This window comes from Amblyomma maculatum, chromosome 9 (genome assembly GCF_055883805.1).
Source record: "Amblyomma maculatum isolate TAMU_Amacu chromosome 9, ASM5588380v1, whole genome shotgun sequence".
In the NCBI taxonomy this organism is placed as follows: Eukaryota; Metazoa; Arthropoda; class Arachnida; order Ixodida; family Ixodidae; genus Amblyomma; species Amblyomma maculatum.
Window position 1 is genome coordinate 14,287,296 of NC_139352.1, and position 70,636 is coordinate 14,357,931.

At 48.1% G+C, this 70,636-nt stretch overlaps 4 protein-coding genes across 6 annotated transcripts; all 4 read left to right on the forward strand.

The window, feature by feature from the left end:
• Positions 1-6,227: 6,227 nt before the first annotated feature.
• LOC146178388 (regucalcin-like) lies at positions 6,228-22,506 on the forward strand. Its single transcript, XM_084578218.1, has 6 exons — positions 6,228-6,496; positions 15,134-15,341; positions 17,573-17,767; positions 19,525-19,737; positions 21,106-21,252; positions 22,205-22,506. Exons 2-6 carry the CDS (start codon positions 15,185-15,187, stop codon positions 22,396-22,398), a joined length of 906 nt encoding a protein of 301 aa, XP_084434344.1. The 5' UTR covers positions 6,228-6,496; positions 15,134-15,184; the 3' UTR covers positions 22,399-22,506.
• A 2,724-nt stretch (positions 22,507-25,230) lies between these two features.
• Positions 25,231-31,621, forward strand: LOC146178389 (uncharacterized). Its single transcript, XM_084578219.1, has 2 exons — positions 25,231-25,480; positions 29,678-31,621. The coding sequence occupies exon 2, from the start codon at positions 29,862-29,864 to the stop codon at positions 31,320-31,322; it is 1,461 nt and encodes a 486-aa protein (XP_084434345.1). The 5' UTR covers positions 25,231-25,480; positions 29,678-29,861; the 3' UTR covers positions 31,323-31,621.
• A 2,634-nt stretch (positions 31,622-34,255) lies between these two features.
• On the forward strand, positions 34,256-42,864 carry LOC146178390 (uncharacterized). Of its 3 annotated transcripts, none has more exons than XM_084578221.1 (3): positions 34,258-34,509; positions 38,242-39,838; positions 41,964-42,858. In XM_084578221.1, exons 2-3 carry the CDS (start codon positions 38,678-38,680, stop codon positions 42,507-42,509), a joined length of 1,707 nt encoding a protein of 568 aa, XP_084434347.1. In that variant the 5' UTR covers positions 34,258-34,509; positions 38,242-38,677; the 3' UTR covers positions 42,510-42,858. The 3 variants fall into 3 exon arrangements, with proteins under 3 accessions (XP_084434348.1, XP_084434347.1, XP_084434346.1); XM_084578220.1 differs by having other exon boundaries at positions 34,258-34,502; XM_084578222.1 differs by lacking the exon at positions 38,242-39,838 and having other exon boundaries at positions 34,256-34,502; positions 41,964-42,864.
• Positions 42,865-50,435: 7,571 nt separating this feature from the next.
• On the forward strand, positions 50,436-66,887 carry LOC146178391 (uncharacterized). Its single transcript, XM_084579686.1, has 5 exons — positions 50,436-50,575; positions 56,677-56,758; positions 57,693-58,027; positions 61,319-61,469; positions 65,131-66,887. Exons 1-5 carry the CDS (start codon positions 50,436-50,438, stop codon positions 66,787-66,789), a joined length of 2,367 nt encoding a protein of 788 aa, XP_084435812.1. The 3' UTR covers positions 66,790-66,887.
• Positions 66,888-70,636: the final 3,749 nt, after the last annotated feature.

Genomic DNA, 70,636 nt, shown 5'->3' on the forward strand with positions numbered 1-70,636 from the left:
CGAAAGAGGGGCATCCTTTTCGGAGACAGAGATGTGCAGGCCTTAACACGTTCAAAGGCGCGAGAACTAGCTACACTGCTCATTTCAGAAAAATCAACAGCGGAGGAAACGGCAGTTAAAACAGTGGTAAATGCGGAAAATAGCGGGCCAGAAAACTTTGAGAGCGAGGCATCTCAGATAAGTCAACATGAAAGTGAGCTTGATAAGACACGGAATGAGGACGTTCTTGAAAGTAACCTCTTGCCGCCAGTGTCTAGTAATCTCACGAGACTTTTAAGTGGAACCCGAGAGGACTTAGCTATGGAGCAAGCCAATGATCCCAAGAATAAGCTCGAAGTACAGTGGGAAGGACCTGCTAAAGTCGTTGCAGAGCTTTCTGACACTAACTACGCAGTGAAAATCCCCGATAGGCGTAAAGCAGTGCGCATTTATCATTGCAATCTTATGAAGCCTTATGTGCAGAAGGAAGCCGTGGTAAATCTAACGTTAAACCTTCCCGAGGAGATGGGGGATAACTTGATTTGCCTCAGCGGAAAAGGAAGCAACGCTCAGGAGCTTCACAAAAAGACGGAGCAGAGAGGAGAACTAAAGAAATCCCAGCTGTCCGATCTGGGCGAGCTAATAACAGAGTTTGAGGCCTGCTTCGTGGACAGGCCAGGCAGAACTGATTTGACTGAGCACGATATTGAGCTGACTTCAGACGTGCCAGTGCGATCAAGGTGCTACCGATTTTCTCCAAGGCAAAGAGAAATTCTGGATAGGGAAGTAACTCGCATGCTGGAATTGGGAGTAATAAAACCCTCGGAAAGCGATTATGCTTCGCCTATGATCTTAGTAGAAGCTCCAGGTAAAGACCCTAGGCCTGTGGTAGACTACCGAAAGCTAAATTCTCTCACCAGGGATCAAGTGTATCCTATTCCGAATATTGAGGAGAGAGTAGAACAGGTCAGTAGAGCGGCATATGTGACTACGCTGGACCTTACTCGAGGATACTGGCAAGTACCGCTCACTGAACGCGCCAGCAGATACGCGGCTTTCGTCACTCCGACGGGCAGCTACCAGCCAACAATGATGAGTTTCGGGCTCAAAAATGCTCCATTTTGTTTTTCCCGACTCATGGATAGGGTTTTAAAGGGGTGTGAAACATTCGCAGTGCCTTACTTAGATGACATTGCGGTTTTTTCCGACTCATGGGCGGACCATATGGTACATCTAAGAGCTGTACTGAGCCTTTTGCGTCAAGCTGGACTAACCGTAAAGGCCGAGAAATGTTGCCTGGCAAGGGCGACCGTGGACTACTTGGGTCACAATGTAGGTCAAGGTTTCAGGAAACCCAGCGAGATTAAGATTTCTGCGGTAGCAGACTACCCGCGGCCGAGCACGAAGACGGAAATTCGAGCATTCCTGGGTCTGACTGGGTACTACAATCACTACATCCCTAACTATTCAGCTTTGGCTAGCCCTCTGACCGACGCTCTCCGCAGGACAGAACCGACAAATGTAGTCTGGGACGAACAAAAGGAAGCCTCCTTCGTAAACCTGAAGGCTGTGCTGATTAGCCGTCCGGTATTGCGAGCTCCAGACTATGACCGAGAATTCACGGTCCAGTGTGATGCCAGTGATCGAGGGTTAGGTGCTGTTCTCTGCCAGAGAGATGACGACGGCAATGAGCACCCCGTGCTCTACTTGAGCAGAAAACTGAGTTCTAGAGAGAGGGCTTATTGCGCGTCAGAGAAAGAATGCGCTTGCATTGTATGGGCCATTCAAAAATTGCAGTGCTATCTTGGAGGGGCCAAATTCACCGTAGAGACGGACCATTGTCCCCTGGCTTGGCTGCAAACTGCGACATCGAAGAACAGTCGCCTTCTTAGGTGGAGCTTGATTTTACAGCAGTACAATTTTGAAATAAGATACAAAAAGGGGAAGTTAAATGGGAATGCGGACGCGCTTAGCCGCTCTTTCTAAGCGGTCCGAGATGTTCCTCACCATGTATCCAAATTGATAATCAGGTTTTTTTTTTTTTTTCGTGCGCTTGTATATGTGTGACTATGTAAAGCAGCACGTTTGGTTTTCTAGGAATACGTGGGTCCTGAACGTCTTGAGAGTGGGCTTTTCTCGAACAACAATGGCAGTTTTCTTTTGACCTGGTCTCTTCAGACGGGAGCCGAGTGCTTGCTTCGACATGTGGTTGAGTTTCAGACAGCTCGAGCAATTTGGCCTACAACAATCAAGACAACGCGACAAGCAACAGCGAGCTTCAAGCGTTCACGTGCAGGCCATTAAGTCGTCTCTTCATGCAGCAGCTGGGACTGCTGCCCTCCGAGTCTCTTCTGGCGGGGGAGGAGGCTGTTACGACCAAGCATCCGCATTTGCGCGCTCTATTGTTCGCCTGTGGGCATGGATAAGTTTTGTGAATATGTGGTGATGGTCCAATGGCTCTAAGTGAGCCTGTTTCCAGGAATTCTGTTTTTGTAAGCCTGTTTTGCTTTGTGGACAACCTGCAAATGCCAAATTGACCCTGTCAAGAGAACGTCTGGAAAAACACAAAGAAACGTCCCCCTGCGGGAAATAGCAGGAAGTGCTTTCTTTCTTTTGTTCACCCTTCCAGTCGAGAAGTGCTATCCTCCAGTGATGAATGCCTCCTATCCAAAGGAGACGACAGAGTGACATGTTCGCTGACGTGCAGGACAAGAAAGGAGCATGACTCATACGGCCATTAAGTGATTTCCCGGGAATGCAGGAAAGATTTGCAATTGTCGAAAAGGGACAATGTTGGGAGCCCTATGCGGCGCCACGTGCACTCGGGTTTCTGAGAAGTAAAACCCCTTTTCAGAACCAGCCTGTGGTTTCTTTGTTGAAGAATAGAAATGTACCTCCTCTCCTCGCCGTTCCCAAGTTTTTCCCGCCAACAAGTGATCACGCCCAACGAATGAATGCCGGACCAGTCAGTGCTTCAGACCATCAGTGCAGTGATGTGTTCGATTGGATGCCGATACCTGAGGGGCGTGCCCTGGATTTGGTTGGTCAACATCTTCAGAGAGGGGCTGGACATAGGGGGGTTTTAAGGACGCTGCAGAGCACGAATGTCGCTCTGAGCCCTGGGTAAACGGCTCATCCAGTCGCTTCTCGCTATGAACTCTTAACGCTTGCCATTTTGTTAATGTACCCTTCTTTTTCCTGTAAATAATCATGTAAATAAGTTTTCTCAAAGTGCCATTAAACCTGCTTGTATATATTTTACCAACTTCGAAGATTCAATCCTTCATCAACCCCGAGTCTCTGCACGCTACCAAGTGAAGGCCGGGTCAACTTAGTCCCAGCGTCACGACAGTGCACAGTGGCAAGCCTCAAAACGGAGCCTGGTGCGGTACCCGGTGTGAGTGGTTGCTTCTCCGCAGCCCGTCTTTGTTCCTTGCTGTTAGTATCGTTAGAGTGAAGCCTCTTTTCTCGGCAACCGGACTTTCCTTTTAAGCGGTACTGAGGGCATTATTTTCCGATTTCTTTCGCTACAATACCTTTGTAGCACCTTTTTGTGTTTTTTTGTTGTCCCGGAATAAACTGGTGCTTTATCCTCAGTATTCACGGCGTTTTACTCATCGGGCGATACCATGGCTCACAAACCCAATTCAAGAAGGCTTTGTCTTTAATATACAAATGAACCCTTTCACTTTAAACTTTTTTATCTGCAGCTACAATTGTTTTTCGTGACTAAGATTCGATAACTGCGCATAAAGAAATTCTTGCTCGCTGTGAAAATAAATATGGCCTTAGAGATATAACATCAAAATAGCTTAATCATGCAGGGTACGTCAGAAATGTCAAAAGCAAAAAAAGTCAGTTTTGGTTGCCGCAGGTTCATACGGAGGAGTGGATGAAAAAAATATTTCAGTGCAGAAAGCAGCCCCTTTACATTTTAACAGATATGTCGGCTTTAAGCAGAGAACAAGTTTAGGCATGTTGGTGCTTCTTACCACAATAGGAAATGATAGATACGATGATAGAATGAACACAGAAAGGTGCTTGTCTGTGTCCAATCGCTCGTCGTGTCTTCGAACGGGCAGGCAGATCACAGCCGCACAGGCGAAGGGAATGATGGACAGACATCTGTTAGAAAACTGAAGTATAAAGGTAATAGTAATTCAGCCATGTAAGCGGAAGTTTTACGTTCGAAAACACGTAAAATGTTTTCTGTTTAGCTAAGCTTCTTAGGCTTAACTGAGCTCTAATAGTCGTATGAAGGCGTAATTACGCTAATGTGCGTTCAGACATTTTCAAGCTTCATTTCTAGCCTGTGCTTAGTTAGTTACAATTTGTGGTAATTAGGTAATATATTTGTCCTTGACCTAAATCATCATCATGGTTACAGTCATGGTAGACACGGTTACTCATAGCAAGGCCTAGTATGAGCATGCAGAGCAAATCTAACTATGCTTGGCTGTTGCCATAGTAACATTTGGTTACGCAGGCGGAGTACGGAAATCGGCGAAACCCATCATGCTAAGCTGTAGTATTGTACAAATTAAAAACAAAAATCGCAGTTCCTAACTGTGGACCATAGTACACGGAGTGTATATTACACTACTGAGAAGGAACGAATCAATGTTGAAATTTGACCTTGTAGGAAAACTCAGATGCACCAAAATTGTTGAGCTCATAATTCGGTATTACGTTTATCTTTTTACTTAGGTACCCGGTAATGCTTTAACAGCGAACTACTTTCTGTCACAGAGGAATAGTGGGGGCCGGTTACTGCAGACCTGAATTGTATCCGACTGTAGGAGTGCTTTCACAATAGAAATAACAGTACCCTGCCAGGAGGTGAACTGGCACCGCCTTTGAATCGGGCGCTGGCGTCTGCTATCTTACCTAGAAAATTGACTAGCAGTTCATTTATTCTTTATTCTGGTTTAAACTTTACACGTATTGCGGCGTTTTTCAAGGTCAAGAAAGTTTCTTTCCATTTTGAAAGCTTCATTACTTCAATTGATTTGACACTTCATATCAAACGTTTCGTTAAACCCAGCCACAGTGGCGCAGTGGTTAGGGCGCTCGAGTGCAGTAACAAAGGATGCGGGTTCGAATCCCGGCAATGGCAGCCGCTTTTGGGTGAATGCAAAAGCAAGGCGCCCATGTGTTGTGCAATGTGAGCCAGGCGGTCCTAATTTCCGAAGCCCTCCACTATGATGTCTGTCATAGCCTGAGTTGCTTTGGGATGCCAAACACCATAAACCAAAACTAAATCAATCCAAACTTTGTGTCAAGTAGCGCCAGCTACGCAGTAATAGGAAAACATTATAATAATGTTTAGGAGCACTTTTTGGGTGGCTCATGACGCAATGGAACCGCGCTCCGCTTTTGTGAGATGTAATAAAATCGACTTGCTGATGGTTCCTTGTACGCCCCGAAATAGCACATTCGATGTCACCGGCACTGGGCTTGTGCCCCTTTTCCATTCACAATCGCTATCAAAAAATTGACAACAGCTAGGATGTAAGCTGGATGTAAGTGTACCGGGGCGCCCTTGAAAGCAGAATCGCGCTCTATGAACATATTCCAGAATGGGCAACTGCCAAGGTTCAATTGTCTGTTTTAAATCAAGTGCCACCGCCGGAGAGATATTATGTCGCTGCGACGTTACTTTGCCAGGCGTAAAAAAATTAATGTAACCCAATTTGTGCGAAGCAATGATGTCGAATTGAGAGATGATGGTTGTAATACTCTGCGCGACAGATGCCGCGTATGGTAACTATTGGGGAAATTTGAAAACGACGAAGCATTTTCAAATCATTGCAAACACACTGCGTAGCATTCCTAGGGCACTGTATAGCGTGGTGAAAGCGTAATACTGGATTGCCGATTCTAGTTGCGGTCCAGGGGGCTTGAATGCTTGAAAGAGAGAAATGTTTTGTATTGTTGGCGTGATGCCACGCCAATACGCGATCTGTGGTTGCGCAAAATTTGCGACGTGTAGCAGAACTGCGGAGCACATAGCCTGGTTTCCATACTTGCGGGAGTGTGTATGCAAGGATTGACTGAATGTTCTGTCCTAATAGTTTCGCCACACGCTCGTTGGCGGAACGCTGTTTTCTCCAACAGGCCACCAGATGGCAGGAAGAGCTGATCGCGTTTATTGTTTCTGTATATATACAGGAACACTAACCGAGCTATGTCGAAGGCCCCGACTTCCGCAGTTAGCATAATTGGCAACGCCTGCCGGTCTCGGTGTCGTGATTATTATAGACAAGCCCTCGCTCACTGCGCGGCCGTTGGCTTCCGTTGCGGTGTATTCGTGTCTTCGTAACGGCTAGCAACGCTGTTCGTCTGCGACTTGATCTGTGACGTCATCTGCAGCGAAAACATCCGCAAGGCTGCACACGCTTGACTCCTTCGACGTGGGCGATACTCTAGGCACGTCGCCGAAGAAAGATTTCCGAAGGCGTTCAGCACCTGACTGCGCAACATATAGCAACACGCCGACGCTGGCAATTTACTACTGGTGAGTCGAGCACTTTGTAAGCCGATGCATGACTGTAGCAGTGTAAGTCGTATAACCGCTGCATCAACCCGATGAGAAGTAAGACGACGTTAGGCTGTGCAAGGCCACCGCCCCCTTTGATGTATATGTATATAAGTTTCATTTCGGTTAGTCGTTGTGATCTGATCCTACCGTGGTGAAGGGATGCTTCTGTCATTAATCCCTGAGGCTACTAGCCGCTCTGAGTTCTCAGCTTGCCGTCATAGGGCGTTGCGTGGCCCACCAACTGCAGTGCTCTCCCTCACAGCCTGAAAGCAGAGGCGGATGCCCGAGGATCTGCCGACAGGAGAGAGTCAGACCTTGCAGAGGAAAGGGCCGTGGAGAGAGCTTTGGGCGTCCGGTTTTGTCACACCAAGTCTCGCGAGCAACTCTTCGGGTCGGGCTGCAGATATGAGGAGGAAATAGAAGCCTTTCCGCCACTCACTTCGGCGTGTCTTCGAGGAAGGTCTGCGGCGTGATATTGGACACGGCCCCTCCACACGTTCTCACCGCTCTGTCCGGCTGGTGTGGATGTCGTCGGGTTAGATTCTCTGAAGTAGAGTTTGACGCGCAAATTCGTCGACTAGGGGTGACCGTTCTCTGCCCGACGCCTGATGGGACCAGGCCCTGCCGTGTTTATGTGGGCTGTGATGGGACTGACTCAGACTTTCCGCACTGTAACTCCGGCCGACTACTCAGAGTTTATGCATTCAGAGGCACAGTTCGGCCTGACAGACCGGCTCGACATGGCATTCTAGTTATTACGTAAAGTCTCGTTTAATTTCTCTGCGGCGTACGGGTGTTAAAATTCACTGCACAACTTCAACCCCGGAGCATGTTGCATGTCGCAAAGTGGAAGAAAAAAGTGCATGTGCTCAGATTCTAGTCTGAATGTAAGAATGCCTTCGTAGCAAAAAATTATCCGGAGGTCTTCTCAGGAATTTGTCTTCCAGTGGCAGAGTGGCAAATCGAAGTCAACTTGCTTTTTGATGCTGTTATAGCTGTCATTAACTGCTTATTATTCAGGATTTCACGTATCCGAAGGGCAGATTACTCTAAATTCGCAGCTACGCTTATTGAAATTGAATATTTTTGTGATGGGGGGGGGGGGGGGGGGGAGGTGCCTGTTTTCGTGGGTGGTGCCAGCGGTAGCCAGCCTGCACAGCTACAACGCGCTTGAGCGTCCGCTCAAGGTTTACCGTACGTGAATAATACAAACAGCTTGTAGAGAACAATGAAATGGCGGTCTATTTGGTCATGTCAGTGCAGTGTGACCGCGGTAGCTCAAGACTATGCGGATTGAACAGGGCCATTGAGCGGATTCGGGGGTCCTTACAGCCAAAAAATTGGTACACACATAAACAAAGAAGAGAAATAAATTAACATCGCATACAATGCGACACTTTCTGTTATTCTACATAGCGGTCAAGTGTTTAAAGTTCAGCAACGGTATGAGCAGTGTGCCAATTAAATTTGTTCGAGCCAGAGGCCATGGACATGTATTAGCGGGCATTCCGTATTGAGCGGTTATGGATTGTGAAGTCAGTGCGCCCCAGTGATGCTAAGTTGAGGGCACAGTTGGGGTTCAACGTCCCAAAGCGACTCAGGCTATAAGAGACGGCGTAGTGGAGGACTCCGGAAATTTCGACCACCTGGGGTTCTTTAACGTGCACTGACATCGCACAGCACACGGCCTCTTGCTTTTCGCCTCCGTGGAAAAGCGGCCGCCGAGGCCGGGATGCGATCCCGCATCCTCGGGCACAGTAGTCGAGTTTCCTAACCACTGCGCATTCCCTGCGTTGAAAAGCACCCGTCTTCTCGGCTGAAGAACCAGAAGAAAGTGGGGAAGGTAAGTTCGACTAGTAATGTTGATGGAAGTCCAGCTCAACTTTTTGTGTGTGAAGGCCAGGCTAAAGCAGTTAGAAGGGTGAAATTCAAGCGCGTTAGCGCATTTTATCCCTCCAAGCCTTGTAAAGGCCTTACAAAGGTGGAGGAACGCACACTCCTCCGCCTTGACACCAAAACGCTGCTGTGCCCGGCAGTTTTAAAACACTTTGATCCTGCCTGTACAGGAAAGTGCCCGCACTGTGCGTAGAAGTCTTCGGACATCTTCCACATGGTGTGGGCCTGTCAGTCAACCCCGAATCTCACCCCCAAGCCCAACCCCACCCGGGAGGACTGGGAGGCAGCCCTGCTCGGCTGCTCCGATCTGGCAAGCCAGAAGGCCCTGGTCCACCGAGCCCGAGCCGCAGCGGTCGCCAATGGGCTCCTGTAATGAGGAGCCCACCTAGTGTTTGCGTGAGGTTGCTCCGGCTACCTCAAGCTTCCTCCGAATAAAGTTTTTACACACACACACACACACACACACACACACACACACACACACACACACACACACACACACACACACACACACACACACACACACACACACACACACACACACACACACACACACACACACACACACACACACACACACACACACACACACACACACACACACACACACACACACACACGCACGCACGCACGCACGCACACACACACACACACACACACACACACACACACACACACACACACACACACACACACACACACACACACTAGGAAGCTAGGTGAATGTTGGCCGGATGTAAATATAATGCATGGTTTAGGCAGGCAGTCAGGGACGAATTTTCAGTTTCCAAGGCAGAATAACTTACGGCTCGACGCGAAATATATGTTCCTTCAACATGCGTGTGTTGCACAGGGTACGAGTTAACCGTGACTCAAGAAATTTCTTGATTTAGAGTAAGCATCACGACAATTTATTCACCTACAACATGCCAAAAGAAAAAGAAAGGCCCCAAGTGATATCACAGAAGCGATGGAATATTCCTAAGCTCTTGTACAGGCCCGCTGAGTACGGGCTAAGGTACCTGACTGATACCTTATATGTCGCGATGGCGCGCTCAGTACGTGTAGCGGATTTCGATCCTTCTGGATAACCTGCAGCACATTTACGTCATAAAGAGAGCTCTAAAATGTTTGTTTGCCCAGTGAAACACCATCCCAACATTCGACAAAAAATGCACGGCACACTTTTCATATCACCAAATGTTTCCATTTTGACATCCATTTCTTGACTTCGTCAGATCAGTATTTTACTTGTTTGAAATCAGGTGTATTTGCTCATTACGACCTTAAAGCGAAGCTACAGGTCTACAGTGTACAATCGGCCGCAATACATCTAAAAGGTTCATGAAGTTTCTTCGCTTTTTTTTTATCTGAATTAGTAAAACCCTGTATATTATTTACGCGTTTGATACGATCCTTGCCATTGGTCGGAAGCTTTCCTCTCTGCTGTTTGGTGTGACCAGATAAACCTATTTTCGTCCGGTGAAGGGTGAATCCCTCAAGGGTTAACGACCCCACGTACTGGCCAGTGCACAAGGCCGATATCGCAACACAAATCGACGTTGTGCCTAGGGTGTTATTGTAGACATAGATTACCGCCCCCAAATGCGTTTACTTTGGCAAAATGCCTCCTTTGTATTCACAAAAGTCGCCCCTCTTCAATTTTTGTTTTGTCTTCGACGCGGACAAAGTCGAGTCTTGCAGATAAGCACTAAGTGACGATACCCACGTTCTGGGACATAATCCGTTTATCTGCACTGTTGAGAAGGCTTCACCACTGAGCCTTTGAGCAGGACGCGTTCCCCGCACTAATTCATGGCAAACTTGTGTGCTGATTCCAACTGGCGTCCTTGACTACTGACGTCTGAGTAAATTAAGGTATTTCACTGTCAAGACATACAACACACAAGTGGAAGCATGTGGAAGCATGGGGAGGGTGACGGTTGATGGAGCAGTGCTGAGACAATGCCCTATATAGCCGAGGGAGACATGGTGTTTATGGAATTGGAAAATAGATGGAGAGGGAAGTATACGGAAACAGCACCATATCTAGACTAGGAAAAAAGGAGGTTGGGGGTAGCACTTCTGGTAGGTGACGGCTGGAAGAGTGGCAGATAGAAGGGGAGTTGAAGGAACCATGAAATGAAACTTCTGTGGAGCTATTAGCTTCTGTATCGGAGTTGCTGTCTTCCAAACTTGGAATTCAATGTGGAGGTATTGATGACTGTCACAGGCTTGGCACACAAAGGAATGAAAAGATGAGACCTGTAATTTTTAAAATGCTAGACTTTGGAACCAACCTTTCCATCCTTAAAAACGCCAGAAAACTAAAAGGATCTGATACGTACATTAGTAAAAACTTTCTGCGTGTATACGGGAAATTCGAAAGGCTCTCTGGGAAAATTCGGTTGGCATCCGAAAAGAAGCAGATATGTAGAGATTGCGGTACGATTTCCTGATAGTCTACAGTGTTCGTTGCCCTTGGAGTAATGTTTGAGCCGAATCTAACTCTTTTGAACATAAATGCGCAAAGCTTGCTTATTAAGGATGAAGATTTCAATTGACTTGTAGAGTGGTACAGTCCGTCAATTATTTGAGTAACAAAAACATGGTTGGACTATTTCATATCAGACGTAGATTTTTTGTCTCCAGACTACTCTGTTATAATAAACGACATGCAGTTTGCTAAATGAGGGGCGTAGCTTTGTTTATAAAAAAAAAAAAGCATCGAAATGTTTGTATTGCCAGAACGTCCGCATACTGAGTCTGTTTGGTGACGGATAAACATTTCTGGTTTCGTGACAGTTGTGTGTGCTGTATACCGTGCACCTGGTTATAAAACCATTTTCTCACACATCACAGAATACATAGCGGAAGATAGACTCAACAATGATAAAATAATCGTTGCAAGTGATTTCAATACCCTTGTATTGATCGGAACTTGCTCATTTCAACAGGTCATGACAAGGCTGTTATTGAATCCTTAACTAATATGGCTATATCATTTGATTTAACGCAGTGGTTTAATGTCCGACTCGAGTAAACTCTTTTCTTGACCTTGTTTTTGTTAATCAACAGTTGCTACAGCACCGTTTTCAGTGTGACATAGTCGATGGTCTGTCAGATCACAATGGTGTTTTCGGGCAATTAAGCGTGGTTTGTGTACCCCATAAGCCAAAATTCAATATGGTTACAGATTTTGCCCGTGCTAACAACCAAGCTATTGCTAAAATGATAGAGTCGTCTTTCGGAGATTCCGTGACTGGCACTGAAACGTCCGGTGTTGGTGCTTTGTTAGAGCAGTTTAATAATTTAATATATAGCTGTGTGCTTCAGTTCGTCCCCACAAAATATGTGAAACTTAACCCGAAGCATCCATGGTACATAAGAGACATAATTTACCTCATAAGACGCATCAAGCGTATACGCAAGCGCATCCGGTCATGAAGCAAAAGCCACGACTCACTACTTTATTCAATGAAATCTGAGCAAAAGACAAAAATGGCAGAAGCTAAACTCTTTTATTTCAACACAACACTGCCAACATTCATGAAAAAGGACCCATCGAAATTTTCGAAAACAATATTACCGTCTTCCAATCACTCTGCATCCTTCATGATCCCGTAATCATCTCTGAAGTCTTTAATAGCTACTTTCATTCTGTCTTTCATCTTGATGATGGTACTAACCCTCCTATGATCCATAGCTCGGAACACCAGTCACCCAGCCTCGAAATAAATTACGCTGGGGTTCACAACATGGTAATAACAATTGACCCAAGTAAATGTGCGGGACCAGACGCTCTAATATGTTTTTAATGACGTATTCGGAACGGAGTGCCCGTTATCTTAGTCATTTTCAATAAATCACTGGACACATCCTCAGTTGCCCAAGCTTAGAAAATTGTCAATTTCATTGCGGTGCTTAACTCCGGTGATAAACAACAAATAAATAATTACTGATTGATCTTCCTAACTTCCACTTGCTGCCAGCTTCTCGAGCACATTATACAAAAGCACATTATTCAATACTTAACTTGTCATAATCTACTGTCACACTATCAGCACGGTTTTCAATCTGGTTTTCCACTGTAACTAAGCTCATTGAATTTGCTCATGACACAGCTTCTGCCTTAAATAACCGCGATCAAATCCATGCAATATTTATTGACTTTTCCAAAGCATCTGACGTCGTCTGCCATAATGAGCTTCTTCGTAAACTATACACACCACATTTAAAAGGCAATCGGTTGCTCGACTAGATAACCGACTATTCATATTTAAGGTCCTAGTTCGTCACTTTCTACCACGCACACTCATCGTCGAAGATCAGTGCTTGTGCCTCTATTATTTATAAATTTCATTAATAATGTAGGAAATGTTATTATTGACATCGCAGTGAAGTTACGCGTATATGCCGATGACTGCGTGCTTTATCGCAACGTTGCTAACGCCCATGATCAGCAGGAGCTAAACAAAGTGTTTACATTGTTCTGTGAATGAAGTAACGCATGACAAATGAAAAATTAGTTTCACTGAAACAGTTGCGATGACCTTCGGTAACAAAAAGAATCCGCCGCATTTCTCTTACAGTAATAACGGTAACTGTTTCACCTGGGTGTTATTTTTTCATATAGCTTAAAATGTAATTCTCACGTTAATTATATTTCTGAAAAAGCATTTTGCAAAGCTGGCTATTTTAAACGAACTTTAAAAATGCAACGAAGGAATATAAATTAACTCTTACAAATCGCTTAATTCGACCGACCCTGGAGCACGCCTCAACTGTTTTCGGTCCCCTCGTCACGCGCACGGCATTGACCATTTAGAATCAGTTAAAAATAAGCAATCCGGTTCATCTTCGGCCGGTACGATCGAACTTTTCACCTCCTTCACATGTGTACACTTTATCATTGCAAACGTCAGAATATACGCACACGTGAAGGCATTATCATGCTGTACAAGATCGTTCACATGTCATCTGACATTCAGGCACCTTCCTCATCTGTGTCCTCAAGCGCACGTGCAACCCGGCGGAACCTCCCATTATACATCGTTCCTTTCAAACCACATATAGATCGATTTAATTTTTTCCCCGCTAACTGTTGAAATTCGGAATTGATTGCAAGGCTAACTGCGCTCATTGCCAATTGAAGGGTTCGTTGTTCAGTTGCCTAACAATCTGACCTGTTGATCTGTTTTCAATACTTCTATGTTATCTATTTCCATGTTACCGATGTTATTTGTTTTTACTAATGTATGCATCCACTCCTGATATGCCTCTTTTCCGAGACAGCAGTATTTGTAAGTAAAGAATAAATAAATAAAGCACCCTGTAGAGCCGGAAAGTGGGGTGGAAGGGTTGTCGGGAGGTGGCGCTTTTAGAGGATGCCGATTAGAGTTAGCACCAATGGGAGGGCAAGTGGGTAGAAGGAAATCGCACCATATCTATGAGTAGATGGGAACAGGGCGGGGTGACCCTATTGGAAGGTGAAAGCTTCATTCGTTGGGGTCACACACCGAGTGGTGGTGGCTGCATTTTTTTTTAATATCGTTCATAATACTAACTTAGTAGAAGGAAGAAAACAGTATTACCGGCTCCCTCTCCTTTATCTAGTCTGTGAGCCAGCTGCACGCGATGTGCTTCACCCGCTGGCACAAGCTAGCTTGGTATGGAAGCGGCATAGGCGCCTGTTCTGATCAGTTACGACACGGTTAATGTAGGAGTGACGATACAGACATGCCCGTGATAGGCGATAGAGAGGCAGGTGCCGTTATGTGGCGCAGAAAGCAGTTTTGCCACGCTCTCCAGCGTCCCAAATATTTTGATCGCGCATTTCATGCAATTCATTTCCCATTATTACCGCCGTGTACACACTGCAGCTTCCTGAATGAGCTACTGTTTGGTTTGGTAAAACTTTATTTCCCACAGTAGGAGTCCTGGAGGACACTTGGCTAGGCACCAGGTGTAGAGGGCAGCTCCCACGTCGGCACAGAGAGAAGCTCTCCGCCGCCGCGCGGGCCTCCTGGACAGCCCGAAGCTGATCATGTAGTGAAGCACTTTTTAACGCTTTGTCCGAACGTTCCTTGTTCTTGGCGTAGGCGTCGCTCGATGCACAACCACACAGCATATGGTTTAAGTCTAAACGGTCACTGCACCGTTCACACACATGTTGTCCGTCGTAGTCTGGGTCGATGTGCTTCATGCGCCAGGGGTTGGGGTATGAGTTCGTTTGGAGCAAGCGTAACGTGACTGATTGGCTGCGGGTTAATTTCTTATCCGGGAGGGGAAATGAGCTACTGTGCCCGGCAGCGAAAACATAAAGAATGTGCAAAGAGCGATTTCCCACCACCCGTATTTCACCTGCCACTTGGGGTAGCTTTGTTTTTCATTCGACCTGTAATCGTTATCGCGGCGAAACTGACACTGACGTAAAAATGTCGAAAGAGCACATTCGGTTTCGCACATTGCACACGCGCTCCAGCCTTCGCGGCCTCGCCACCACATCCTTCGTCGTGCCTCTTATCCGTGCCACGGGTGACAGCTATAAATGTTTTGCGCCTTGCATCTACCCTGCAGGTGCTATCTTCCACAAGAGCCTTATCGATTTTCGGCATATCTTGACAAGAACGCAGACGCCCTTCGCCTAGCGAAACTCGAGAGCTAGCCCCCAATTATCAAGCACTTTACCGCGTGTCGCTTCCCATCACTCTGCAGTGTGCTGCTGTACCGTTGTGGACGCCGACAGCTCGTCCCGTCGTATTAACGATGAAGGTAGAAGTGGCCAGCAAACGGAGGAGCATCTTGGGCGAGGGACCCCACTGGGATGAGCGGAGCGGAACGCTGCTCTTCGACGATGCCCACGGCCACGAAGTGGTACGCTACGACCCCAAAACCAGGACCGAGACGGAGGTCATCCGCCTTGGTGAGGCTTGGCTTTTCTTCAAATCAAAGCCCGAGTATGCTTTTCTTTTGTCTTTCTTTGAGATCAAGCATCATATACCTGGCTTGTAACTTTTTGAAGTGTTCCTGTACTCTGCCTGTACTCACCTATGGGGCTGAAACGTGGAGGCTAACCAAGAGAGTTCTACTTAAGTTGAGGACAACCCAGAGGGCTATGGAACGAAAAATGGTAGGGGTAACATTAAGAGACAGAAAGCGTGCAGAGTGGGTCAGAGAAATAACTCAAGCTACCGACATTCTAGTGGAAGTTAAGAAGAAGAAATGGACATGGGCAGGACATGTAGTGCGAAGAGAGGATAACCGATGGTCGCTTAGGGTAACAAACTGGATACCAAGGGAAGGAAAGCGTAGCAGGGGGCGGCTGAAAGTTAGGTGGGCGAATGAGATTAAGAAGGGGTCAAGTGGATGCAGCTAGCACAGAACCGGGTTAAGTGGAGAAATATGGGAGAGGCCTTCGCCCTGCAGTGGGTATAATCAGGCTGATGATGATGATGATGATGATGAAGTGTTCCTCCCTTGGTAAAGGAGAGCATGGCGCTTCGTGTCTTGCTTGATAAGTTCCCATTTGCATCATACGACAACGTGTAATTTCTGTGAATTACACGAATATATATGAATTTTATTGAAGTGTCATAACTGTGGACTGAAAAATGTTGAATACGCATTCTGTCAAGTTTCTTCGTAAACCTTTCGAAACATATATAGCATAAGTGCAGCCAAATTTACGCCTTCAAATAGTCTTATATATATACGTGCGACCTGCAGCCTTTCTCTTTAGAGCACCTTGGTGGCTCCATTCATACAGATCAAGTATTTAGGTGATGGTGGTGACTACATTTATTGAGACGCAGAACGAAAGTAGCGCAAGGCAGGTGGCACCCTTAGCCCTAACAAAGGGCTCCTAAGTGACGAAGTAACAGAGTGCTCCTCTAAGTGACTATCGCCACGCAGTTGCGAGCTCAGCAATACAGCTTTCCAGGTTATGGGGAGAGGCTGGGTAGAAGGTTTGGATGATGTTTGCTGGCACACATTACATTTTATAGGGAGAGAAACGCGGAACAGTGTTGACATATGCACTTCTGTGCAGACTAGAATTGGGGTAGTAATGAGAGATGTCTGCTTGCGTGCACGGTAAATGGAACCAGGTCGTAGCATTTTCACGTGCCATGTTATAAGGTAGGTGGGGTAACGGAACATCTGTCTTCGATTGTTGGCGGGGATTTCAGAGCAGGGATTAGAGATGGCTGCTGTCTTGACACTGGTTTACAAGAGCAATGTGACGGGCTGGTTGGTATTGCATATCAGTATACGAGCAGCGCAATTTAACGAGACACACACACAGCGCCTGTGTGTGTGTGTGTGTGTGTGTGTGTGTGTGTGTGTGTGTGTGTGTGTGTGTGTGTGTGTGTGTGTGTGTGTGTGTGTGTGTGTGTGTGTGTGTGTGTGTGTGTGTGTGTGTGTGTGTGTGTGTGTGTGTGTGTGTGTGTGTGTGTGTGTGTGTGTGTGTGTGTGTGTGTGTGTGTGTGTGTGTGTGTGTGTGTGTGTGTGTGTGTGTGTGTGTGTGTGTGTGTGTGTGTGTGTGTGTGTGTGTGTGTGTGTGTGTGTGTGTGTGTGTGTGTGTGTGTGTGTGTGTGTGTGTGTGTGTGTGTGTGTGTGTGTGTGTGTGTGTGTGTGTGTGTGTGTGTGTGTGTGTGTGTGTGTGTGTGTGTGTGTGTGTGTGTGTGTGTGTGTGTGTGTGTGTGTGTGTGTGTGTGTGTGTGTGTGTGTGTGTGTGTGTGTGTGTGTGTGTGTGTGTGTGTGTGTGTGTGTGTGTGTGTGTGTGTGTGTGTGTGTGTGTGTGTGTGTGTGTGTGTGTGTGTGTGTGTGTGTGTGTGTGTGTGTGTGTGTGTGTGTGTGTGTGTGTGTGTGTGTGTGTGTGTGTGTGAGAGAGAGAGAGAAAGCGAGCGCGCATTGCCCTTTAACTCTCTTTTGATTTGTTCACAGATTCAAGCGCTAAATATATCTACGCTATTGCCAGCCAGCCCGTGGAAGACCGCGCTTTTTTGCCGTCTGGTCTCCACTAAATTGATCTGCACATTTTTACATCAGGCAGGACAGGGTCAGACCTCATACCTGCACCAATGTAAAATCGTTCACAAGCCAATTACCTCTTTTTTTTTTTTTTTGGAAGCTTTATGTGCTATGCATGCGCAGAGGACGAGATCGGCAACCTGATCCCTTACGCCGAAGACAATCGTAAGCTGATGGTGTGCATGGGCAACGGCGTCTACCGGCTGGACATGGACACCAAACAGAAGACTCTGCTCACCGAGATGCTGGACAAGGACTCCCCGGTGCCCACGCGTATCAACGACGGCAAGTGCGACGCAGTCGGGCGCTTGTGGACAGGTGAGTTCATTTGCAGCGCCATCGAGGAGTATAGTCACAGCTGGTGGTATTGCTTTTGAGCTCTTAGTGCCTGAAAGACCTCCAAAGAAAGCGGACTACGTATGAAAGAGTTACGGTATGTGTTCCTCACACAATCGTAGTATAATACCAGTGTAGACGAATTGAGGATTAAATTATGTATTAAGCACGTATCCAAATAGAGCGGCGCCATATTGATTGCTAGAACACAATGCACACCTGTCGCGGCCGCTACCGCAGTGCCTGCGGCAGATAAAAAAAAAACAAAAAACAGTCCAGCTATCAGTATGGCGGCCATGAAAATTATAAATCGCTTGGCGAAACCATTCTACGACGGGGAATGTGAAGATTAAAGAAGATTAAGTGATTGTCCAGATTAGGCAGCAGATGTTAGTATTCTCATAAATGTTTTGGCATTAGATACCCCAAAACATTCCCCAAAGATTTACATAACATTTAATTTAGTGTTACTTGATGGCCAAATAAGTGTTTGTCTATATTACATCGTCGCCATGAGAGTGTGCTGCATTGACAGCACTTATCCAGGTGTTAAAAATGCGGTAAATCAAAGCTGAACATTTTAGGTGCCAAGTTGTTACTGTTGAAACGCGTTCGCAATGCGCTTCCCCTCAGTTGTCAAGCTTTCAACAATGAAAATTCATATTCTGTGCGTTCATTGAAACATCAGTATCATCCATATGTGAGAAAAAGCGAATAGTCATCCTTTCTCATGAAACATTTGGGGACGTCTACAATGCGTTGTCGTTTACAAGTCTACATTCTTGAATGCCTTGGTAACGATCGATGTTTACTGTGTGCAGGAAGTCAGAAGTACAGTCACTGGCAAAAATTTGAGATACTGATTCGTGGAAAGAATTATTGCTGTTTTTCCTTGCTGGTCAGTCACCTGGCATATTTCCAGAAGATGCAGCGCGCTTTTCTATTTGCCTTCAGTGTTTTTGTTGACCTTCTCTGCTCGATCGCACAGCATAATATTTTTTTCTGCGAACTATCATCCTGCGCTATGACTGTATCATCGGCAACGAATGAAATTCAAATGAAGCGATTAAAACACGAACAGAAATTTAGGTGTTAACCGAAGGAAGCTCAAAACTAGTACAGCTGCGCTGAACTTCAAAGCCGCAAAGGCATCCATCAGAAATGCTACTCAGACTTCCTTGTATATTCGCTTTAGGAAATAATACTCCGTTTGTTTGTTTTTGTTTTTTTTTTGTTGGAATTTCATTTCTTTATATTTTGTTTACTGCTGATACTACGAACATACTGGACTTTACTCATTCCTGCAGAATTCATAGCGTGAGAGACTGGATAGCCTTCAAGAAATGTTATCAGTTGGGCGGCAGATATATAACATGCTTATTTATTATAATTTAAACAATTAAATCGTCGGTAAGCGAAGTTGCATGTCCGTACATGCCGTGTGGTATTTCAGTGTCAGTGGCACTTCGGTCGACTTCTTTCATAAAATATGTGCAACTCAGCACGCGCTGGCTTACCGTGTGAATATATATGTATATTTCAGTAGACGCACGTATCAGCGTAAATGAATATCCGTGAAAAATGCACACCCAACAAGTGCAGCAAGATATGCGCTCTTGACACTGTAGTCATTTATAAACGATAGGTGGCAGCACCACTAACGTAAAATCCTTCGCAAGGTAGGGCAACAGGCGAACTTCGTGCTCCTTGGACAGAACATCTGCCTTACTGTATTTCAGGCTCAATGCCAGTTAAGGTTGATCTTGAAGGCATGGCGCTAGGAAGGAACAACTTTTGGTCCTATTCCAAGGGACAGCTGAAGCACAAGCTCGACAAGATCTCCCTGTCCAACGGCATCACTTGGACGGCCGACAACAAGACCATGTTCTACAACGACTCCGTGCCCGGAAAGACGTACGCCTTCGACTTCGACCTGGCCTCCGGTGAAATAAGTAAGTTTTGCTAAAACCACAGTATTCAATACAAAATTAAGAATTCTCTTCTATAAGATACAATAGACGACGGCAAAATTTGAGACTGATTAAACTTGCGTGGGTTCCAGCTCAGTCCCGCACTGAGGGAAACGAGAAACAAACAACCTGTATCCCCGCGAACTATTTGGTCGTACGATACGTGTGCGATTAGAATCATCTATCCGCTCAAGAGAGTTAATGGTGCCGCTTCATAAAGTTATTTTGCACTACAGAAACATTATTCCTGAATCGCCCTCCCCTACACCCCTCGCTAAACAAAAAGCTAGTAGACAGGAGCCAATTATATAAATGAAAACCTTAATTAATCTTCATATGTATTTATTATTCGACCCGTACGAATGGACCATTTGCAGAAATCTGTACACCAGCTTCTCTGCAGGGCTTGTTTTCCAACCAAATGGTCTTGCTCCCAGACGCCACTCTCGCAGTCTTTGTTGAAACGAAAAGAGGCAGGCGCCTCTTTATGACACGGAGGGAACGGGACGAACGGGCCGGAACCAGTTATGGTCGAAAAGCAAGGCACTATGAATATCCACCTCCTTTTTGCACACCTCTCCTTGAGTCGTCTTGAAGTCAACTGGAGGCAGTCAAGAGTTTACTTGAGAAGGGGAATTTGCCTCTGTCCATTTCTTCAAATAATGCGACAGTCGTCTGGAAATGACATTTTGGTTGAAAAGCAAGCCTTGCAGGGAAGCTGACTTGCAGATTTCTGCAAATGGCCCATTCGCAGCAGGCTGCTTCAATTGCTGGACATCCAAAGACAATCTCACTCACATAATTTCCGAATGTCCTGCGTGAAAAACCCCGGGAAATTTGTGGCGCGCCAATCAAGAACAGCGGGAGGCCGCGTTTTCCAACTCGGACCCGGAGTTGTAACGTAGGGCGATGGGCACGGTTGAAGAGCGTCCACCATTAACTTTTATCCAAATATTCCCTGGTTACCTTCCTAAAAATTTCGAAGTTTAAGTTTAGCTCTATAGTAGCATGAACTTAGCACGACCGACACTCGCCAAAGGTGGCAATCGTGTCGTGGCCCGGGTCCTAGATAAATGCGCAGAATACCACGAATTCCTATAGCATATCATTCAGGACATGATTCTCATATTGTCAGCTCTCCAGTAAACAGCCACCTGAAAATGAAGAATCGGTAAAAATAATGAAATTATTGCTGTCCCGCATTGTGGTTTTCTTACAAAATTTCTCGCTTTAAGAACGAGAAGGAAGAGATCGTTGTCCAACCTCGCGCGATTTTTTAATCCGCCCTCGGCAGGCAGCAGTCGGTATCCTTTTCGGCCTCCACTCAGTCTTATTTCCTTTTTCTTGCAGGTAATCAGCGCGTTCTGGCAGACTTCAAGGTCACTCCAGGCTACCAACAGTTGGGCTACCCCGATGGCATGACCATCGACATCAATGACAAGATCTGGCTTACCTGCTTCGCCGGCGGAGCCGTGGTGCAGATCGACCCGGAGACGGGTGGGTAAAACGCACCTTGCAATCAAACCACGTTGTAACGAAAAGGTTAATAATAAAACATTTTCGGCGCAAAGACAGCTCTTCTCCTTGCAAGCTCCCACAGAAGAGGATGTACGTGAGATTGCATTTTTACGAACGAGAACTTTCGTATCTAAGTGTATAAGGATATGTAGAGATATAAGGAGCTCCAAGTAAAGCGCATATTTGTATTTTTATTCCGTGACTATTATATTGATTGAAAAGTGTTCAATAGTTGCTGATTTTCTCGACATATCTCGAGATATGTTCAGAGGTTTCAATGTGTAAGTCTGGTTTTCTACTAAATTGGGGTTAGTACCTGTCTGTGTCGGTGAGAATTAATGGAAAGTATACATCGCATCGGTGGATGCCGGACAAAAAGAAAAAAAAAGGCGGCTGCGAGGCAGTTTTGCCATCTCTTTCCCTTGAAAGGTTCCAGAGCACTCTTTACTAATCTTCCACAGGCATTTTTTTCCACTTTTGTCTATGTGTCATTAACCACAGCTAGCACTGCTGATGCAGCTATTACGAAGCCGTTTACCGCACACGACCTTCGACTAATCCTCACTGGGTCCCGCAAGCACCTGTTCCAAACATAGAACAAAATTTACCGCCAAATGTGAGAGTCAGCAAACCAGTTCTTTCGCACGAGAATTATTGTTAGATTTCGCTGACGCGATGCAGCTGTCAGAAATAATTATCATGTGACTCAATTATATTTACATTTACTTATTGCGGCGGCTTTGGCTAGTTGATGGGGTATACAATGATGAGAAAGTTCTCTTTTCAGCGCTACTTATCCATAGCTGAGACCAAGTGAACCTAAGAGGTTCCTTACATTCTTACATTCATAGCCCCCCCCCCCCCCCCCCCTCCTTCGCTCATGTTACGTGAATGCCTCTTCAATGGCTTCTTGTCTTTTGGATCGTTGCAGCTAAAATCCTGACCAAGATCAGCTTCCCAGCAAAATACACTACATCATGCTGCTTCGGAGGGAAGAATTACGACACACTGTACGTCACTTCTACCCATTATCCAACTGATGCCACAAGGCCCGAAGACGGCCTCCTGTTTGAAGTCACGGAGCTCGGCGTCAAAGGGAGACCTGCGTTCGAGTTCGCCGGCTAGCCCGAGGCTTTTGCGGACAATACTGCCGCTTCTTTCCCAGTGTGAAACGCTCTTATACCCATTGTCCTAATAAACCATGCACCCTGCGCTGCACATGAGTGGTTGAAATGATGGCGTCAACTATGTCGGCGCTGGTTGCTGCGTGATCTTTCGCGGCGAGATCGGCGCTTGCTATTTCGTATGAGCGTTGCCTTCGCAATACAAAAGTTTGCATTTTGATAATGCGTAACAACACAGTATCCAGAGATCGAAAGAGCTCCTACTAGCGCAACTTTTGAAGCGCTCACTTCAACGATAAGGTATTTAATAATTTTCAGGCCATTATCAAGATTATTAAACAGACTTTTGTCCAGTGCAAGACACAGACCTTTCCCGCTAAGCTCCAGTTAACCCTGTCCCGAGCCACATAATGTCATGCATTCGCTTTATCCTTCCGCCTGATTCTCTGGCAGTGCATCATCTCTCACGGTAGTGGCAAGATATCGGCACTACAATCCTCCCCTCGCTAGTACTGAGCAATGTGAACCACCTTTGTCAGACCTAATGTAACACTGGCCACACCTGAATTAAAACTCGGCGAAAGTCGGTGGCTCGGGCGGAGAAGACAGCAAAAGCGAATCAGGTTCTAGAACCAATCGGTAAACTGTTTTGGCTAAACAACCCTGCAACGTTGGTTAGTTTTTCTTATCATGATGGAAGCAATAGGTTCTGTATTCGTGGGCGTCCTCGACATCCAAGAGAGCAATGGCACATACATCCATTTATTAAAACAGCTGCTGTCAGTATTTTTGCTTGCTTTTTCCATCATAGGAAGGCACTTCAATCGATTAACATTGCAGTGAGTGCATAGTGCTGGGCAAAAGAGGCAGTGTTTAGCTGCCTGTCGCGCGAAATTCCTCAACAGCCACCGCACCATATGACACCTCAGGTTATATTCACGAATCGTCCAGGCAGATAATTAGAAAGCATTGCGGTGCTCTCTGAATTGCCTCGTCTCGCGCAGATCAACCACTTGAGTTGGCAGACCGCCATTGCTGCGCTTGGCAACAACGTCATGAATCCATGGTTTCTCTAAGAGAGAAAAGCGTTTGCAACTGGAGGGCAGCTAGGACCCTCGTTTGGCTGTAAATTTTCGTATTCATTATTAATCCTCTAAAAGATTGCGCAGCTCAAAAGTACCCTTATGACATCGTTTCAGTGCTTTCTGCAATTACAAGATGTGCCAGCTAACTTCACCACCCACCAAACTGTCTACCAAACTGCGGTACGTCGAATTCGCCGTTTTCTTACGCGGCCGCATTGTGGTCCGAAATGTGGCACCCAACTTTGGTTCTTTACAACACTGGCAGCACATTTTTTACGTAATGAAACGTCATTTTGGCGTCATCATATAATGTTTATGCATGACGTATTTCCCGCCTATGATGACCTAGACAGGAAAAGTAGAAAGGTAGGCTTGAAAATCAATATGCAGAAGACTAAGGTAATGTTCAACAGCCTCGGGAAGGAACAACAGTTTACATTAGGTAGCGAAATACTGGGAGTAGTAGGCGAATATGTCTACTTAGGACAGGTAGTAACCGCAGATCCGGACCATGAAAAGGAAATAAGAAGAATAAGATTGGGATGGAGCGCATTCGGCAAGCACTCGCAGATTATGACTAGCAGCCTACCGGTATCGCTGAAGAGTAAAGTATACAACAGTTGCATCTTGCCTGTACTCACCTATGGGGCTGAAACGTGGAGGCTAACCAAGAGAGTTCTACTTAAGTTGAGGACAACCCAGAGGGCCATGGAACGAAAAATGGTAGGGGTAACATTAAGAGATAGAAAGCGTGCAGAGTGGGTCAGAGAAATAACTCAAGTTACTGACATTCTAGTGGAAATTAAGAAGAAGAAATGGACATGGACAGGACATGTAGTGCGAAGAGAGGATAACCGATGGTCGCTGAGGGTAACAAACTGGATTCCAAGGGAAGGAAAGCGTAGCAGGGGGCGGCAGAAAGTTAGGTGGGCGGATGAGATTAAGAAGTTCGCAGGGGTCAAGTGGATGCAGCTAGCACAGAACCGGGTTAAGTGGAGAAATATGGGAGAGGCCTTCGCCCTGCAGTGGGTATAATCAGGCTGATGATGATGACGATGATGATGATGATGATTTTCCACCACACAGCGTCAGCCAATCAGATTTCAGGAGGCGGCTATTGATAGCGGGCAATTCATTTCACCCTGTTCGTAATACAAGCGTAAGAGATTTCAGGAGGCGGTTGTTGATAGTAGGCAGTTCATTTTACCCTATTCGTAATATAAGTGTAAGTGCTTTCCTCTCTAGCATCTATACCTCCGTTTTCCCTCCACAATCACTTATGAACACCATCCAGGCATCACGAATAGTGCTGCTAAAAAACCGCCCATACGTCACTTAAAAAGGCCATTTCGGCAGACCGCCATGTCGCACCACAAATTTGAAACACGTGACTTTGTTGGCGGGAGTTGGGGGTGGGGGGGGGGGGGGGGGGGAGTGGTTTGGAAAAAAGAAGTATGCTGATAGGGCAAAGGGGATGCTGCCGTGACGCAGATTACGTCGCCCTTGTTGTCACGTGACCCTTGACGTCGGACATTGACCTTGTCCGACGTGCAAAAATTATCCTGAATCACGGCCGGACTAAAGACAGCGGCGCACGCTAAGAGCGCGCGACGCTGCATTCAGTCTGGCCGTGCTGAATCTAACCACCCACTGTGAACGCTGCGCTAGCGATGCTCGCGCTCCTGCAGGCATGGCGGTGATCAGCGACATTTTGATTGCTTCTTTCCCCACACGGTGTCTCCAACTATCCTACGGTTTTTACTTCAAAACCTGCTGGGCTCTTGATTGCATGTTATGTCAAGGAGGCTATGGTTATGTTCATGCAAACGCTACTCAAAGTTATGTTTCAGTAGCGTATGAAGGTTTTTCGTTTATGTTACATTATAGTACTGCATGCAGGGCAATTTTATGCAGTTGGCGTCTGAAGAACGAGAGAAGCGGTCATTTCTCCTTGCAGCACTTTCAAAAAAGCCTTAGCTGGGTGGGCCCGCGGCAGGGGTGAGTAACAGTCCTCGTTCGCCTACCGCTTGCTCTGCTCAGTTGGTGGTTAGTTTTCCACGCATTATGCATTGTTTGACTTGTCACTTTTTTATTGACGCAGTAATGCGTAACCATGCGCTGCAAATTGAGCAGCATTGAGTGCAACGCTACAGGCACGCGCGTTTGTTTTTCCGTTCGTTTTGTTTTTCAGTGTGTGTAGATGGCACAAGTCACGCATTTCGATTATATACCAGCTATTATTCGCGATATATGTCAGCAATCTTGCATGTCTGGCGGTCAAACACTACTGCTGGGCGTCACAGTGATATAGTGCTCTAGAAGGTTGGGCAGTGTGACGACCGGCGCCGGAGAGTGGGCTGCTTTTGCGATGACAGCCACCGACTTCCGCGAGAGGGCGCGACATGAAACAAGTGTGCCACGTTCGCCGCTCGGCGCGTAGCGTCTGCGGGGATAGCAGGGGTACAGATGAGCGGCGCGGATCTCTTTGGAGCTATTTTCACACGATACGCAATTGGTGCAATATGTAATAAAGATGCTACTTATTCCAGGTGCATAAACTGATCCCCGCAATTTCTTTACGTCTCAAGATACTCCGTGCCCGCTTCGGTATTCCTTCACAGCAGCGCGCGATGTTTGAATCGCTATTTGAAACTGTTTCAACGTTTCTTCCTGCGGGCAGCCAGAAGTCGTCCAGGTGGGAAATTTGTACGCGTTGTTTCCAACGAAGCGTGGTGTTTTGCATTCGTTTTTCACGTAAGGTAATAAAGGTTGCTGCTAAGGAGTGTACAGTATACATGCGAATCAAAGCTTGTGCGTTGTGAGGGCTCTTTACGAACAACTTATTTTTTAAGAACCTTATTTATTAACACCTGCTTATATTTTATAGGTTGCGCTTATCAATAATATGCAAGTCTTTGATTCTACACGCAAAGTTTCAGTGCCCAGCGATCGGCGCATAATTAAAAAAAAAAGAAAAAAAAAGCTCGATAGACATCGGAATCGAGAAGCTCCGCCCACCGAGAACGACCGCCGTTTTTGAGACGTCACAGAGGATCCGCGACGGAGCGTCGTCTGCAATGCAGGCTGCAGTATCAAATGACACGCCTCTCTCTCTTTTGTGGACGATTGACACAGTGGTAGTCCCTCATACAAATGGGCTCGATGGAGATATGTTACCGCACGAAAGCGATGTAGAGTAAAGCATGTTTTCTTCAGCAAAAGACACGGTCATAGTAAGTGAGCTGTACGGTTAGATTCCATAGCTTATCGACGCACTGATCTGTCGCATTACACCAGCAACGACGCCAGCACGACCAACGGTCGCCTGTCACCGTAGTGTGGGGTTTTCGGCCCCGCGACGCCGACGAAACTGATCAGCAGACGCTCGCCCTATCTGTTTTGGTCGGATCGCGATCGGGGGCCGAGCAAGAACTTGACACACGATGAGTTAGCGGCTTGAACGACGCGCGCTTGTCTGTAGCTTGACTATGTTAGAAAATAAAAGAAAACAAGCGGCTACACTTTTATTTGTTCCCCCTTCTCATCAGCAATGACCTCGGCCAGAAATGTTATACCTGTGCTACACGGGCATCTTCGAATGACATTAGAGTCGACTGGCATTCGAGATTTCGAATGACATTCGAACTCAACGTGCTCTCGCAGTGCTACACGATAGTATGGTGTAGTTTCCAAAATCATTCGAAAGGATCAGCATTCACTCGCGGTATTGCAATGGCGCTGCTGCATCAAGTTTCTCTTCTGTACGTTCGCTTCTTTTCAGTCTGTACAAAGTACAACGGCGCAATGACAGTAGTTCCCATGGTCACTCTAGACCGACAGCAACACTAGCATGTCCAACAGCCGCATATTATTGTACTTCGACATGTTTTTTGGGCCAACCGACACGAACGGCAGCCCTTCATGTCCTCGACAGATCGCGGTGGCTTCACGAAAACTTTCGGTTGGCGAGGCGACAGCGTGACGACAGCGCTTGTATCTACGTTGTACATATTGAATATAAGCGAAACGAGCGGCTATACTGAACACTCAACCATGCGATAAACTCATGTGAAATGATTGCATTTCATTCGACGGCAACTCTCTTCCCCACGACTAGTTTACGATCAAGTACGCAGTTATCGCGCTTTCGACGATTCTCCAGAGCCAATGCAAAAGTTTTACTGAATGCAAACGCCATCGAGTGTAGTTTTGGCAATAGTGCTCTGAAATTGATTGCTGTTTGCATGGCAGGACGCGCATAGAATAAACGGAAAGCGTCGATGTGAACCTGATTGCCAAGCAGGCGGTCAGCAAAAGTCGGAAATGTCACTTGCGGATGACAAATAAGGATGTTGCAGTGAGTGCGAACGGTCACTGCACATACTTCCGGCTAAAGCGATATATATAAAGTATTGGCCACGTTGGAGAAAGCAGAGAGAATCAGCGAGATGCCCCGCGGTCGTACGCGACGTCACCAAACCGACTGTAAAGTGCTTTCAAGGTAGGAGATCGCATCAGCGCTTCCTACAGAGTTGTCATTGGGCAGGAAACAAGCAATAGTACGAATGTTTCGAAAGAGAAGATATTACTTTGTAACAGTACAGCGCAACCTGCGGTTTCTGTCAGGTAAACGAGCACTGGTTTTCTGTACAGATCGATGTAAACAGGCTAATCGTCATCGGCGCATTCGTGTGTAACTTTCGCACTCACGCGGTAAACGCCAAGCTGTGTGATATTATCTTCAAGCACTCATTTAGCAAGTACACGAGCTATTCGAGAAACAGGCAGCAGGAGAAAGCAAGCAGCAGATAATCGAAATCAACAACCGCAGAAGCGAAGCGGTCGCGACACTTCGCCGCCATCGACTGTGGGCGGAGCTAAGCGATGGTGACCTGCTATTGGTCGGCGCTTGCTGTGTTCGTATTTCGAGGGCATTCCAAAATCTCGAATGTCTTCGCGTAGCTCATTCGACTCGAATGACATTTCAGTCGAATGCCTTCGAAACACGCCGTGTAACAGGGCACGTTCGGCATTCGAGTCGAATGACATTCGGTTCGAAGGCTTTCGAAACGGGGGTATTAGTCGACGCCGAACTACCGGCCCGTTCCGCGACGAGTATATAGGCCTAGCGCGAGTACGCGGGGTCCGGGTCCATAGTTTCGGCGATTACGGAGCGCCAATTCACAAGCTTTAGCGGCTGCATGTGGCCATCGAGTGTAGTTCTGGCATTGATTGATTGATTTGATTGATTTATAGGAAGGGAAAGGAGCGGTAACTGTCTCACTTGTTTTCTGTAGACACCTCAACCGCGCCGTAAGGGAAGGGAGACACCAAGAGTGCCGCCGCGACATTAGGCCGGCATACCATAACCCGTGTCCGGTTCCACCCCCCCCCCCCCCCGTGAATATTTCAAAGTTCCCAACCAACTGTAGTGAACTAGAATACTTTCTAGTTCACTATACAACCAACCAACCAACCAACCTGGGGATCTTTAACGTGCGCTGACATCGCACAGCACACGGACGCCTCATCGTTTCGCCTCCATCGAAACGCAGCCGCCGAGGTTGGTTCAAGCCCGGGTACTCCGGCACAGGGGCGTCTTACCACTGCACCACCCCGGCGGGGCGTTCTAGCATTAGCGACCCCAAATCGACGACTGCTTACATCACAAAGCGCGTGCACATTGAGCGGAAAACGTCGATGGTACCCTGTCTGGTGAGCGCAGCCGGCAGCTGTCGGCACCGCTGTGGGTAAACAAAGACGCTGGGGGCTCAGTCGTAATCAACGAATCGGCGCATTCCTGCGGTAGTTTAGTGCTGCGTTGAAGTATCACATGGGAAGGCGAGACGCGGAGATGGCGGCAGATGGGAGGCTCTTGTTTGGTGCCGGCAGGAAGCGCAATCGAATCGCGTTGGGTTTTACGATGACGGGACTGAAGCGGCGGTGGTGTCGCATGCTTTCGTGCACTGGCCGAGGCCAAACTGAACATAGTTTTGCAAAAAAAAAGTGCTTTACCAGCCAAAAATAGTTAAGTTTGAGTACACGGGACGTGTGGCTTACAAGGTTACTAGTCAGTTAATTACCTCAACAAAATGCTTGCTTTTATCTTACCTTTGATCTTTCTTTGCGCTTTTATAACTCTTGTCAGCACCGTATATAACTGATTTGCAAACAACTTGCTTTTGTTATTTGCAGGCTGCTGAAACGATCCAAGGACATCACCCTTAGCTGAGCAGACCCTTGGAGTAACGGCAGCCGGCACGCACTGAATTTCCTTCAGTACGCACATCTTTTGAGCAGAACCGTACACTTTTGTAAAACCCCTCTGTCAAAGTAGTTACCACGAGTCACAGGAAAGTCTTGTACCGTCGTGGTGAAAATGTCCGCCGAAGATGTCGAGGCGAGCGACATCCTGAAGAAAGGGCTAAGGGCGAGCGATGAAGGGGATGCATATGCAGGTACGGTTGGAGACGTTGCAGCGGGCGCCATAAAGCTTGAGTACAAAGACAACCTCTCACATGAGGAAGCCCGCGTCCTTCGGCGTGTCCTGAGCACGGAGGGGTCGCTGAAGAAGCTGAAGCTTATCGGAGTACCCCTCACGGTGTGCGAGATCGTCTTAGAAGACCACGATGATGGACGCTCGTCGTTGGAGGAACTGGAGTTATTCGCCATCGAGAACGAGGGCAGTGAATTCAGCCTAAAACTTTCGGGCATCTTCGGAAACCTCCGAGTGTTGAATCTCTCGTGCAACGACATCGGTGACTCGTTCACGAGGAAAATCGCAGACTTCTTGCAGAACAACAGCACACTGCGAGAGCTCGGCCTGTGGTCCAACGAGATCAGCGACGAAGGCGCGACGGCGCTTGCCACAGCACTCGAGAAGAACAGCACGCTTAAGAGGCTCTCATTGACTCAGAACAACCTGACTTCGCAAGCTCTTCTTGCTTTTGCTGACGCGCTGACCACGAACTCGACCTTTGAGCGTGTGGAGCTCTTTGAAGTGGACATCGAGGAGGAGGACGTTGTGGCCTTGTTTGAGACTGATCGGTATGCGGACACCTTCAGAAGAGTCTACATTTTGTGGAGGCAGGATTACCTCCCAGAGCTTACCAGACTGCTCAGAGAAGACAGACACTGTTCTGAGGTGTCCGTCGATATCACAGACACCGTTTCCAAGGACCACCTGCGCGATTTCTTCGACGCCATCGCTGCGAATATAACCGTGCGAACGCTGCACTTTCACCCTGGAGGCTGCACCTTTGACGCGCTCACCGATGGTCTCGTGTCGGTTCTAGAGCGGACCACTTCACTCACGCATGTACAGAACCTCATGGACCTCGACCGAGACGAGGCACTAATCCGGACCTTGGACGCACTCAGGCAGAACCGTTCTGTGACAGCGTTCACCATGTACGCGGAGACGTTGACGCCCGCAATTGCAACGTCTGTGTCCGAACTTCTAGCCACCAACAATGTGTTGAATAGCTTGAGCGTCTGCGAGCACTTCGAAATCAACAGCGACGAGCTCGCTACTGTATTGGAAGGCCTGCGGAAAAACTATACATTGACGAAGCTGATGGTGGCTTGGGATCCCGATGACGAAGTGGAAGGGGTGTCCGAAATGGTGGAGCTCCTGGAACGGAACGCCCGTCTCCTGGACAGAGCGGTGGAGTTTGTGAGGGCCGGAAGCGCCGGCATCGATGACGTTGAGGGCGCTGACGCTTTGAAGAAGGTTCGCTCGAGCGCCGGCCTCGTTGATAGGCTTCAAAAGCTTACAGGAAAGGCCAAGGACGCTGTGCTGTTGGATATAGAAGACTCGCTGGCTCGGCTTCAGTCATGATGCGCCTTATTGATACACAGTCACAGGCTATAGTACGCATTTCGTGCAACACGCGCATTCTTAGGCTGCTTGATGGTTAGGTCTTGTCGCACAGAACACCGCGGGTGTAAATAGGTTATTGCAGGTGAATGGGACTTGCTCTCGTGCTTCTCTGGGACATCGTTCTTAATAAACTCTGCTATTTTGCTTGTGTGAAAATTCACCGTTAGGTTCATGATTCACGACACTCCCGTGCTGTCTAGCTACTCAATTGCGTGGCCTTGGCGCGACACATCAGGGCGACCAGACCGTTTGTAGGGTTCTGGAGTGCCGCACAGCGCAGACGACCTTCTTTGGTCACACGGAAACGCGCTGAGCTTGTGTTTTAAAGCCTTCAGTGTCAAAAGGGTACTACAAGATACTTATTTTGCGAAAAATATTACAAACGCCAGACTAAAAGCACCAAAGCAGTGACATGCAGTTAGTCTTTGAAAACTACTGGCTTCTAGTTGTGGGAGCAGCGCAAAGTCGAGCCGGACGCACCCGACTCGACATTAGCGATATTCGCACAAGCTTCCTTACTACTGCAACTCGGGGTTTGTGACAGTGGTTAACTTCATTATTCAGTATAGACGTGACTTATTTGCAGTTTTTTTTTTTATGGTGCACTGCTTTGATTTGAAACACCAGTAGTGTCAGTCCCAAGTGCAGCGATGGCGTAGAGGTAGAGCATCCTCCTAGCATGCAGATGAATCGTGGTTCGAATCCCCAGGGCCTGTAATTCACCGGATAAAAAAAAAAATACCGCATGTCGATGGAATTGCAACAGGTTTGAGGTGCGACCTGATGCCGGTGAACCTCCGGCAACGCACTCCCTCACAAGAAGACGGGTTGGCCACCCTGGTGCAGTAATTGGCCACAACCTCCCATCGTTATATGTAGTCCTGCGAAACCCTGGCCCACAGTCCAGCGGCTACGGAGCAACTGACCACGGCGGCGGTCAGACCTGTGACGCAGCGGGGGGTGCTAAGAATTTCTGGCTCTGAGGACAGGCCGCCATTGGAAAACTGACCCTGGCAACGTTTAATGCTAGAACTCTAGCTAGTGAGGCTAGTTTAGCAGTGCTGTTAGAAAAACTAGAAGGCATGCAATGGGATATCATAAGGCTTAGAGGGGAGGAGGCTAAATGAGGCATATACTTTACTGCAGGGCGGGCATGTGCCGTGTTATAGAGGTTTACCGGAGAGACGAGAACTAAAAGTAGGTTTCCTTATCAATAAGGATATATCTGATAATATAGAACTCTATAGCATTAATCCGGCATCGCAATTAAGCTAAATAACCGGTATAAGCTGAAGGTTGCACAACCATACGCACCTACATGTAGTCTTGAATATCGGGCAAGAACGCTTCTATGAAGATGTAGAATCGGCAATGGAGAAAGTAAAGCACATTATACTTTACTGATGGGCGACTTCAATGCCAGGGTAGGTAGAAAGCAAGCTGGAGACCACGCAGTGGGAAACTATGGCCTTGTATTAAGAAATAGCCGGGGGTGAGTAGCTAGTTGTGTTTGCTGAATGCCATAACTTACGAATCATGAATACCTTCTCCAGCAACCGGAAGAACCGGGCGAGAAGACGAAAAACGAAATTGATTTCATACTTTGTTCTACCCCCGGCATTATACAGAATGTAGAGGTAATCGTAAAGGTGCGATGCAGTGACCACAGGATGGCAATGATCTCGAATTAATCTGGATTTGAAGAGAGAGCGGAACAAACGTGGTTTCATGCGGGAGTTTTGTGCCATAGTCAGTGGACTGTCGCCTGTGTCAGCAGCCAGAAAATATAGATCATATGGCTTTGTGCATTGCCGTGATGCAGTGTTTTTTTTTTGTTTGTTTGGACATTCTTCAACGGACTCTCAAAAAGGACATATTGATATTACGCCCTATACTATAAGATTTCTGCCTACAGTGGAAGCTTCTGAGGTTCCTTGTGATCTTTTTGTGCTCATGGGACTGTTTAGCCTGTAGAAAAGCCGCATGACAGATCACCAAGCAGAGCCGCCACGTTCAAGTCTGTTCAGAGAACAGTGCTCTATGGTGCGTGGAGTATATATAAGCTGCGCAGGAGAGACCTCCTGCTTTGTTACCCTTTACTCGATGTCTCCCGGAATTTTGATGTGTGGACCAAGTGAGAACTCAGTGCTGGTGTCACTGTATATGACAGGTTGCGGGATGCGGCCTAGTTAAATCAGGCTTCAAGTACTTCATGCAATAAAGAAAAATCCCGGGCGTGGCGCAGTTGGTTAAAGCACTCGGCTCAGGATCCAAGGGATGGAAGTTCGATTGGCGGTGGAGACAGGATTTATTTATTTATTTATGGAGCTGGTTGCGAGAGAAAACGGCGACGCCTTGAAACGCAGGAATTGGCGCCAAAGGAAACGCATGGCGCTATCTAAAACAGGTAGGCCATCAGCGCCGCTTTCTTTCCCGGCCTCTCTCCAATCTGTTCTAATCACTGGAGAGATCCCCTTCGATAGAGCCAGACTTTAAGCCCCAGCTCCAGTACTACTCTCTCTTCCTTTAAAAGGTGTCATCTCCCAGTAAACTTAACCACATTCCCGATTCCCGTCATGCGTCCCGTGCGTGCACTCCTTACCAACGTTTGCTCCCTACACTACCGTGCACCCTCGGCTTACCGGGAATCAATGGCGCATGTGGGTCTCGTGCCGGTCAGGGCTCATTTCAATGCGCTCTACTCCCCCCCCCCCCCCCCCCCCCCCCCCCCCGCGCGCGCGCTTCTGATTAGCGGGAAGGAAGGGTGCAGGAGGGAAGCGAGACGGAAAAAACAACACAATGCAAAAGCAGATTTATTTTGCATCGCTTCCGACTGTCGCGCCTATTGTGCAATGGCGACAGTCTGAAGTAAAAGGTCAGAATGTTTCAGTTTTGGCGCAACTAACGCGACTAACTTTTCTCTACATCCTGTCTGGCCCACGCCGTCTGACGTTTACCCGTGCGCGCTTTCGTTACTTCCAGTTTGCATCGTTGCAGAAAGTGAATTGATTTGATGTAGATGCCCAGAACGTTGTGTTAGCGGCCTGACCCGCAAATAAAGGTTATTGTCCTCCCGGCGCTGAAGAAGACTTGCCGTCACTCCCTGAGATGCATCATCGCTTGGAGCATGCATGTGCGGTAAGCGGTAAGCGGTGCTGCAATCAACAATGATTTGCTAGCTAGGCATTTACTTGTTATCAGCCCCTTCTCTGGCTACCGGCACCGCAGTGGTAGGGAGAAACACTGCCCGTCTCGTACATTTGCAGAAGAGTTGTACCGATAAAAGTGCACGGACCTTTAGCAGCTGCAGCATGGATAAGCGCGTGCGGCTGTCTAGTGTCGAGGTTATTTCTGAAATGGGGCTTTCGCCGTACAGTGGACTTAGTACGTCGACTCTGCTGCGAGCACGCGGCTAACAATTAGTTCGAGTTCAGGGGTTATCAGATGTAATTGGATCAGGCTTTTGGCTAAGTGGCATGCTTTTGCTTTTCCTGCCACCGTTGTCCACCACCTGCTTGAAAACAGTATGCAAAAGAAATAAGAAACATAGAAAAAATATTACTTGTGATTACATGCATGGTAGTGCAGATGAAAAATGCTTTCTTTAGCATGGACACAATTTCAGAGCGGTGGTAAATTCATTACTGGCAATGTGGGTACAAGCAAGTCAAACCTGTTTGCACTAATTGCACAAGATATTGCTCTAATCAACCACAAGTGACCTCATATTGCACCTGTAAAGCGAGAGGGGTTTCCTCAAATTTCTCTCGAAGTTGCAAGACACACTCAAGGGGTCTACTAGACGTTACGGCCAAATGCTCCCCTTGGCTCGCTCGTTTAGGACCCTGGTGTAACCATGGGCGACTCCTGTGTACTCATCTTGAAATTTTTCCTTTTAATTCAAGAACTGGGTCATAAGTTATGCTAGCTTGAAAGTCTTTAGTTTTTGTGCCAGCTGTCTTCTACTTCTCATTTATGCATCCGCTTATCTTGATGCCCAAGACTAGTGGCTTCGATTTAATGCTCCTACCATGAATGCTTAATTGACAGTGACAGTGCTGTGGGCACATCACGCATCTGCGCTTGACCAACTCATTTACATGTTATGTTTTTGGCTGAAGCTTGCGCCCAGCATTGCTCACCCTTTGACTGATACGAAAGCCTTACGGGTATGGACGTTGCTCTCGTTAATACTTCTCACTTCGATTGAAAAACTCCTTCTTGACCCCTGTCATGGAGTGTTTGCCTGCTGCGGCCTTCCTGCCAGTTTCTCATCTTTGGTGCATTTTCTTTCCCCCATACGGCTACACTTTCATATGGTGCCGAGAAGTCAGCAGGGGCTCTCATGTAGGCCCGTCTTTGTTCTCTACAAAGTCGCTCATCATTAAGGAGGTCATAGCTCGTTCAGTACCCATTCCTCTGGAGTGCTAGGTTGTCTTATGATCTTTGTTTTCTGTTGCTTTGCCAATTCTTGCTTTAATTCTTTTTGTCGTTAACCTTATGCTGTGGTATTTTTGCACCCTTCTTATATATCTGTCTTTCTTACAACAATTCCCTTTCACGGTGGCTCAGTGGTTAGTGTGCATGATAGCTGTTCCAGTGGACGTAAGTTCGATCCTTGTGTCACCTGCTAATAATTATAATGTTACTAATGATGTGCCGCTATTGGTGCGCTCACTTCCAGACACTCTTAGAGTGTGGGGGGGGTACCTGTTCCTATCTCGAAGGAGATGCCCTCGATTTGCGTGGCCAGCTCAGCTGGAAGTCAGCTACCGGTAGTAACAAAAGGAGGTGGACATTTGGTGCCCATCTTTTGCCAGTTCAAGCCAAGGTAAGGGTCAGAGCCAGAATTAATGAAGAAAACAAACTTTATACAGCAGGAGATGATACAGAGGAATTCACACTAATACTTAAAATACACAGACAAGGGGTTCACAGAAAGGTGATGCAAAGCATGCAACTAAAGAGGCGCCAGTGTAACACAGAGGCTTCACATTAATGGTCAGTGCATGAGAGAGTCAGAAAATAAACATCAAATTGTTCACCAGGCACTGTCGCAGACTGATGTCTAGAGAGTCACAATGTGGCCGTCCTGTAGACAAGCGTTGCTCCCTCACAGATTAGTGGGCTTGCCGAGCAGCGGGTTGACCCTGGGAGTCGAGCAGTAGCACTGCAACGCTCGCTGCAATGCGGACTGTAACACTTGGCTGGCTGACTGGTTGGCTAACCTGCCGAAGCAACACAACCTCAATAAATAGGGCATTCTGCATCTGTCTGTTGAATGCACGAAGGCAGGCGTGCACATACACGTAACTTTCACTCTGTAAGCATCCTCACTTCCTCCCACCGAGACGCGTGTCGTCATTTGTCAGCATTGGCTGAAACTTCTGGGGAAATCCGGTTGCTTCTCTGGACAGGTGAATCACCATTGCTGCCGAGTAATGAGGGCGTGACGCCAATGCGTGCAAGGCTCCGAGCTCTCCTTGCATAGAAAAGGAGACTTTTCTCCATTATTGTGGAACTCTCTATGCGATGCCACGTGTGCGCTTCTTTCATGCTACGATGACTCAACAAAAATGTGCGCCGATTTCGTGACACCTTGCTGTCACAGCCGCACTTTGATGGAGGCGAAGCACGAGGCGCAGGTGTACTATGTAGTGTCGGAACATGTTAAAGGACCTCATGCGGCAAAAATTATAAGTGCCTTCCAGTGCAGCATCCCTTATAGCCGATGTCACTTTGGGATTTGCAGCATGGGTTTGGTGACGGAGGAAGTGCTTTGGCCTTTGTCGTTCATCTTTACCACGGACAATTTCGGACTGCAAAAACTATGCCTTTCCTCGAGATCTTTTTATAGGAAGCTAACTCTCTAAAATAATTGGTGGTGGCTTAGCTTGGTTAAGCCTGGATATCAGAAGCGAAAAGCTTCGGCGATGCCATGGCTTAGCTTGTGGTTCCTTGGCGTAGTTGTGGCTTACCTTGTTGTTCACGGTTGCACCTTATAGATATTCCATGGCTTATCATCACGGTGAAACATTGATTACAGCCGTACATCACATAAGATTAAACTTTATTCCGATTCCACATCATCATCATCGTTACGCTTCTGTATAGACATAAACACAGCCCGGTGAAAGCGCGCGGCACCGGCTAAAGGTCGACCGGTAGAGTCGCAGCGGCGGTTGCGGTGGCAGCGGCAGCTCCGATCACCTGCGCCTCTCCTGTGACGTCACGTGGTTTGCGCATGCGCAGCTGTGGCTTTTATTGCGAAAGCAATGCTACGCCAGGTCTAACCGCTCATCGCTGTGTGCCGTGTCCGTGTCCATGATCCCCTGGCAGGAGCTGCCAACTTGGGTCTCTCGTTTCACATGGGACGGTTATGTCAGACTCAGCCTGCCAGGACCGTTGCATTCACGTTACCCCTATAAGCCACTAAGGCACGTTCATATGGCTTGGTTATGTGTTTCTAATGACTGAGCACGCGCGAGACTCGGAGGGAGTTGACTAGCCTAGTGAAGCTTTTCGCTTCAAAATAGTTAAGCTGTGGCATCGCAGCATTTCATTATCACACATGATGTCAGTGAGCTGATGACTCATGTGAGAGACACTTCATTCAGTCAAGTTTCTTGCTACCCTCTCCTCTCTGCCTTCCTCAAAGAATATATAGAAAGTAATTTGTGCTGCATGCATATCAAAAAATAGTTGCAAAAGGCCCCATAATTTGGCACCACTAATGAAGTGAAGTTAAGTGGTATGAGTCTGTTTGGCACATTTCGTTCTGGTGACACACACCCAGTATTCAAATTGGTGTCAAGATTGTATGAGGTGCTGGAGGTTTAGGCTTATGTGTGGTCTGTTTCTTCTTTTTTGTTGACAGTATCCTTGAAGCCTTCACCTGCATTTGAACAAGTTCTGACGGACAGAATGCCTTGTTCAACTGAGGTAGTTCCTCAATGATAGCATCTCCATGTCCAATATTGCACACCGTACCAAAGCTTCAGTTTCTTCGCTTCATCCCTGGAGGTGGGAGAATCAAATGAAGAACCCGTCTCCTACAATTGGTCTATCAAGTAGATAGGCCATGGTGCTTCTACTGCTGCACGTGGAGTAATTTGAGCCTGGACACCTGGATGGCTTCCCAAGTCAGCCGAAGTGTACAATGACACGCAGTGTGTTTTATCATGCTGTAACAATGCAGTGAGCCAAGAGGAAGCGCTTCGTGCTTGGTATGTAACAGCATTGAACCAAGTCTCGCGTAGTAATTGGTTGAAGCAGCACAGGGGACACACACTGTCCAGCAATCATTGTCAGCAATGAAAAATCGTTGCGTTGTTCCTGGCTGCACTTCTGTACGTGGGAAAGGCAAAGGAAAGACCTCCTTATTTGCAACGCCGGCTGACCCGGAGCTGTTGAAGCAGTGGGAACAAGCGATTCCGGACTTGGCTAGAACGCTGACGCGCAAGGACTCTATCTGTGCACGCCATTTTGAGAAGCACCTCTTGAGTGAGCGATACTACAGTGAGTTTGGCGGAAACGTCTTGCTAGATGTGAAGAAGGTCCCAAGGCTTCGCAAGGGTGCAGTGCCGACAATATTCGACAGCGGCAATGGAGCGTGGATGGAGGATGTTGACTCACTAAGGCTGCACGAGCAGTCTTCAAGGACAGTCGGCCTGCTGCCACTAGTCGTAGATCCCCAGCCTATTTCAACTACAGGGTCTTGCATTAAGCAAGAAGTTGACACTTGCAGTGAAGAGCTTGTCTGTGACATTGGAGGAAAGTGCATAGGGGACTGTGTGGGGACTAGTACTCTTCAGAATACGGAGCCCAACCCTCACAGACAGGTCGGCACTTGCGACGGAGAACTTGACATTCGCATTAGAGTTGAAAGCGGCAGGCAACTCTGCTCCAGTACTGGTACAGTGTGTGATGCAGTGCTAAGTCTTCATAACAGCAATAATGTGCACAGCATTCAACACGGCTGCCTCATCAAAGTTGAAGTTGAAGAGCAGTGTATGGATGTGCAAAATCCAGGTCCAGTGGTGAGTGAAAAGTACATAGCAGAACACCAACGAGAAGTTGAGCAACCTGAGCAAAATGTAAAAAGGGACATCTGTTTGGGCATGCGGGGTGCATGGGAGGCTCCCATCAAAAGCTGCATTGGAAATGCATACAAGGAACTTGACTTCGACTGCTTGCAGTATGACCGCTGCATCCCAAATCGCTCTGACGATGCCCCGGCTGCTGTTAGCACTGCATGTGCCGCTACCCCTACTGTCCTCCCCACAGGTGTCATTGGTGCTACTGTTCTAATCCTGAATACAGCTGTCAACACCACTGGTGTCAACCCTCAAACAGCCGTCAACGATGTGTGCACTGTGCCACAAATAGTTGGTACTACACTTGCCAAGCTTGTGGAACATCTAGTTTGCCACCCTGAAGTAGTCAAGCTTCCGCTTACATGGAGCTACCACAAGGTGGGCAATGATGTTATGCAGGTGTAGTTCAGCCATTGGCTATACTGCCACAATTTTAGCAAATAGTGCTAGCTTGGATTCCTTTCATTAAATATTAATAGGGCTCAAAGGGTCTCATGTCGAAATTAATTCATTTTATCATGCCGTATGTCAAGCGTGTGCGTTTGATAGCTGGCTTAGCTTTCATCAAGCATCGGCACTGAATGAATGACTTTTTTTGATGGGATCTTGCCGTCTGTTGGAATAGATTTGTAGGTTTGGAAACACAGAGGCCCACATCATGTCAAAAAAGAAAAGATTTCATTTTATTATCCGATAGTGACAGATTTCACCTGTAATCAGAAGTCATTGATTGTAGGCATTTCATTATGGATAAGCAAACAATCTAGCACATAGTGAATTCAATTCTTTAAATGGTCTTTCCAGGTAGTCTAGCTTTCTTTGCATTGCTGGTGTCTCAAGGCTACACCTTACCTCAGTGTATTGCAAGGCTCTAAGGCAGACCACACATTTTCAAAGCCTTTCGTTAAAGAGGTCATGCCACGGCCATCCAATATATTGCAGTTTTGTAGTCCAGAAGATAATACTGAACCTTGTTATTCTATTTCCAAAATTTGAGTGCACTAGACGCATTCCTTATTTCGAAATAAGTGGCTGAAGTTGACACCGCGAAGCTCCTCTCACCTGACAACAGCTGCCATGTTGAAACGCTTGGTGATGTCAAAGAGCGACGACTGTTACCGCATCGCCTGCTGCTGTACTGGTGCCGATATGCTGCCGATGCACTGTACTGTGTTCGCGCTTGTGTACTCAGCATGTTTCTGAAAACAGAACACACTGCAGTGAAGTGCAATTTACTGCTTGCCCAGACAGCCGTCTTCGGCGCGACTGCCTCCACCATACTGCCCCCTACCGCTGTAAACACCGCCGCGCCGGCCGTGCCTTCCGCTGAAGCCGTCCACACCAACAATATTTATGGCGGATCCCTTGCGCCAGCGTCGGAAAAGCATGATAAAATTTGTTTTACTCCTAATAATAATAGGCCTTCTAAAAAGGGATTTCAAAAATTTATGCTTCTTGTGAAATGCCGACCCATACGGTGGGGGTTTTTGCTCACAGCCGGTGCGGTGCCAGTGTTTCCGTATGCTTGCTCCGCTGCTAAGGCATCGCCGAAAGTAATCATTTTCGTTACTACTAAACAGTGGAGTTGAGAGTTAAGAAGTTTCATGATCGAACGGTCCATTTACTAAAACGCCTCGCTAATTTATAACAAAGTGCTGTCCGCTGTAGCTTCAATGTGAAGTACGTAATTTAGGCCTAGCGATGGTTAGGGAGAAGCAGGTTGACAACCTGAGCACCGTCGTCGTTCACGCTCGCGGGCACCATTGCTGTAAGCTTCATGAGCTTATCGTCTACTTTTATGATGCCGCTAGGGCCAGACCTGGGCCTGTCAACAAGCAGCGTAAACGATGCTGCTAAAATGGGACGGCCAGGGTATTGGGTGCCTCGATGTAGTGCGCCACGCCCTATACATTACGCTGCTGCACTGTCGAGCGGTACCCAAAGATTGTACTAAAGCACTGTCGGATGGCGCTATGTACATTGCGTATTTTATGTGTTGCTTTTGAGACTGGTTTCAGTGTACAATATGCTGTTCGAGCGGGTCAGCTCGTGTGGCTTTCATACTCTAGCGCAGAAACGCACCTCTAGATTAAAAGTGATAACAGAGATCGACGAAAAGTTCAGTTTGTGGTAACCTCTGTAAGAGGCATGACTGCTGTTTGGTCGACATTACCGTGGCTTCAGGTAACCACGGTTGGCACTGCTCGTGCACAGAACACGGAGCAGACGACGTGCCGGCGGCCTTTATCATCACCGGCTGCGCCAGTTGACAGATCAGCAAGCTATTTGCGAAGAAACGAAAATGCTAGTTTTAAAAATATCTGCAGCTCCGATGCAGCTGAAACTTTGAGGTTTAGTTGCTGGGCAAATCAGAAATAGGATGCAATAAACAGTTTATGTTCCAAAATTGATGTCGTGACCCTTTAAGCTTTTTCACACATCGTTCAGCTCTGCTAATACAGTGCCTGACTTTATGGACATATTTTTCTTCTCACCTACACAGGTGAGGGCACCCAGTGGAAACCGTGTCGTCTACTGCACAGTGGGAGTTGCGAGCAATGGAACTACTCCCGTTATCACCAAGTTCATCAACGTCACGGATTGCCGCAAGGGGAAGGCACTCGAGGTGTTTGTCATGAATCGAAGCCTGGAGGGTGTGCTGGGAGCCGCTGAGCAGCCGACAACTATCGAGGGCTTTGCTCACATGGTCGAGCTGGTGGACACAATTCCTATCTGCAGGGGTGGACCAACCAGGCAAAAGTATCCGGATGTACTTCCAGAGCGCGCTAAGCTGGACTGCTTGGACATCTGGAGGCACGACAAGTGCCAGGTCTATGGCACCACTCAGTGCTCACCTTGCGCACGTCTAGAGGGCACACTGCGGTCCCACAGTGGGCGGCAGAAAAAAAGGAAAGAATGCTCCAAGCTCAGGATCTGCCTGCCACCTGCACAGAGGTCCAGGCTTGACGTGATATTGAAACAGAGGCAGTATCTGTACAAAAGACTCTGTCGCCTTACAAAGACCAAAGTGAAGCTGCCGGACAGCTAGGTGCAAGTATGTAAACTGGATTCTGATTTCCTTTTGTTCGTTTTCCTTTATCTATGAGAGTTGTATTGTGGCTGTGAATGAGGCATTAAAAAAAAAGTATGAATCATGGTAGTATTCATTCTGCACCCTACCAGTAAAGCCACTGCATTTGCAGCACTGTCCTTGAGTGTCAAATTTTTTATAGTATTTACACTACGGACAGTTTCTTCCAGTTATAGCTGGCAGTAAAAACTGACTCTAGCACTTTCTGAGTTGACGTCTGTCTGCCTGCAAAATGCATTTATAGGTAAGGACATTGAACATGAAAATAATGTCTTATATCGAGTGAAACTACTGCCATTATTAGCCAGAGCTCTTTAATAGTACCGTATTTACTCGCATAATGATCGCACTCGCGTAGTGATTGCACCCCTGAATTTTGAGGTCAGAATTTCATTTCTTAAATTCCCCGCGTAATGATCGCACCCCGAACATGGAGCCGCCTGGTGGTTGATCTGCAGTCATCTCGCAGCGAATGCATTCCGACGAGTTCCCAACCTAGTCTAGTAACGTTGGAGTTCCCATGATTCCATGCTTTGCGGCGTTCGCCATTTTGCAATTCGGCAGCGTCGTAGCGTGCTTTGTGTTTTTGTGCGAGTTTACGCCATTTCACCATGGGGCGGTATGCCAGTTACACCGCCGCGTTCAAGCTCAAGGCTGTCGACTATGCACTGGAGCATGGCAACCGCGCTGCTGGTAGGCATTTCGGCGTGGACGAAATGAGGATACGCTATTGGAAGAAGCAGCGCGAGAAGCTGATGGCTACGAACAAGACACGGCGGGCTTTCCGTGGACCCAAAACGGGCAAGTTCCCTCGTCTTGAGGAGGCGGTCCTAGAATACGTGAGGGACCTGAGCAAGGATGGTTGTGCAGTGTCATTAGAAATGATACAGACGCAGGCGCGCACAACTGCCAGGAAGCTGGGAATCGCCGCAAAGGATTTCCGCGCTAGCTCCGGTTGGACGACTCGCTTTATGCGACGGAATGGACTTTCCCTGAGGTGGTGGACGTCGTTGTGCCAGCGGCTCCCAGCCGCCTATGAAAGCAAAGTGATAGACTTCCATCACTTCGTCACTAGGCTTCGCGAAAAATGCGGTTACCTCATGTCGCAAATTGGAAATGCCGATCAAACTCCACTGACGTTCGACATGCCCCGGAATACAACTGTGAACGAGAAGGGTGCTCGGAGCGTCCTCGTGAAGACGTCTGGCGCAGAAAAACAGCGATGCACAGTCATGCTTGCTGTGACGGCCGACGGGCGGAAGCTGCCACCATACGTGATCTTCAAACGGAAGACTATTCCGAAGGGAAACTTTCCCCGTGGCATCCATATACGTGCACAGATGAAAGGGTGGATGACTGCAGACCTGATGGTCGACTGGATCAAGACTGTTTGGGGAAGAAGACCAGGAGCATTTCTGCTTCCCTCGCTTCTGGTTTTGGACAGTTTTAGGGGTCACCTTGTGGACAGTGTGCGTGCCAAGCTGAAAGAGCTGCGCACGGACATTGCAGTCATTCCTGGCGGCCTGACTTCGCTGCTGCAGCCTCTCGACGCGTCTTTGAACAAACCGTTCAAGGACAACGTTCGACGACTTTATGCTGAGTGGATGGCGATGGGCCAGCATGATTTGACGCCGAGCGGAAAGATTAGAAGGCCATCCGTGGAGATGCTGTGCTCGTGGATCACAGAAGCGTGGAGCAGTATCCCCGACGAGGTAGTGGCTAAGAGTTTTAAGAAGACAGGCATATCTAACGCTTTGGATGGAACGGAAGATGACTTCCTGTGGGATTGTGAAGATGCTCCCAGCGACGACACTGCCGTTTCCGATGAGTCGTGCAGCAGTGAAAGCGAGGATGGCGAGGATTCAGACTTTGATTAGAGTACTGACGAAAAAAAATAAATGGGCATTGTGCACTCCATGTGATGCCTAATGTGCGTGTTTATTGCGAAGGCAAGCCTTACTCAGCTTTTATTTTTGGTTGTAATCGAGATATATGTTCTAAGACGTCTGACCTGCAACTTGTTTGCGTTTTCGGTGCTCAAAAATTTTTTGTAGAAAAATTACCCCGCGTAATGATCACACCCCGAAATTTGCGTCAGTATTTAAAAAAAAAAAGTGCGATCATTATGCGAGTAAATACGGTATCAGTTGCAAAACTTTCCATATGGCCCATGTATAAAACAACGGCGGTTTTGATTGTTCATAATTTGGGTGTTTACGGATAGCGGCGGCATCCATGTCCATTGAAGGAAACTGCATCTATGTTGCAAACGTTCAGATTGTTGCCAAATGCATAACCGCCTGGAAAATAAAATTAGCTGAAGAGAGCCGATACAAACAGTTATTAAACATAACAGCGGTACAGATAATTAAACAAGAAAAGAAATTATTTTCAGAAGACAATGGCAGCAATAGAAAATAGCTTTTTTTGGCCACTTCTAGGTGGTGCCACAATTCATAACCACTTGAAGAATGCATTCTAAAATTAGCCACTTTTTGAAGCAGAGCTTTCCAACTGGTCTGATCAAAAACCTCTGATCATTAGCAGAAATGACAGCTTGCCACCAGTGTTTAAGATTGGAATGCAGTGTAGCTTCAGGGATTTACGTCAAAAACTTGTTCATGTATTTATCTTCTTTTATGAAATTGGTCAATGCTGGTGGTGCTTTATTTCGTTTTTTGATCTCTTCTGCTGATGAATGCTGTGTCCTCGGTGAAAATGGTTCCTTCATGATTGGAATGTGATACTCTACCACCGCATGCCAGCTTCTATCTGTCCTCAGCAGAACTGTACATATCATATTGCATGTAATCGATTGCTCGCAATAATTGCATTTTCTTTGAATTTGCAAATGCATGGATTACCTTCTGAAAAAGGTGGCATTCTCAATAGTCTGATTCCTTTGCAGCGACAGCTGTCAAATAGCCATGACTGCAAAAATAGAAAGTATGCAGGGGAAAATATAATTTGTGAATTAAGGGTATGGGTAAGACTTTTCGGTTTAAACCGAAAAAAAAAAAAAAATAGACCGATAAAAGTATGCGAATGCTTTCTAAAAGTTTGGTTTAAACCGAAAAAGGCCAGTATTTTGGCATGCACACTGCGAACTCTCGATGACTGGAGAAAGCTATAACAAAGTGTTCAAGCCAGGGGCATAACGAGATAGTGGGATCGTTGGTTTAATTAGAGCGGTTTTAAACCGAAAAAGGCCAGTATTTTGGCATGCACACTGCGAACTCTCGATGACTGGAGAAAGCTATAACAAAGTGTTCAAGCCAGGGGCATAACGAGATAGTGGGATCGTTGGTTTAATTAGAGCGGTTGAGCATTTTGAGGCAATGTTCATGGCCTCACGAATGATGAAAGAATGGCAGCCGCGCTTCTCGATCCTCATAAGCATGTCAAGTGTCTGAGGAGGGGCCTAGAATATTCTAGCCATGTGTAACCAAGCGACACGGAAAAGGGCCCTGTTCTCGTTTTCGCAACACTTCTTTGGTAGTTCCCGCTGTTTTTGCGAAATGGTTGCTGCTTTCGGAGTTCATTTCGTGTTCGGCAGTGAGCAGCGTGTCACAAGGATGGGGAGAAGTTTCTCGAGGACTACGCTTGCGAGTTTCTGGACTTTAAAGTTTATACTTTACAGAGGGGTCACAGAGGTAACAAGGTCTGCCTTGTCTGCAAGTGCTGTCGTGTGGAAGTTAGGTCCGACCAGGGCAGGGAAGCGGTGCACCTTGCAGACCATGTCAAATCCGAATGTAACATCAAACTGAAAGCAGCTCACGGCAGTCCTGGTAAGTTCTACATTATTTTAAATATATTAGGGAGTGAAAAGAAAGTGCTTAAGTTCTCCACTTTATTCATCACAAATACTTCGATCTGTACTTTAACATTACCTAATTTCTACAGGACCCTATTAATTTTAGCTGTCCCTTCCGTCGTCGTTGATTCATGCTGCCGAAAAACGGAAGAGCATTCAGGATGTTGCTCACGAATTCTGCAGAGCGCTATGCCAGGCTGCGATTCCCTCTGCCAAGAAGGCGGGCCTCTGGGGGAACTATTTCGCCTCGCCACGTTTTATGACCGCACTTCACGCCAGAGCCACGCGCATGCTCGCTTTCAAAGTCCTGCCTCAGAGTAACGCTTTAACTCTGACCGTACTTCTCCAAGACATTCTGTATACATTTGAAAAAAGCTTCAGCCAGGTATCTATGCTTGTTTCAGACTCGGCATCATATATGAGAAAGCTGTATCAAGATCTCTGTGAGTCAGGTCTCGAGTTCACAGGCCTTCATTTGAGCGACGCCTGCCAACTTCTGAACCACTTCCTTGCTGAAGGCCTGCGTGTAGAAGGGTTTGTATGCATTCATGACTTTGTCATGCATGTCACGGCGATGCTCAAGAGCTTAAGTGAAATGATAATTGAAATAATATTTTGAACCGTCGTTTGGCCTACCCTACTATGTGGTTTTCCTTTTATGAGTCCCAATGTGCCGTCCCAGATTACTGGCAGCCTATTCTTGCCTTCTTGAGAAGCTCGATGCAAAGGGGGAAAAGTGCAAGAACCTCCGAAGTTTCATGTCCAGCAGGAAGAAAATTTGTGAAACAGAACACAAATACAATGTTGACTATATTGCATATAAGCTAGAGTCAGAGGACACTTTTGTGTGCGATGTGTATTCTTTGCTAGTTGTACATCTCGGAGGTGACCTGACTAGGCGGGTTGGCGATAATGAAATCAACAACATTGATGTTGACAGCCTGCTAGACCTTGTAGAGGAGAAAACGCGCTGAGCTCACAGAGACATTTCTGTCTTATTGCAAAGCCGTTGCGAAGAGTGGGAAGATAGCGTGTCGAGGAACGCATCTGGTTTCATGACATAAGCAATTCCACCACAACATTCTGGTTTAACGTTCGCATGGTGGATCCAAACGTAAAAGCAGAAATGTCAAGTGACTTCTCAAATTATGAGCCAATTTTCGTCCTTGTCACAAAAAGCACTGAGCAGGTGCAGGTGCTCAGTTCTGAATTCTGTGAATGCAAAAACTATATAGTTCCCGAGAAAGTGCCGGCGCTTGCATTTTGGCGATCGCACACTGATAAGTGGCCTGCCTTAGCTTCTGCACCACTTCACCTGCCGAGCCTGCCGGTGTACAGCGTGAATGTTGAGAGAGCTTCTCAAAGCTCCGACTCATGAATAGACACCAATGGGCACGACTTAATGAAGGGAACTTAGAAAGTACATGTGTATTCATTACAACAAGATGAAGTAATTTACGCAAAAAATTGATTGTAATAAATATTTCAGTTATGCTCCTTTGTCTAACATTTCAATTTATTTTTGCATATGCATTTTGTCATAACGCTCATTTTCATCATGGCGATAACATTTTCTTCCAGAAGCTTAGCTGTATATATGACCAACTGTACATTAAATAAAAGTGAATGAAACACATACAAGAAAAAATACCAAAATGAACTCTGATGTCACTTTTAACTGTACACGGATGCCACTTATCTCACCAAAAAATAATAACTCTTCAGTAGAAAATAATATTTACCAAAAAAAGAAATCGGAAGTTGTGCTTGGAAATAAACACAGCTGAAATTTTAAGAAAATAAAAACCGAAAACTCCAACCCCTAAATAAGAGCAAACAGTCCCGGTCTTTGCCATCAAGCAGCCTCTCTAAGTTGTGGTCACCCTCGCTTAGCAACGGGTTTCATTGCCTGTGCAAGTACCACAGTTGAGGCTCAAGCGGTGTCAGCTTTGAGTGTTTAGCTAGCTTGCAGTGAGCAAGATGTGGAAAGTGAGGAAAAACTAGTTTTGGTGAGGTCTAGCAGAAGATCCGGGTCACAGCTTGTATACTTCTTTTCTGGGCGAAGGTATTGCAGTGAAGTGCCTTTCTAGCTGCAATCCACACACAGTTAATGTGCACCTAAATGAAAAAGATACTTTGTATTAAATGCTGGGTTCTACTCTGTAGTAGTGTTGCTTGAGCTGATTATTATGTAATGGTGGCTGCTTGGTGAGCTGCATTGGGGCCTGTTCCATGTCCCAACTTGTGTTGTCTCTCAACTGCACATTAATGCATTTCTTACTTTGCTTTTAATAAAAGTATTGCAGTGTTTTTAACTTTCTAGCATATTGCAGTAGCCAAGAAAAATTTACTGTAATTTTGGGGGCCACAAAAGCAGAACGAGTTAATGTGGGTAATAATTAAAGCTATTGCTAATTAAGAAAGTTTTCCTTATTTTTCATTCTAGCTCAATTTTTTTATTTCATTGCTGAACAGGCACGCAGAATTGTGTTCCTAACTGTAGGTATTCCAAACCTGTACTTGTCAAGGCATTGATAGTAGGTAGTATCAGCTCCCACCACTGTAGCGAAGGGCCTGCGTCAAGGATGTCCCCTTTCCCCACATTTGATGTGCCGTAAGCACTGAGCGCGGGCCCTGCGGCAGGCACACACTGGCTTCCGCTTCCGTACTCGACCAGTGAATACGACGAGGATCACCGGTTGCCGGGCCTAGCCTTCGCGGATGATCTGGTGCTAACGGCGGAGTTGCAGGCGGATATGCAAGCTCTGCTGGACGTGTGCTCCGCCGAAATAAAGCAGCTAGACCTGAGGTTCAGCAGCCGGAAGTCTGCCGTCGTTTGGCTGGCGGGAGAAGGGGCGGAAACAGCGGACCTCGCATTGGGGGGGGGGGGGGGGGGGGGGGGGGGGGGGGGGGGGGGGGGGGGGGGGGAGGGGGGAGAGTATCCTGGTGTGCAGGGCATACCCTCGGGCGTACCTCCGTTGATGGATAAGCGCAGGAGCGGGCATGTGCGATCTCCACGAGACGCATCTTCGGCAGGCCGCTCTGAAGGCGCAGTCCATACTTCGTCGCCGCTGCCTCTGGGGATACAACCGCTAAAATCTGTGGAAGCTGGTTCATGTGCCGGGCCTCACATTCTCCAAAACGGTGGTGTGCCTCTCGGCAGCAACACGGGATTGGCTGGAGCGGCGTCAGCGAGAGGTGGGCCGCACCGCGCTCGGATGCCATGGCCGGGTAGCGAACGAGGCCATTCAGGGCGACCTGGGGTGGTCGACCTTCAAAGCCCGGGAGGCAAAGAGCAAGTTGGTTTACCTTGGCCGCCTGCGGTTCCTGTCCCGAGACCGGTGGGCTCGCCGGGTGTTTGAATACCTTTTTTCAACATGCATCCGGACGACGTGTACACGCCGTATATACCAGCTAGATAAGGAATTCGGCATTTTCCAGCAGCTGATTGTGGCCGACACCGTGACCAGGTGGACGGTTGAAGTGCTTGAGCGCGTACAGCTAGCTGAGCGAGAGGTGTGGGCTGCAAATATGGAGAAAACGTCCACACTTACCTTCTACCGCCTGCACAAGACCGACATCGATCCTGTGACTTTACGAAAACAGCGGTGCTAGCAGCCATGTCCTCAGAATCAGTTATTGACGCAGCTAGTGGTCAAGAAGCGTCAGAACGAAGTCATCATCGTGACGCAGGCGCCTTCCTGGTCTCATCATCTTATTGGAGCTGCTTAGCTAAGATTACATACATACCAGCTATACCGAATGGCACGTTCTTTGTTTTTCATCTGGGGAACGGAGGATATTTCGGTCAATACATACCGCATGGAATACGCCAATAGACGCGGTTTGCCTATAAGAGTAAATATTTCGTGAAACTCAGAAAAAAAAAAAAGCTTTCGGATCGAGCTACTTAGGACAGAAAAAGAAGTTCATGCAGCGATTCGTGCCCAGAGGCCAAACTGATTCAGACACTGGTCTCTGTTACCAGCAACTGTGTTCCTTCTGTTTAATCTCGATTTGATTCAGCGCTGATGGACCCGAAACAAGCAGCCGCGCCTTCCATCGAGCCGATGGCTGGTATCCCGGCATCGAGTCCGCGCCCAGCTCTCGGCGCGGTTTCAACGCGACGTCACAGGCATCATGGGAAGAAGGAGCGGAAGCACCATGACAGGGCGCACTCACTGGAACTGGAGGACGCCGACGCAGGCGGGTAAGTTGGCTAGTGGGACACTCAAATAATTTCATAAGGCAGTCAGTAATGCGATGGAGCCACTAAGCCTAAACTTCGTGGCTGTTTTCATTTTATGCTTGTTTTACACCCATAGCCGTATAACTGTCACTGTGACCTGTAACGTGCGCATGATTGTATAGGGTCGCTTACTCTTACCGCGGACAGCTAAGCGAGCGGGCGGTCGCTCTCTTCAAAGCGTAATTGCGTCCGGGGCTGCTGCACATGAAACGAAGTGGCACAGGCACTGAGGGACTTGGAGGCGCCCTTCGCGTGGCTTGTGTTATATCGTGGTTTCCGTTTCGAAACCATCGCCCCTTGGGGCGCTGTATTATTGACAGTAAGTCTAACGTCGGTCCGCGTCTGCGTTCGAGTCTTTTTCTCTGAAGGCCGCCGTCCCAGCGTGCCCCAACGTGCTCCGGCGTGGCGTTCGCGGCGGCCACGTCGATGCAAGATTTTGGCGAGGAAAATCCACGTGCATCTTGCCTATACATAAGTGAGGAGATTCTACTCACTTGTCCACTACACCTACTATTTCTGCTGCCCTATCTTCAAGCAGAATTTTACCACTTTGCTGCTTTTCGACGCAACTGCAACGTCGTCTGCCTGATCCATCGACGCTACTGCGGCGTCTTCTGCACGGCAGTCCCGAAACCCTGGTTCCGCCTGCTGCTTTTTCAAAATGAACATGGCAATTCTTCCGCCACCATTCTTGTCATGCCCCGACGTACCGGCTATTCCTAGACCTTAATGGCGACGTGTTTTCCAAGTTTACGTCGACGCCGGCGCCAAGACCGCTACTCCGGATCGCAAGAAAGCGCTTCTGCTCAACGCGCTGGGGGTAGAAGGTATCGGATACCGCAGCCTCGTCGAGGAAGAGACGCAGGCTGGAACCGAGTTACTGACAGGTGACTCCGAGGCATCGGAGCTGGGGTGGAAGGCATCAGTATTTACTGCAGCCTCGTCGAGGAATAGACACAGGCTGGAACCGACGTAGGGACAAATAGTATGTTGGAGTCCAAAGTACAAATGTATAGCTGGTAGAGAAAGATAAGCCAATGGGCGAAATAAATGAATAGGTGCTTTGGACAATGGTTTTTGATAAGAAGTTATTAAATAAATGGGGGAATGCTACTGTAGCGACCCGCAGCCAAGGAACATGGGCCCGGGGAGACCCCTCGTATCTCCCCTGGGAAGTAGCGGAAGGGATAGGATGTATGGAAGGGGAAGTAGGAATGACGATAAGGTTATAGGAATTAGGTGGGGAATGTAGGCAGTGTAGGATTTTGATTGATCAATTTTGATTCGAGCTCCCTTGCGGGCCTCTGTAGAGGGCGGGCACGTGCTCTTAGCCGAATATGCAGCCCTCGGCCTCAAGATCATTCCACCACAAGGCGTTTGCCGGGTTTCCGGCGTCTGAGACAGGTTCCCTACATGAAGCCGCTTTTGAGTTTCCCTGTACCCCAAACCCGCCCCCCCCCCCCCCCCCCCCGACTCTACTTTAGGTACTATGGAGGTAGATTTCGCCCTCCCGTTCATCCCTACTCCAAGGTGCTCAAGTGGCTAGATTTTGGTTTCTGGCGCGCGCTGATGGAGACTCTTCCCCAGTTTTCGCCCGACATTGCACGTTGGATGGTATATCAGTCAGGGTGAGCAGCCCTGAAGTCCCACCTGTTGCTACATGCTTACGTTGATCTATTCGCTCAAGAGTAGTGGCGTTTCCTCTATAATCTTGTAGATGAAGGCACAGGATGCGAATTCGGTCGGTACGGGGTATGGGGGTGCCCTGTACTTGCAGATTGAAGGATGCCGGAGGTGATCTGGGGCATCTACCCGGGATTGGGACAATAATGTATTCAGACTTTGTGGCCGAGCAGGATAGGCCGACTGTTGCCAGCTAGGTACCAACGCGATCGCTGGCTGTCTGCAGTCTCCTCGATCTGGCCGTCACTGCCGTGTGTAATCCACAGAGTGAGGTCGTCGGCGTAGAGGCTGTGGTGCAAGTGGGGGATGTCTGCCAAAAGACTGGGTAGGCCAAGCAGCGCAATATTGAACAGGAGTGGTGAAAGCACCGAGCGTTGGGGTGTACCCTGGCTCCCAGGAGAGATGATGGAAGGATCTCCTGGGCCGGTGTCAAGTTGCACTGTGCGGTTCGTGAGAAAGTCGCGTATATATGCATCCGTTCGTTGTCCCACCACTAGGGTCTGGAGAATCTGCAGAATGGCTTCGTGCGGACATTGTCAAAGGCCTTCGCGACGTGTAGACCAACTATGACTTTGGTGTCCAAAGTGTGTGCCAGCACCTGATGCTTGAGCAAGATCATGATGTCTGGGGCCGCAAGGTGCGGTCGAAAATCAAACATCGGGTCTGGGTGTAGGGGATGTTCTTCTAGGTAACGAAGAAGACGGGTCTGAATTAAATGCTCCAATGGTTTTTCCCACGCAGGACGTGAGAGAAATGGGGCGGAGGTTCGAGAGAGTGATTTGCCCGGCTTGGGGATGAGACAAGGTTGTTGCATTTCCACTCTTACGGGATGGCTCCCCGCACCCAGCATTTTTGCAGAAAGGGTGTGATCGCATAAATCGAGGCGTCGTCGAGGTTCTGAAGCATACGGTTAGATATCCGGTCCGACCCTGCGGCTGAGTTTGTCTTGAGACGATTGAGTACCTCCAGTAAAGTGATGGGAGCATCTAAACGGACGTTTTCCTTCCCCTGATAAGAAGGGAGATGATATCACTGTTTCCAGGCGGATGTAGGTGCCTACTAGCTCTTGTTTTAGGGCATCTGTGGTGCCGGAAAATGGGTGCAAGATACGCTGGAGCTGCTGGCGAGCTCGGAACTTGCTCCCCTCAGGGTCGAGAAGGTGATGGAGTAGTTGCCAGGTGCTTCTGGTGTTTGGAGCCTTATCCATCTGGTCACATATATTGTGCCAGTTTTGGCGTGTAAGCTCTACGCCATAGTTCTCAATATTGGTATGTACTCGGGCGAGCCGTCGTCGAAGATCCCAGTTGACCACTTTAGCTGGTCGCGTACGTTGTCGAGTAGGCTCCTGCATGACAATCTCCAGAACGTAGTGGTCGCTTCCGAATGTTTCCCGAGTATTCCACCAGGTAGCTGCTATCCCCGGTCCCATAAAGACGAGACCCGGGGTTGTGTCCAGCGAGACTCCCATTCCTTTCCGAGTGGGTTGGGTGATATCCGTTAAGAGGTTCAGATGAAGTGTGTGCGAATCGTCCCAAAGAAATCGTCCCAAAGTGGTAACTCCATGCTTGATGCCGAGCGTTGAAATCACCGAGAATAATTAGAGGTTACCCTCGCGCTAGCTGCTGTACTCAGAGGAAAAGTGGCCCGAAGACGGCCTCGCGAGATCAGGGTGGGCTGTAGACGTTGAGCACGAAAAGGCATTGTCTGGTTGCACGAGAGGGTCTGAGGAGAATTTCGAGAAGGGATGTGGTCTGGGAAAGTGGGAGTCTAGCTCATGTGAGTCGTAACGTTTCGCCTAACTAGAATAGCCACCTGGGAGTTTGCTCTTCCCGAGGTGTAAGTCCGATATCCAGCCAATTTCGCGTGTTTCTCTGCTTCTTTAAGGGCAAAGATTTCAGGGGCGTCGCTCGCGGTAAGGAACTGCTGAAGGACCGCGCTCTTACGCGTGAACCCTCTGCAGTTCCATTGCCAGATGGTAGTGTTACCCGAGCGAGCCGCTATGATTAGGTTGGGAGAACTTGGGAGTGGACGTCGCTGGGAGATTAGGCGTCTGAACCGGGAGTGGGGTCAAGCCTTCATGCTTTCAGAGGGAGTCGATTGCCTTACCAAGAGATTCTAGCTGTAGAGCAAACAGAGCTGAGGGTGCGAAAGGAGTTCTCAATATGCTCCTCCAGCGATTGAATACGGCCTTGAAAGAAGACGCCCTTTGCTTCGAGGCGCGCTATCTGTGCGTGTATGGCTTCCGTTTACGTATCGCTCGCGGCAAGAGCCTTACGTTTGTGGGCAGTGCCAGCTGGTGCGGGGGAAGTAGGAGGAAGAGCGTCTAGGCGTTGCTCGATAGTTTCGACTCTATGAACCAGTTGTGTTACGACGGCCGTGAGGTGTATAATGGCTTGCTCGAATGCGTGAGAAATAGGAGTCCCTCCTGCGTGATTCCGTTCCCTCAACGGTAGGGTCCTCTGAGCAGCGTCACCTGACACCAGATAGCGGAATTATTGTGGCAGTGGTTTTGCCGAGTCTTCTGAAGTTTTCGATAGGAAGGTTTCTGTTGTCGTGAAGTTCTGCTTGGATAGTTACATAATCGAGACGGAGATCAACCCCTCTGATTACTCCTCTCCCTGAACAGTCGTTTGGTGCACAGTACACTGATATTCCGCACGATCTTTGGTCAATGACAAGCTCTTTAAGATGTATGATGCGCTCAGCAAGTTCGACGTTTGGTGTGCAGTAAGCGAAAGTGTTTTGTAGGTAGTTGGCTTGTATAAGGTCTTCATGCCGGATGGAATCGCGGGTGAAGTTTGCTGCCGTGCAGATCGCTTCGAGCAGTTGAAACGTAGTTGTCTTGGAGAGTAGTAATCCTCCTCTGGGGCGGACGATGAGCTTGAGCGTACTGCTAGGCAGGTGGGGCTGCTCGGAAGCTACCGAGAATCTAGCGAGTTGGCGTCCACGTTGGCGAGGCGTAAGCGCGTCTGCTACCTTTTCACAATCGGCCGGAACCTCGGGGGTCGTTTGGGACGCTGGTGTTCCATCATGAGAGCCGGGAACTTCGGGTGCGAGTGTCCCCTTCACTGTTCTGGCTTCCCGGAGCTTATTCACCTTAGTCAGCCATTTACTAGCTGCAAGTTTTTCGGGCGTTAGCTCTACGCCTTCCACAGTAACCTTCATGGCGGCAGGCGGCGCGTGGGCTCGCTCAGCGCCCGCTGCAGCCGCGGCGAGGAGCATTAGGCCTAGCAGAGCATACGGCGTGGTCGCGGGGAAAATCGACCGTAAATGGTCAAAAATTGTTGCACGTATTTCGCAATGGTGTCCCTAGGATTCTGACGGCGTTAGAATCCAGTAGCATCGATGATAGTACGCTGGAGTCGCACTGTCCGGGGTTGCGACAAGGCCGCCACCGCTAGTTAGGGGTAGTGATCGATAGTGATAGTGGTAGTTAGTGAGTGATGATGATAATGACATAGATGACTGACTATGATGTCATCACCTGGTGACATGACAAATCCTGACTTCATAACCGGATGTGTCTAATAACCGAACCTCACGTCATTATGACGTCACATCCGGTCATGATGTCACGACTGGTCATGACGTTACCAGGCAAATCACGCATATACGAAGCTGACCCCACCGGTCGTCCGATCCAGGCTTCTGCGCGATGCTTTTCATTTGGCACTTCCTCGAACGCCGCAACACACAGCAAATAGAAGCAGACGCAGTATAGCAGGCATCAGCGGCGTTTCAAATTGGTTTACAGGAAAGAAAAGGCGCAGTGTCTGTCACTATTCTCCGCGGACATTCTCCGAGCCGTAAGGAAAAGGAAGAAGGTGGGAGTGAAAAAAGAAAGAGAGAAATACGTGCCATAGTGCAGGACTTCGGCTTGATTGGTCCTAGAATTTTTTATTATCGTGCTTCATAGATGCCTGCTCAATAAGTTACGATATAAAATAGCGATACATGCAAGTGTTTTTCATGCGACGGGAGACGCGGGAGGAGGACGCATGCGTTGGGAGGAGCATAGCATCACTTCCCGATCGTCTTCTCCGATCACGCGTGTCCTCCTCGCTTGTGTGAATATCATAAATATCCTGGAATGAATGAATGAATGAATGAATGAATGAATGAATGAATGAATGAATGAATGAATGGTTTATTGAGGACTCGTTTGTCCAGGACAGAGTTGAAAAATCCGGATGGTTTCCCTTCGAAACGCATATGCCGCGCGTTTTTTCTTTGATAGCTTGGGTCGGGCGTGGCTCATTCAGCCTTTGACATGTGATCCTCTGTCTCCCTCAGCCGCACATGAGTACCCTTAACAACCTACATTAGAAGTCGTTCTGCATCACGTAGGTTACCGCTCCATTACCTGGGTTTATTTTCAGGTTCCAAGAGTGGCCTCCCCTCGGTTTTCTTGGGCCGTTGCACTCATCTGACCCGTTGCAGTCGTATCAACCATCGCAACTTGTGAGTTTTGCGGGTATTTATGTGGTGTGCTTTTGACACGGCGCGTGCATTCCCGCAGTTCTAACCAAAGCAGGCGAAATGCTTCGAAGGAAAGCAGGAAAATCTTGGAAGAAATCGAATGTATCTACGGCACGAGCGAGTTGCAAAACCCCAATGACCAATGTGGCCGTGGCAGGTGTGCGATCACTCCTGCGTTGTGGCGAAGCGGCGCCCCATCAATTATTTTGCGCATGTTCGCTGTTGAAATGCTTTCGACATACGGCCATTAGCAATGATGACTGCGTCACCATACGGCCGCACGCTCACTTGACCTCTCTGATGACCTTTCTGCAACAAAAAGCAGGTGTCCAGCATACGGGACGGACGAAGAAGGCCCCCTGTAGATTCTCTTGATAAATACATATGCAAAATTGCGCTGAAGTTACACATAAATGTAGTTTTCCTTCTGACTCGAATTTGCATGACGGCCTCAAGCATCGTCAGAGCTATTGGACAGAATTACACAAGTTGATTTTTTTTAACATTTAGAGAGTTTTATTTTAAAATTTTGAGAGATACGTTTGTGTGTCCTGTGCAGGAAGCTTGTACTTTATATTTGCTTTATAGAGTCTAATGATTAGACCGTAAATTAAAGTTAAATAACCAGATTTTTGTTTTAGGTTTTAATGGGTGATATACACAGATTTTAGATATAACGGCAGTGAGTTGGCGTGCACTTCCACGATGAGTTTCTTTTTGCGCATCTTAATCGACCCGAAATATATACTGTCACAAATATTGTCGCAATTTGAAAGTACCAAAGACTAAAATGGGCAAACAAGAAGTGAATTAAGCAACCAACAGCAGCATCCGTGCTTTCGCATTACTCCAATGCAGATTCTGCAGTGCTCTTTAATTTTTTTTGTCTGCATTCCGGTTCCCCGTGGGTCCACAGACCAGGCGCACCGCATCGGAACCGGTAGCGGGCCAGGAGCAGGCGGAGGACCAAACCTTCGCGAGTTCGGAGCCCCACCCTCCGGACGCCATCCCGGATCCCGGAACCGCAGAGTACCTCTCTCTGGCCATGGCCCTCGCTGCGTTCGTCCTCATTGTGGCTCTGCAGTTGGCTTTTGCAGCTCCTCTGCCCCACCAGCAGAAGGTAGCCCAAGCCCAGCGGGAGTCCCCCGTCTGTGTCAGCGAGCAGTGCCGCCACTACGGGAAGCTCCTTGCCGAAGCTGTAAACACCAGCGCATCTCCATGCGACAGCTTCTACGCCTACGCTTGCGGGAGGTGCGTGTGCACTTAATGACGCGTAGATAAAGGGGGCGCATTCAGATTCACAGTTGCACCCTAAGCCCTGTAAGCTCCAAGAACTCCTGTACCTGTCACAACATACTAAGTTATGTACGCTGTATTCCTTAGTTAAAAACAAGCCCATTGACAACTTCGAGGTCACATGGTCATCTACTGCCCTATGAGGATTCGATATCGGTCGTGAGGCCAGGCGGCTATTTTTGATGGTAAGCTGAATAGAGTCCACTATGCAAGGATAACTATCTTAATTTGACTAATTAGTACTGGTTAGCGGCGCATCTTATTAATTTTTGCATGCTGCAGTGTTAAGTGCGCTGTTGCAAGAAAGGAAACAAATTCACAAAAATTGTATAACTTGCGAACATACTAGTTTGGCGTAGTTTATCTCGGTAGATGTAGATAGCGTTGTCTCTGTCTTCATCAGCTGTTGTTCATATCGATTGACGCAGAGTATTTCAGCCTTCGACAACTTCCGTGATGGTCCAGGCTCTCAATCTATTTCAAAACGGACAGAATTCACCCGGATCATACGGTTAAACCACTTCACTCTTGAGTTACCACTGACGTCAGGAGCATGTTTAATTGAGGCAAACACGAAGAGAAGAAACATTAAGACACCTGTATTTACGGGAACCGCCGACCACACTCGGTGCCCAGTTGTCCCCCGCTATCTACGAATTTGCAGAGTTATGCTTTTGGGGGGAAACGGGGTATGCTGCCCACGATACCAGCAGCTATACGTAGATATGAATCCCTCGCTTTCAACGAGCCACGCGAACCTACCTCCGTGACCTAGGGGCAGAGTGTCTAACTCGGTACCCCGGGGTCCTAGAAGGCTGCATTCGGATGTCAGCGTGCCATTTTAATGATGAAGCCTCAGTTGGCAGTAGCTGACAAAGCGGCAGGTGCTCAAAGGTCAAAGGTCGAGGAATACACAAATTCGAAGTCCCTGGTTAGAACTTGTGAAGTACTCCTTCTGCACTGAAATAAGAATATACCTTCTCACAAAATAAAACTGGGCCCAATATAACAAAAAAAAAAGGGGGGGGGGAAGAAATAATGTATACGTTATCCAAGCTTAGAGATAAATGGTTGCCTCTTCGCTTGAGGGCATGAAACTGATCAGAACACACGTCGCCAGGCAATGATGCGCATTCTTTGACGATGCAAGAGAAAAAGAGATGGACTTCAACCTTAGCACTTGCGTATTAATTATATTAGGCGTAGCTCACGATGTTTTTGCTGATAAACATTTTTTAAGACTACATTACTACGATGGAGATGTGATACAGAATGGACTGAGCAGTCAGTCAGAACTTTAATGATATTGAGGGTGCCTACAAAAGGTTTTGTGAGAAAAGGAGGTCCCATGGCCGACGATTGTTAAGGACCTCCAATGCAGGATGCTCAGTGACCCGAAGTGGCAGCATGCACAGGCAGGTGAAATTCAAGGAGGGAAGAGTCGAAGACAATGGCAATCGGTGGACATAATGTTAACGCTTGGGACATGTTTCTTTTTTTGTTATCTGTTTTAATTTCGAGCTGCATGCAAGGGTCCGAAGGTGTAGAAATATAGTCAAGGATAAGGCTTATCACCAATACCTACATTTTTTATTTGTGTTTTTCGAGCATATCGTTAAGCGCTCATGGTACGCAACCCCCCTCCCCCCCCTCCATTTTTCTCTTCCCATAGTCGATTTGTACAAATATATTACCGTGAAAAGCCATTGAGACCCATGCGCTACGTGCAATGTTGCTGGAGACACAAAGGGGCAACGAATGGGGCCCAGGTCGTGGCCTCTTACCAGAATGTTCCTATGGTAACATTGTACTACGTGCGTCAACTGGGAAATCATTTTTGAACACGAGGTGATAGTTGCGAACATTTATTTTTACTATTGCACTGTGGTCAGCGTGGAGGCGAAAGTCAGGGCATGGTTATAAAGTAAGCTATATATGCAGGGTGAGCAGTTAAATTTAATCAAGCCGTCAAAACATTCTTAGCATCTTATCTCATTTAATCTAATCTCCAGATATGCTGACAGTAATTCCGGAAAGTAAATTAGAAGCAATTAGGAAAAATTCAATAATAATAGTCATGGATAGAATTGAGGCTTCCGGAAGTCTGGTTACATTAAGCTGTGGCAACGGCTAATGCAGCATAATACTATGTAGTGCTGGCGGGCATAAAATGAGGTGATTAATGTTAGCTGCAAGCTGGTTACCGAATTTTTGATAAATTTTTAACTACTAAAGTAGTAGTTTGGCTGCAATTAGAGATTTGTAACCAGTCGTTATTAATAGCCATACAAAGTTTCTAAATTGAAAAGCCTGATTACCTACGGAGCCATGGCCTAGCAAATTTTGGCAGTCTCTTGCCGAAAAATGCCCGCTGCCAAAAAACCCCGCGCGCGCAAGAAAAACAAAAGCATGCATGTGTCATTTGACCGTCTCTTTTCCGCGTGGGCGAGAGCAGCGAGCAGCGTCGAGCACTATATTGCAGGCGGGACAGAGTAGGTCGCACTTTCACATCGTTGGGAGAGTCGTCATGCGAGCGGGCTTTTCTACAACGGGCGTCTATTTGCGCAATACAGTCATAACTTATCAAGCTACAGCCACGAAGGTAGTCGCGTTTTGAAATTACTAAGAACTGACACTGCTATTGCTAATGGTTAGCTACGGATATCTAATTGCACTCAGGTGCCTAACTGTAAGCTAAATATTTATAAGAAGTTATTTAATTAACCGATAGTTATCGTTATTCATTTGATTGATGATGTCCTCCTTCACGAATGATATTGTTCCGCTGAATTCGTCTTCGTACATAAAAAAACCCTATTCTTAAAAATGTGTGGCGGTATTCTGTGAAACGCCTCGCATAGACATTGCAGAGACCAAAGGTAACGCCATGAGGTACTGTCTTCGTAAAACTTTTAGAACCCAGGGTGTTTACCCCATGCAATGGAACTCATTTAGCACTCGCAGAACACCTACCTAGAGGAGAGGGCAGGATCAAAGGTAGCCATACCTTCAGCACATTTGGAACGTTAGATATGCATTACGTGCCGCACTGTTTGGTTCCTAAGCAAGCCACCTAGACTCTAGACTTTTTGCAAAGGCTGTGCGTGAACGACAGTGCTGTCTGCGGTTTGCTCCAGAGAAGGCGAAAAGAATGAATGTGTTCTTTACTGAAATAGGCGCGTTATTTAAGGTACGACAATAACTGAATTGTTGTACGTGTTTTTCGTCTTTATCCATGTCTCCAAGATGGAACGCGTTGCACTCCAGGAGTGGTGAAGAAAGCGTGCTCGCGGAGTCCTGGGGTCAACTGGCAAGGAGGGCCGCTTCTCGGCTTCGGATGGTCCCAGATCCTACGGGAAATCCCAAGCCCGTTCACAGAGCCTCTCACTTCGTATATGTGAGTCGTGCTTCGCGCGTTAACGGAACTCTAGAGTAACTTAAATACCATTTGCTGCCAACCGAAGGGTAGCACGAATGTTGCGTGCCATTTAGACAGCCTTATAGGCTCGTTAATTTTTTTCTTTGTCATAACCGTACCACGTTTAACTTCCCGCAAGTGACTCATGAGGGAAATTGTACTTGAGGCCTCAGCAAATTTTGAATGCTTAGGTTTTGTTTACGTGTTCCGGCATCACACGATACACTTAATACTCGATCGGCTTTACATTTAATTTCAATCAAAAATATTACCCTGGAAATTTGCATCGATTCAATAATGGGTAATTCGTGTCGCTGAAGAAATGTTAAGCGTAAGTATCAGCGCTAATTTTTTTAGTTCAGTCCAGATACCTTCAATTTTCTGGTTATGACTGCGAGTGGCCAGGATGAATTTTGCAGTCTGTATAAATGCCTCAATGTCGCGAAAACAGGCGAATTACTGGCACGTCTCAGTATAACGGCAAGTCTTGTGCGCGTTTAACCCCCGGGACAATTGTAGAGACGATACTGCTAATTATTTTTTTTAAGACAAAAGAGGGCATTAAGACAAGGTAGATGCTTGGGCATGTTGGTTAGACATGATCGGTGCAGCGAATTTACGACGGGTCTCTGAAGCCTATCAGGCATGTGTTCGACTGTCTTTACAAGCCAACACATCCGGCGACAATCCTCTGGGGCCGTTACCGCTAGCGGACCGCAGCGTCCTGTCTAGCGTCATGAAATTATAGGAAGGGTTGACGTTGGAGCGGGGCGCTTTCCTGGGCATTTTGGGTCAGGTTAGGCTTCGCAGTGAACATAAGAGGACAACATAGGGCTCCTAACCTCAAATTTTGAGGCGCGACGGCAGCGCCAGAGCGCCTGCCGGCAGCGGAGTCGCGGAGTGCAGCAGGCGCGACAACGCGTTGAGCAGCAGTGCCGAAACGTGCGTCTTTGTTCAACTGTTCGCAATGACATCTTCGCGAAAAGCAGGAAGTCATTACTATTGTGTTGTGCACTGTCACAGCAGAGTGCGCAACACAAAGAACCGCAGGATCCGCTGGTGAGGTTTTATCGCTTTCCAGGCAAGGGGTATGAGATGCAGAGGCGCGAAGCGGGGATAGCTGCGGTCCGCAGAATCAAGTATCTCCTTTGCTGTAGTGTCAGTTTAATTCGTGTCGCTTAGCAGTACTTGTTATCGCAGTTGTTTCTCAGACTGATTTGAAGGCTGCAACCTTTTAGTGCGTAGCACTAGTAGCCGCAATCTGGGATTTCACCGATGTCTGTCCGAAGCCGCTCACTCTCGCTCTCTCTCTTCGTGAACTTGAAGTGGAGAAAGAGGCGTCCGTGTGCTGTGCGATGTCAGCGCACGTTAAAGATCCCCAGGTGGTCGAAATTACTCCGTAGCCCTCCACTACGGCTCCTCTTTCTCTCTTTCTACTTTCACTCCCACCTTCCTCCCTTCCCTTACGGCGCGGTTGCGGTGTCCACAGAAAACAAGTGAGACAGTTACCTCGTCTTTTCCTTCCTATAAATATAAATAAATCAGAAAGAGAAGGTGGCGACACGCGCGTCGCGCGGCTCAGCATTGAGGAGGCGGAGCGGCCGCACAGCCCTCCACTACGGCTCCCGTTTCTCTCATTCCACTTTCCCTCCCACCTTCCTCCCTTCCCTCACGATGCGGTTCAGGTGCCCACAGAAGTGTGACAGATACTGCGCCTTTCCTTTCCTGTGAACCAATGTATTATTATTATTATTATTATACTCATTTATAATAATAATAATATTATTATTATTATTATTATTATTACTATTGCGCTCATCTTGGCGTCGCCGCTCTCAAGGCATTCTTCTGTTTATGTTTCTTCACGTTGTCCTGGCTCTTATCATCTTCGACCCGTGCGAGGCCAGGGCATGCTGCTCCGCTTTCTGACGACGTCTCTTAGCTAGACGTTCCTTTCTTTGCTACGGTATGCCCGCCTCTCGTTTAGCCTTTCGTTCGTTTTAGAGCGCAGCTTTTTGGCGCTTGTTCCTGCGTTTCGCGCCGGCGTCGCCGTCGGCGTTGTCCCTCGTAACCAACTCCGCAGCCGGGGCAGCGCGCGCTCCTACCACCACCGTTCGCCGCTGCTTGTACCCTCCCCCTCTCTCTTCCTCCGTGGCGGCGTCCGCGCGCGTTCTCCGACTGCTGCACGCGCTCCTGTCGCCACCATTCGCCGCTGCGAACTTTCCCCCTTCTTCCTGCGTTGCGGCGACGGTGTTCTCCGGTTGCTGAAGCGCCGGCTCGGCATCAGCCGATCACGTGCTTGCATCCTAAGCCGAAACGCAGAGCCTCCCGTTCACTTGACTCGATAGCGGCGTCAGCGGCATCAGTCAGTTGCTGCTATCATTTCAACGCGAAACGTTCCTATGGGCTCATGGCTGCTTCCCACGACCTCCTGATAACTTAATTGCTCTGCTTGCTCCTCCTCCAATGTCAACCCTGTGCGGCGGCAATCAGAGCGCCGGATCGTTGGCAGCAAATCTCGATATGTGCACTGCCCGAACCGAAGCGCATACCTAAATCTATCGAAAATCTGAAAAAGCTGATGAGCTGCACTAAAATTTCGCATTAGGAAGTAACGTAATCGTCGGCAATTTTTTCTTACGTTCAACGGCCAACTGGTAGGCGACAACCTCGGCGTCTGACGAGTTGATATTTTCAAATCTCCCTTGCCCCTTAGCAGCGGCCTGACTTTCTTCAACATCGCTGTCTATGGAGAACACCGGGCTAGGCTGTTGTTGTTGTTGTGGCTGTAGGAAGAAGGAAAAGAAAATGCACGGGCCTGCTACTGTCTCTGTAGCTGAGCTACCTCCGCTGCCTCATGCGGACAGAAGCGAAAATATAGAAGGAAGGAAAAAAAAGAGTGAGAGAAAGACGCGCGCCGTTCACCGCCTACATTTATACGCGCTACACTATATCCTTACACATGCGCAGTAATGCGTGCCGCTTCTGCTCCAGAAGTGGCGGCCCCGATGGAGTGACGATTATCGACTCCTGTCGTTACCCGGCTCGTCGCAACTGCGGCGAAGGGCCACGGCGGCTGCAACGGCGAGGCTCGCCAGTTGTTGTTAAGAACTTTATTTTTCCACCGACATAGGAGGCCCACTACTTCCCGCCCCCAGCACGCAGGCCCAAGGGAGGGAAGCCGGGTCCTCCGCGACTAAAGACAGGCGAAGTGACAGTGTTTCTTCGCGGCTTCAGCCGTCAGGCGGATAGCTTGCTGCTGGTTGGCGGGGGACTCGCTCCGCAGTATTAGTTCCCAGGCTTCTCTAAACTCTAAACTGTGAACAGTGACGTCATTTGCTCCTCGAGCATGCGCAGTACGGTCGCTCTAGAACCACGCGAAGCCAGCGAGAGTGTGGCCAGTGTAGCTCACGCTACAAACATCTGATGCCCCGACCCATGGCGTTCATCATAACCTGATTCGCTTTGGGACGCTTAACCCCATGTAACTGAAGATAACATACCATACCATAACAATGCAATACAAAAAGCTCTCTCTCGTCTGCCTTCTTAATTCACCTGAAATTCTAACGTTTAATGCAGCATTAGTTTATGTCTTGTTCGAATTCCTAACACTGCGTTCGCAACTTGCGATATACAGACATGCCTGGCGATTATCCGAGTGCCGAGGATTCCCGAAATCAACAACCTGCTTGCCAAAGGTAACATCACATGGCCAAGGCACAGCGACCACCCGGACTTCCTCGGCTCCCTCTTCTACATGTCACGGCAGCTGTTCGTTCCCGTGGCGTTCGACGTAGCCGCCTTGGAGACAGAGGGCCCAGAAACACCGCCGTCATACAAGTACCTAACTCTGCACTTCAGCCAATCACGGCGTTTTAAGGAGCATGTCAAGGCACTGGGGAGCCTTCGACGGTCGGGCCAGCTACTTGGTCACCTACGTCTCACATACGAGACGCTGACTGGAGGCGGAAACGTAAACGAGAGCCGGGTGAAGGAACTAGCGAGCCACTACGACTATCTGGAGGACTTCTTCCAGGACTACGAGAAGGCGGTAGATTACGTCACCAGGAGCGACAACGTATCCTTCTTCCTGCAATACACGCCTTCTGTGCCGAAGGATCGCTGGGACGCTGTTATGAGACAATACTTGGATGTGTCTCTCCTCCAAGAAGGCAGCAGCAGTAAGCTCCGAGGTGGTGTGGTCATTCAGGACGTGGACCTTTTCGCGACTCTCTTCGACGTGCACGCCAAGCACGGTGAGTTCTTCACCAATGACGTCGTTGGAGGCCTGTGCGTGCAGACGCTGGCGGAGTACGCTAGCTTCGACATCCTTACCAGCCTGTTCGGCAGTCCCGCTGTCGCCACTCAGCGCATCTACGACTCGTGCTTCTCGAATGCGTACAGATTCTACGGGCACGCCATCGACGCTTACTTCCACCAGCCGCTGAGCCGCGAGGTCGTTGCACTCCGACACGTGGCCACCATCGTTCACGAGACCTTCGACAATCAGCGACGCGGAGGAAAGATTCCCAACGCCATAAGCTGGGGCATTTTTAATACCTCAAATAGACACCGAAATTTCGATTTTGCTCTTTCCGGCTTGGACAAACTGAACATGAAGGCGCTCACTGAACATTACGAAGGCTACCCTAACATGACCGACAGTCCAGTATACGACTGGATACAGCACGCAGCGTTCGCCTCTTCTACGGGCCGTGTCACTGCAAAGGATCCGCTTGCTGCAGCCATGAGCAGTGAAATTCACCGCTTGGCTGGCAGGTTTCAAAACTTTCGCCTAGCCCTGGCGCACATGGAGGAGCCCTTCTACGCCCCAAACGTGAGCGCCGCGGTGCTGATGGCAGGCGTGGGAGCGCGCTTGGCCGCGGCGCTGTTTTATGACCACGTCGAGACTAGCGGTGGCCCCGACGGTACTAGTGGTCCTGAGAAGCTCTACGCCGAGAACCACGAGTGCCTCTTTCCTGGAACTGGCGTTTTCCCGGACCACGAAATCCAAGGCGCTGTCGCTTCTGTCGGCGTAGCTTGGAATGCTTTTAAAACTGCGAACTCCAGTTCCATGTCGAACACTGACTGGCGACGCGTCGGTGCTGGCGGAATCGGTTCCCTAAAGGAAGCCGAGCTATTCTTCGTTTTCTTCTGTTACTTGCACTGCGGGAACAGGGACGGCGAACGCATGTGCAATGTGCCGTTGCAACACAGCGCAGACTTTTCGCGCATGTTCGGATGTGCTAACACGTCTTTCATGAACCCGAGGAAGAAGTGTGAAATGGTTCGGTAGCGACCGTTGTGTCGTCTCCTATTCCGCATTGTAGTGAAGCATATGCAAGTGTGCTGGCTACACTTTTTACCCGCCGCGCGGCCTTGTCATTTCTGCAGGAAAATATATTTGTGTGAAAGTAATAAAATATATTGTGCCGTGTTTTAACGCGATAGCGTTTAGGGCCCCGTGTCGCAGAAATGCTGATGTCGGCGTTGCGGTTGTCACCAAAGTTATTAGATGAGAGACAGTCGGAAAACTACGTTGGTGGTGGTGGTGACAAACGTCTATTTATTCCTTTGTACAAGGAGGTGTTTTGACCGGGGTCCTGTTGGCCCACGACGACCGCAGCGCCCCTCCTTCCCTGCAGTGGTGGGTGGCCAAGGCGAAGTTTTTATGTGCTACTAAGCCTCTTCTTTCAGCAACGCAACGGAAACTGCATTTGCCTTTTTAAGTACTTTTGTACGCATTGAATACCACCGCGTCTGCTGACGTGTCTCAAGAAAGCAGATTGCAGACGCGGCTGAAGTGTGTCGTCAGCTACCTGCCTCCTTGAGATATGTCTGTAAACACGGTGGCTTTTAGAGCGGTTAGAGCGAATTGATCAATAACTCGAAGTAGAAACGGTGTTTGCCCAATGTTAATGAAGAATATACCGAGGTGGAGTGCATTTCTAATAAGGAAGTAATTGCTCAACATTAAGTAAATGGTATTTCTCCGGTGTTTTTGGAGGGTTAATGAGTAATTCTCCCTTTTTAGAAATCTACTGTACCTTGGTGTATTAACCCTGAAAACACTGGACAAACACAGTTCCCGCTTCGAGTTACTGATCAATTCGCTCTCGCTCTACCAACTGAAAGCTAGCTGCCGTGTTTAGCGCAGTTGGCAGAGCGGTTGTCTTGGACAGGTGGTGGTTCTGGGAAATGAATCTCGTACCGTGATGGATTGAATAAACTGTATTATCCAACAAATAAGGCGATCTGCCCACCCACCGACACGCAGTTCAGGGGGCGGGTGCCACCGCCTCAGATGCAGGCTGGAAGGTCTTGGGTCCCAGCAGCCTCTTCAACCAGTTGGACGAACAGGAGCTGTAGCTCAGGGTTCGAGCTGCGCAGCAGGGTCTCTGGCCTAGAATTCCGCGATGCAGCGATTTCGCCGTGGCACCAATTTCCACCATGGTTGCACCGGTCTATAGCACCGCTACCTAGCAATCAGCTCCTCGCCATCTAGCGATTATACGATCAGAGCTGTTGCTTAGCAACCGCCGCAGCTAGCAGTCGCAGTGCCATCTGCCGGCCTCCTGATGACGTCTCCACCGGGAATCGAACCACCATCCCTCGGATTCTCAGAAGAGCACTTTACCAACTGTGCCATGGCCGGGATCGTGAGTAGCGCATCTTTAAGGAGTATAGACATTCTCAAAAGTAACCAGGCTGCGTATTTCGCTTCAGTCGGGTAGCAAAGAATTCATACAACCTTTTAAAGGTGTAAATCTGTGTAAAGACAAGCTTCTGTACCCACTTCATAACAAGTTGTGATCCTCTGGTATCCATGTTGGCTTTAGAATACAAGCGAGAAGCAAACCATGCAGCCCGGTTACTTTTGGCAAATACGGTACATTTTCTACTCCGATATTCTTGCTTTAATCGATCCCTTATGGTCCAAACCAGGGACTGCAACCCGAAAAGCACCAGCATAGCTCAGTTAAATAATTATCGGGGCATTTATCAAGAAAAATACGGTGAGACGTCAAAGATGAGAGAATGCCACACGGGCGCCTCCTACTGGAAAGACTGGTGATGACGTGGGTAGCGTATGCTGCCTGCTTGCGATCGCGCTTATAAGAAAATATCGTCGTTAGCGGCGCTTCAGCGTAGCTTCGGACATCAATGTTATTTCGCCCGATGACGCGGACATTGACAGGCGCCTTGATTTCGACCCGCTCGTCAGAGACGAAGCAGCAGCGACGAACGCTTGGTCGGTTGGCATGTAAGACTCTGCTGGCAAGACATGTTGAACAAAGGAAGATTCTGCTCCCTCAGCCCTGTTCGCCAGCGCTGTCAGCCAAGCCGGCGTTCGAAAAAGTGCTTTAGCAGATGGTTACAGCTTAGCGCGCGATCCGCCCACGATCAGCCGCCGTTACCTGCGCTCACGCGCTGATTGGTCCCGACGCAGTAGGCCTGCGTGCCGCCGTATAAGCAAGTGGCGCCATTTTGCGCCGTCAATGCGATCCTCGCTGTCGCTAATTTATCGCGGATCGTTATTTGCCTACATAAAAACCCTTGTAGAAGACGTTCGATGACGAATAAACTGGAAGAATTTAGCCAATACTGAGGTGCTGGCATATGTGATTACAGTGATACAAGTGGGCTTTTTTTCCCCTCAGCCACTTTAAAGGGGTCATGACAGCTAACACTTCAGCATAAACTCATTATTGCGTTTTACTCTATACACTTTAAATTATAAATCCTCGAAATTTGAATTCATTCGGTGCAGTAGATAGTTCTAACATGAATTTTTATTATTGATATCGAAAGCTGCTTTCTGGCCTGGCAACCATTAGCCGCTGACGTCAAAACGAGATCTCATCCTCATGTCGTCTGCTATTTGCGGTGTTGGCTGCGCTCTTGTATGCACGCCGTGAATGGTGGTCAGCGAGAGCTTTTTTCTCTTGGGCAAAAATATTTTATTCGCATATTATTTTCAGAGCGCAGCACTTTGGCGCCCGTTCCTGCGTTTCGCGTCGTTGTCGCCGTCACCGTTGTCCCTCGTAACTAGCTCGGCAGCCGGCACAGCAGCCCCCCCCCCCCCCCCTCCCTCTTCCTCCGTGGCGGCGACCGCGCGTATTCTCCGATTGCTGCGCGCGCTCCTCCCGCCACCGTTCGCCGCTGCGTGTACCTGCCCCCTCTTCCTGCGTGGCGGCGACGGTGTTCTCCGGTTGCCGAAGCGCCGGCTCGCTATCGGCGAATCACGGTGCGTGCATTTCAAGACGAAGTGCAGAGGAGGAGGAAAACTTTATTATACGAAGAATTCGAGGCATGCAGTCCTCCTGGGTCTCCGCACGACCCCACTCGCAATCTAAACGTTCATGTGATGTTGATCCATGACGTATGTGGCCCGACTGACGACCATCTTCTGCCTGGTCGGGTCCGCTGACTGCAGTGAGGTCTCCCAGTCCTCCCAGGTTCGGGGAGGCACTGGCCCGGCGGGGGGAGGAGACGCCGGGCAGGATAAAAGAATGTGGGTAAGTGTGGCCTAGGGGTGGGAGCACAAACTATATATTGGGGATACCGGCTTAAATTTGGAAAGTAGAGCTGGTTTCGGCAGCGTTACTGTCTGCAGACGACGCCATATTGACTGTTCTCTGGTAGTGAGGCATGGGTGGGGTGACGGATAGATGAGGCAGTCAGCGCGGAATTTTGCAGTGAACTCAGCAAACGAGTGCATACTCTCCTTCGAGAAATCCCCCACGAGGTCCGCCTGTGCCCGGTTTCTAGACCCTCGGGTTAAGGAGTCGGCGGCCTCGTTGCTGAGCTATTCTGAGCTATTGCTGAGCTATTGCGCGTCGCTATAACTAAGAGGAAATCCCAAACAAGCATATGTTGACGCGAGAGTATACCTTGCGACATTTGAGAAGCAGCAAAAACTTTTGAATGAAGCGGTGCCCCTTGACTAGCTGTTATATGCGCGTGTACTCAAACTTAATTATTTCTGACTGGTAAAGCATTTTTTTTTTTGCAAAGCTATGTTCATTTTGGCCTCGGCCAGCGCACGAAAGCATGCGACACCACCGCCGCTTCAGTCCCGTCATCGTAAAACCCAACGCGATTCGAATGCGCTTCACTGCCGGCACCGAACAAGAGCCTCA

Bases quoted from the DNA above. Each gene is read 5' to 3' on its own strand.
- LOC146178390 (XM_084578221.1), top strand. From the start codon at position 38,678: ATGAAAAATCGTTGCGTTGTTCCTGGCTGCACTTCTGTACGTGGGAAA. The intron at 39,839-41,963 runs GTGGGCAATGAT...TCACCTACACAG, and splicing joins TTACATGGAGCTACCACAAG to GTGAGGGCACCCAGTGGAAA.
- LOC146178388 (XM_084578218.1), top strand. From the start codon at position 15,185: ATGAAGGTAGAAGTGGCCAGCAAACGGAGGAGCATCTTGGGCGAGGGA. The intron at 17,768-19,524 runs GTGAGTTCATTT...ACTGTATTTCAG, and splicing joins AGTCGGGCGCTTGTGGACAG to GCTCAATGCCAGTTAAGGTT. The intron at 21,253-22,204 runs GTGGGTAAAACG...GGATCGTTGCAG, and splicing joins GCAGATCGACCCGGAGACGG to CTAAAATCCTGACCAAGATC.
- LOC146178389 (XM_084578219.1), top strand. From the start codon at position 29,862: ATGTCCGCCGAAGATGTCGAGGCGAGCGACATCCTGAAGAAAGGGCTA.
- LOC146178391 (XM_084579686.1), top strand. From the start codon at position 50,436: ATGGCTGGTATCCCGGCATCGAGTCCGCGCCCAGCTCTCGGCGCGGTT. The intron at 58,028-61,318 runs GTGCGTGTGCAC...CATGTCTCCAAG, and splicing joins TACGCCTACGCTTGCGGGAG to ATGGAACGCGTTGCACTCCA. The intron at 61,470-65,130 runs GTGAGTCGTGCT...TGCGATATACAG, and splicing joins GAGCCTCTCACTTCGTATAT to ACATGCCTGGCGATTATCCG.